Source organism: Theobroma cacao, chromosome 6, assembly GCF_000208745.1.
Source record: "Theobroma cacao cultivar B97-61/B2 chromosome 6, Criollo_cocoa_genome_V2, whole genome shotgun sequence".
NCBI classification, from domain to species: Eukaryota; Viridiplantae; Streptophyta; class Magnoliopsida; order Malvales; family Malvaceae; genus Theobroma; species Theobroma cacao.
Window position 1 is genome coordinate 6,098,244 of NC_030855.1, and position 72,089 is coordinate 6,170,332.

Below are 72,089 nucleotides of genomic sequence, written 5' to 3' on the forward strand. Positions count from 1 at the left end.
CTAGACTTTATTTTCAAATGTCTTCAAATCAACACTCCACATCATTTTGATTACACCAAGTGTTTGGACCAAATCACGATTTTTTTAAGCCAAAATAAATTTGTTCAAGGCAAAAAAAGTAAATGTATCGATAAATCTGTCCTTGTATCGTTACAATTTGTCTAGTAGCCAAAATTAAAATCCTATATTACATGTATCGATACATTTCGTTCAGTAGCCAAAAAAAACATTCTGCCATGAATATATCGATACACAAGTAGATGTATCGTTACATGTTGGGATTTTAAAAGTTTATGCACTCATTCTCTACTATTTCTTGACCTTCATTCTTACAAATTCTCTCAACCACTCAAATCTTTTTTGTTTTTTTTCTTCATATCCAGTCCAATTAAATTATTTCTAACCATTTTTCATTGATCAAAACACCATATTTTTCCCTAAAACACTAAACTTAGCCTAAAATCCCAAAATTCCCATTTTGAAACCTTAGGTTCTCATTTCTCAAATTTTTAAAAGTTCTTTCATTTTTTGGCAAAATAGGTCCGATTACAAGTCCTCTTAGCCATCTTTGACTATTTCTACCAGTTTTTTTTTTCACAAAATCAACACTTAAATGGCCTTCCAACCTAAATGCACCAAATAGACCACCTCTCGCCACCAAGTCTTTGCCCCAAATGCTTTCACCTCCTTCCAACCACCACCACCACCGGTACCACACACAAATGACAGTTCCTTCAAGCAGAACTTCTCTCACCCTTCCCTAGAGTGAAAATTCAACAAGGATTACACCAAGCAAGACGTCAAGCTAGTACAGGTAATCAACTTTAACTATCTTAAAAGCATTAATTTTTCATATCTTGATAATTTTTTAGAACTAGGTTGGCTTAATTACTTGACAATGAACCGAACTTACCATGCCGATTTAGTTAAGGTGTTTTACTTTAATGCAACCATAAAATTTCAGGGCTTGAAGATAGCGAACCCGTAAAACACATTGATAGGATCTATACCTATGTCATGGGTAAGAAAATAGTGGTCACCCAACACACCTTAGATTTTGTCTTAGACTTTGATATCCATCAAGGGAATTTGGGCTATGTCAAGGGGATCTTGCCCAATGAGGTTCTGTCCACTATGTATACCTACTCTCCCACTAGTGAAAAGAATATAACTAGTGTCAAGCAGCTCTCATTTTACCATCGTATTCTTCACCACATTATGTCCCACACTCTTTGCCCTCATGGCATAAATTACTCCACTATCAAGAGTGAGGATTTTTGGTTTTTGTATTGTATCAAATCTAACCACCATGTCAACCTAGCCAAGTTCATACTTGATGATATGTTAAAATTATAAATAAGTCTGATAAGACCTTCCTCTACGGCATGGCCATTAATGCCATCATTGACTCGAAGGGCATCAACACCAGGTGTGACCTACTTAAATAACATGCGATGCTCACGAAGATCAATGAGCATGCCATCAACAAACTTGGATTTATGTATGTCAACAATTCTTGGGTCTGTAAAGAAACCGTCAATGAACCTAATATTGTTAGGGATGGGGGAAATGACGACACATTTGCTGAGCCTAGTGCAACCTTTAGTGCAAGTTCGAGTGTACACCGGAGTGTCGACCTTAGCTTTCTACCTATGTCCATTGTCTTTAACAAAAAGTAAGCTTATACCTACCAATTATCTTTTATGGACTTTATGGATGCTCGTGTGGTTAACAAGTTGGATGCCTTGGACGTTTAGAATCAGGAGTTACTTCACTACCAATAGCTGCTTGAGGAGCAATTTTGAGCTCACTTTCCACCACCCTCTTAAGCTTCTCACATGGGACATTACCTACTCTAAGCTCCTTTTATATTCCTTAGATTAGATGGCAGCCATTTTAATCATTATTGATCACAAGCATTGTCTTGCATTTTGTCTCTTTCAAATTTTATAAGCTGATGTTAAATGGTCATTGGTGACCAATTTTGGATTTTCTTATGTTTTATGCTATTTTATGCTCATGAACAACTAATTCTATTAATCCTCAACTTGTTTACATTAACGTTCTCTTGTTTATCCTTCCTTGAATGGTTATCTTTATATTTTACTGAGTTATTAATTCTACATTGTCCACTAGTGATGTTCTATTTACTATCTTCATATTCTGCACTTATTTCTCTATTTGAATATGATGCTGTTATGGGTTGAAGGTTGGTCATTTTTCACTGGTCTACTTTTACCTTACATTTGGCTTTTCAATCCAATCCACTCTTCTTTTGTCACTTGATTTTCTTTTTTGACATAACAAAAAGGGGGAGATCATGGTACAAATTTTATATCACTTTCTCATCACAATGATTAAACTATTTTCAAAATTACAAAATCTTAAAAGGACTTTAAATTGAGGGGGAGGATTCAAAACTAAATAAAACTTTCAAATCTTCAAAATTCAAGAGAAATCATTTTCAAAAGTTTAACAAATTTTGCTCATTGTTTTGCCATATGAAAACGGGGGAGATTATTAGCTTTATAGCTTTCAAATCAATCTCGTGTTTTGAAATGACAAAAAGAAAATGATCAAAATTTATTAAAGTCCTAGAATATCAAGTCTAACCATCCCTTCACACTTTCAAATGAGTTTGAGAAGAAAAACAAAGAAAAAGAACTTTGAACAATGCATTCGGGTCCAAATCTATCAGTACATGTTCTTCATGTATCGATACATTCGGACAAATATCAATAATTTTCAAATCTATCGATACATGTTCTTGAGATAAGTCAAAATTTAAAAAATGAAAACTCAATTTATCGATACATTCTTAATTGTATCAATAAATATGCAACAGAATGCTCATTGCTTTAAAAGTATCGATACATTTCTTAAATGTATCGATACATTTTCAACAAAATACTCACTCTCTCAAAAGTATCAATACATTAGCATATGTATCAATACATTTTAAATAGAATACCAAAACCCTTACAAGCAAGTTCAAATGTATCAATACATGCACAAATGTATCTATACATCACAATAAGAATTCAAAAATAAAAAAGGCAATGTATCAATACATTCACTTATGTATTGATACAATATGACCATTGGAGCTTTGGATGAAGAAAAGAATGACTATTTCCACATTAAATGCACTCTCAACTACCCTTGAAGCCTTAGCGAGTATAAATACAAGCTCCTTCAGCATTTATGAAGGTTGGAAGACTTTAGAACACAACCTCAAGGGAAGATTTCAGCTCAAAATTATTAAACACTTTTTGTACTCTTCTTGCATTTAAGTTTTCAAGTTGTACCATCAAAAGTGTTTTTATTGCTCATTTTCTTTCTCACCAAAAATTGTACGTAATTTGTTGTTTAATCTTTAAGAGACATCTCAGCTACACCTTTATTTCTTTCTTTATTAATTTGAGTGGTTATCCCTTAACCAATTGGAAAAGTATAGTGGTTGTGTTTTAACCATAAAAAACATTGTAAGGTTGTGCTTATCCACAAAAGGCATTGTAACAAACTTGATTTCAATAGTAGATTTTAAATTCCTTAGCAAATCTAAGGGAAAGGATGTAAGCAAGGAGGTCAAACCTCTATAAAATTGTTATGTTGATTTTCCTTCCTTCTTGTCTCTTTAATTTCATTTGTGTTTATCAAACTCTCTCAATTTACAAGAAATAATTTGTCTTGATCATCTTCAAATTGGAAATTTGGTCTAAGAGAACTTCATTTTCTCAAAATTGAAAAGTAGATTTTCAAAATTACAAAAATAATCCAATTCACACCCCCTTGGATTCAATCACTTTGAACAAATTGTTCAAATCCTTATAAAAATCCAAAAATCCTACATATACAAAGACAAAAATTAATATACCCCAAATTTGCTATCGATTATGCCTCCTCTATATCATCAGAAAAAGGTGTGTACGACCCTGTCTATGGCTGTGTGCCTTCGACTAAGGCTCTTGTGATGAAAACTCGAGTGTAGGTGGAAACCTATTAAGGATCATTTCAAAGGTCAATTGGATACTCAATATCTTGGCATCCATATTCTTCATTAAGTCTTTCATTTGTTGATAACCCTCGGGTTCAAAAGAAAGAGCTCAAGTAGATTCACTTCTTTTTCTTGATTGAAGCTTCATATAATTCTGCCATGTAGTACTCATCCTTCTCTAGGAATCGACGTTTCTTAAATTGACCTAAACATCAGTTAGGGTGCGCGAAAATAAAAAGACGACCAGATGCACCCACGTCTTTATCATCATCATCATTCCCTGGCATTTAGTTCATTCTTGTCGAGATTGTAAGTTTGAAATACATCAAGCAAAACAATAATATTTTCTCAATGATATATGCTTCGCAAATGGATCTTCCCACAAATACTCGATCTTTCACCTTTTTTTTCAATGGTGCAATAACCTAAATATTAAAATGATTGTTAACTCATGAACAAGATATTTTAACCTTAAATCAAGAATAAAGTGTAAAACGAAATGCCTTGCAATACCTCTCAAAAACATACATCTATAGATAATGGATTGGTCCTCCATCTCGAGCTTTGTATGCCAAGTGGATCGACAAATACTCCTTTGAGTAGAAAAAGCCCAATAGACCTTCCATGCATTCATAAGATCGACACACAATTTCGATGCACATAAATCATGAAAGAAATGTAACATGTCAACAATTGGACTCCAAATAATGTGGGGAACCATATCACGACAGGCAATTAGAAGCAAAGGCTACATGAAAATATGACAATCATGACTTTTCATCTCATAAAACTTATAGTCATGCTCATTCACACACATCGCCAAGTTAAAGGCAAAAACATTTGGAAGACGTAACTATTTCACCCAAGCATACACAAGGTTCTTTTGCTCTTTAGTCAAAGTGTAAGAGGCTTTTGGTTTATAAACACCTCCGAATCTTTGTGAACCTTGATATTGTCTTTCATTTTCCCTAGAACATCTATCATCATGTTCAATATTTTTTCAAAGACATTATGCTCAACATGCATCACATCCATGTTGTGATGAATGAGATTCATATGCTAATATGGTAACTCCCAAAAAATACTTTTCTTCATCCAATTATGGATTTGATCGAAACTCAGTAGCTTTTGCCCACCAACCTTTATCCCACATGTGATATTAGGGATTAAATCCAATCACTCCAATATCTGAATACTAGATAATAGACTAATTAGGGGTTCTTGTTCAACACATTTTTAAATTTATCTTTTTGACAACAAAAAGAATGATCCATTTTCAAGAATTGTCGATGACAATGAAAAAAACAAGGCTTTTTCTTATACTCCAAGATGAAACTCCTTCCATGTTCCGTGAAATAAAGAAATGCTAAACGCCCATGAATGCTCCACTTGGACAACATACCCTATGTAGGGAAGTCATTAATGGCCCATAAAAGTGTTTCCCGTAGAATAAAATTTTATGTCCTAAATGCATCATATGTGACAACACCTTCATCTCACAAAACCTTTAACTTATTTATCAGATGTCATAGGAAAACATTAATGGTTTTTCCCGAACTTGTCTTCCATGAGATTACCATATTAAGAAAGATGTATGGTAGCTTCATGCACATCCATGGAGGTAAGTTATAGACAGTGAGCATAATTGGCTACACCAAATACAATTTCGCTGTCGGACCGAATAGACTAAAACCATCTGAACGTAAGCAAAGTCTATTTTGCAAGGCTCTACAATAAAAGATTGATGGGTGTGATTAAAGTGTTACCAAGCCTCACCATCAACAAGATGGCTAAGCACTCCATCATTTGATTGGTGCATGACATGCCATGTCATGTATTATGTGATTTTGTCTAACAAATAAAGCCTTTGTAACCTTGGTATGATTGGAAAGTACTACATAGGGAATTTTCTTCTCCCTTCATCACCTTGATTTATTCAATTTATACTGAGAATGATCGCAACATGAACAATAGGACAACTCCTCATTTTTTTATATAAAATAACATGCAATTATTCTTACATGCATGAATTTTCATATAACTGAGCCTAAATTTCTTCAAATTTGCCTTCATTCTATAGAAAGTTTTTGATAATGCTTCATCTAGTGGCAACATCTCCTTCACTAGATGCATTAGATGATTAAAGCAAGCCTCTCTCATATTAAACTATAACTTCACATTCAATAATTGGGACATAGTTGATTGTTTTATGTGCTTGGTGAATTAGGACCTCAAAGCTACATCAACATCATTTAACAACGAAAAGAAGATTGTCACGTTAGAATTAGGATCCTCGTGAGTCACCCTTTCATTTTCATTCACAACATTGAATTGAAACTTTGGATGTAAAGTATCCATAACCGTTTTAGCGTATGGATTTCCCACTCAACCTTCATTAACTACTTCTTCTCCAACATTATCCTCAATAATATGCCTCGATGATTGTTCCGCATGAAATGAGTCACCATGTGAATCCCATATTGTGTGCACACGTAAACCTTTATGGTATTAATGTTCTTAAACCTTATCAGCAAAGACATATGATCTTGTTCCCACACACATATCTATGTTGACTTAAGGCAAATGAAATAAATTCGTCTACATCATTCTGAAATTTTAGAGTAAGGAATTCATTATAACCTACTCAAGAAGGAATTCATTATAACCTACTCGAGAATACATCCAACTCCAATCTTGTTGCATTCTTATTTAATTATAACTGTAACAGACAGATAATGTCATTTACTAGAAAATGTTAAGGAAAAAAAACTTGTATACTTAGTAGAATTATAAAAGATATTAAAACCAAGTTGAACACCTTAAAACTACTTGGTTTCAAGCTTTATATTTCAAATGTTGCTCAAAATTTAGAATTTTATGAGTATCTAGATAACACAAATATTCAAGTGAATCTTCAAACCCAATAATGCATGAATAAAATTATACAAATAGAAACAATCATCAAATGAATAAAATGGAAACCAAACACAATCCCCCAAACACCATAGAAAATTTATACTTTCTCCAAACCAATCAACAACAATCGAAAGCCAAATGCAATTCCTCAAACACTATAATAAATTTTTAATTTCTCCAAACCATCAACAACAATCTAGCAATAAAAGTAATACATAACAATCATATATGTCATTTAATAATAGATACAAAATTTGTCGTTACTTAGCTAGGAGTGGAAGGTGGGACAATTTTCAATGGGTTTGCCTCCAATCAGGTGGAAACCATGGCACGAAGGGAAGGCGTAAGCAACTAAAGGGATGGCTCGGCATTGGGTTGGCAATGAACGAGTCTTGATGTAGGGTGCAGGGATAGAGAAGAGAGAAAAAACAAAAGGGAGAAATGAAGGGAAAGAACTCGATTAGGACAATTAATTTGAACTATCGATGAAATCATCGAAAAAAATTTTGTCGGTAACAAAAAGAAGGTTTCTTTGATGAAATATTTGTCGAAATTTAGTCGCGAATTAAAATGCCTTGTCTAATACAAATCACCGACTGATATTCCATTGGCAAATCCATTAGCAATCAAACTACCTTCTTAGTAAGTATCACTAATAGAATTTTCATTGATGCTTCCATCGGTATTTTAAACAATTCACCAACTACATTTTTCGTTGAAATATCCTTTAGGAAATTTCCATCAGCGAAAAATTTACTGATGATGTATATTAGTTTGTATCCTTCGTTCCTTTCCCTTTAAATGCACGTTTAATAATTGCCTATCGATTACTAACAAAATTATCTCTGTCGATAATTTTTGTCGATGATCCATTAGTGTTTTGTTGAAAGTTTGCTATTTTAAATTCATCGATTTTTTATCAGCAATCCATCAAAATATATCAACAAATTCCATTCTATCATTAAAAGCCGATTTTCTGATAATGAAAATTCTATACTCTTGTCATATAATTTATATAAGAGTTAGACTTATTGGCAATGAGTAATAGTCATTGTTAAAATAAGTTACTTGTTTATTAGAGCAATGACATAATAAAAAATAGTTAAAAGTAAAACTACACCAATATTCAGTGTTAAAAAATCATAATAATTTATTGATAAATAATTAGTATATTTTTATTTATTGTACCCTAAATTTTTATTTTATTTGTTTTTCCTTATTTTTTTCTTTTTGCCATTTTTTTATTCTTTCTACCTTAATAGTAGCTGATCCCCAATGATAGAAACAACCATCCTAACTACTCAACTTAACCATTGGAGGTCTTATCTGGCATTATAAATAGTTAAATCAAGCTGACAGTGCACATATTCACCTTGACAACGACCCTATTCATTGGGAAAATAGTATATTTAATAAGGTTTCAACATCCCATTTGCGAAGGTACAAAATAGGTGAGTGCCTTATATATGAAAACCCATAATAGGCTTGTAGTAAGGAAGAAAAGAAAAAGGTGTTGCACGCACATGAGATTGGACAAAGCCTTGAGAAAATGCATATTTCCCCATTGCTTGCAAGTATACACATTGGCTAGGCCCAAGTATAATTTTGTACTTTGGTACATAATTTTATTTTTCCTCAACCTTTAGTAGTTGAAACAGCCTTATTGACTGAGTCTGTTAACCTTATCTAACTTAGTTTTATTTTTCAGATTTTGTTGTTAATTTGACTAAGCCTATATTTCCTAATTCTCTTAAATGTTATTTGACTCAGCATAATTTTTCTTAATTCCCTCTATTTTTCACAGATTTTATGCTACTATTTTGTAACATTAACTTTTTCCTCCACCCTATAAATACAACCTCTCTACCTCAGTCATAATACACCAACAGTTCTCTCATCTTCTCTAAAGCTTTTTTGCACATTTCTCTATTTTCCTTGCTTTCTTGCTAGGTTTTTTTTCTCTAGAAAAGTCTTTCTGCTATTCTTGTTATCTTTTACTAGTTTGTACAAACTAATAAGGAAGAGTCTATTGAATCTTGAAAGATAACCATTACAGTCCTTTTTGCACCGAGTTTCATACTTTGAAGGGGTCGAAATTATCATTAAGGATAGTGAAATCACGCCTCAGACTTCTTTCTATTTTCACTTGCTTTATTATTTTTTTCATTTGTTTCTCAAATATTTAAACAATTTAAAGGATAATGGATTCCCACACTGATAATATCATTGCCACTATTCCTACTACCGCCTCTATCTTAGCTGCCACCACCACCGTCAAAGGTTCCACCATGACTCCCACTCCTTTGATCGTTCCTCATATGCTTTCAATCTCATTTGCCAAACCATTTCCAGATATCTCCAAAATTGAAGTTTTTAATGGCGAAAACTTCAAAAGATGGTAAGAAAGGATTTTTTCAATCTTTGATAATCATGGGGTGGCTTTTACATTGACTAATTCCAAGCCAAAAGATGTCAAAATGCTAGAACCATGGATGCATGCGAATACGATATGTAGGCATATGATCATTAACATGCCTTTTAATAAACTGTTTGATTTATACAGTGCCTATAAAGAAGCTATAAGAAATGAGATTGATTTGATTTTACAAAATAAAATCTAAGAATTAGTAGATTTACCACTTAGAGCCAAACCAATTGATTGCAAACGAATTTTTAAAAGAAAATTTAATCGTGATGATTCTGTCAATAAATACAAAGCTAGATTAGTTGCAAAGGGTTTTACTTAAAAACAAAATATTTACTATTTTGATACTTTTGCTCCAGTAACAAGAATTTCCATCTATTCGTGTTTTATTTGCCTTAGCTTTGATTTACAACCTTGTTGTTCTTCAAATGAATGTTAAAACCACTTTTTAAAATGGTGATTTAGAAAAGGAAATTTATATGGCACAACCCGAAGGATGTGTTCTTCCTTGTCAAGAAAACAATGTTGACTCCATATGTCTTTTATGATAACAAAACATTCCTCATTTATTAATGTGTAATCTTGTTATTTAAGTGTTTAGCATTTAATTTAATACCCCTAACAAAGTTGTGAATTAAAGGCAAGTCAAGGAGCTTGCTAAGTTTAATGAAGAGTTAATCAATTAAGAAGGAAAAAGCAAGTAATAAACTAAAACAGAACATTAGTAACTGATTATCAAGGAACCTTAATCAATTAAGGCATGGCTATGTGATAAGCTGAAGCAAAACAGAAATATGTTGGTCAATTGAGAGGTCTGGTTAATATATTAGAGCACAAGGTCTTAGTATCTTCAAGCACCAAAAACAAGTTTGAAAATATAGTTGAAAGTTGCAGGGAGCCAAAATGGAGAAGTTCAAAATTCGAAAATCTTCTAGTTGATTAAAGGTGATTTTAATCAGTTATGGTTGAAGGAAGTAAAGTTCAATCAGTTAAAGGACGAGTTAACTAATTAAAGGGAGACTGTTGTGCAGAGAAGTGAAAACAGAAAGTTTGTAATTAGTTAAGCCTGCCATAACCAGTTAGAGGAAGTCTGCTGAAGAAGAGAATTTTGAAGACAGAGAACTCTTAATCGATTAGAGCCTCCTATAATAGGTTAGAGCAGAGAACACAGTAGTAACACAGTGCAAGACAAAGAAACTGTAATTGGTTAGAGTTGCCTATAATCGGTTAGTCGAAGTTCGTCTATCTTTTCGAATTTAAACACTAAAGGACAAAATAACAGCTAGAACTACATTAGAGTTGTTTCTAATGGCTAGAAACTATCTCTAATAGAAACTTCGACTCCCGAAGTATAAAAAGAAGCTAAAACGGTCAAAGAATGTATACTTGAAGGAAGAAGAGCCTTTTTTAGCAAAAAACCAAATATCATTCACTAAAAACACTTGTTTCTCATTCTAAATCCAGAAAAAGTGTTTGAGCTTGATTATAATCTATCCAGACTTGTAAAGGTATTTAATTATGCTTCTTTTTCTTGAAACATTAGAGTGTGTGAAGTACTTTAAAGCTTATAGTAAGGGATTAGAGCTTGGGTTAGAAGCTCACCTTCTAAAAGCTTGGTGGATGCTATTAATTCCATTGGTTTAGTGAAGTTGGGTTGAAAATCCTTGATTAGGAGATCAAGATAGTGGATGTTAGTCAAAGAAACCGAACTACTATAAATAGCTTTGCATTGTCCACTTCTCTTTACCTTTCCTTACTTTGTGTCTTTTGGCCACTAAAAGCTATATATTCATTTTCCTCTAATTAATTAAAAGCTCTATCTTTCAAAAGGAGCTGAGCTTAAAATTTTTAATGCTATTCGCCCCCCCCCCCCCCCCTCTAACACTCCATTGGGACCAACAAAAAAAGTTGGTAAATTGATTAAATCTTTATATGGCTTGAACCAAGCACTAAAACAATTGCATGAAAAATTTGATCAAATTCTTGTTTGTAATGGATTTTCTACTATTGAAGTTGATAAATGTGTGTACACAAAAACTGTTGATAATAAATGTGTGATTATTAGTTTATATATTGATAATATGCTTAGTTTTGGTACATGCATTGATGTGGTCAATAAAACAAAATGTTTCTTGGCTTCTAAATTTGATTTGAATGATTTAGGAGAAGCCAATGTTATTTTAGGTATTAAAATCATAAGATGTGATAGTGGCTCAATGCTAACACAAGAGCATTATATTAAGAGGCTACTTAAAAAGTTTGGATATTTTGATATCACACTTGTGAATGCTCCTTATGATGGTATTATCCAATTAAAAAAAATAAACATGATAGTGTGGCTCAATTTGAGTATGCTCAGATTATTATAAGTTTGATGAATTTGATGAATTATACTCGACCTGATGTTGCTTTTGTTGTTTGTAGACTGAGCAGATATACATAAAATCCTAGTCAAGATCATTGGACTGCCTTAAGCAAAGTTATGAAATACTTGAGACCATAATGGATATAGTGATACTAACTAGATCTCATATTCAGATAAAACAAATCCACAAGTGGTTATGAATTCACCTTGGTGGAGGTGCTACAACTAAGAAATCAACTAAACAAATAATAATTGCTAAATCTACAATGGAGTAAGAATTTGTAGCTTTAGAGTTGGCTAACAATAAGGTTGAGTGGTTAAGAAACCTCTTAGCTGATATTCTGTTGGGACTAAAACCAACACCTTCTGTGTCTATGCATTGTAATTGCCAAACGGTAATAGCCATTGCAAAGAATAAAACTTTCAATGGTAAGAATAGACACATTCGTTTGAGACATGATATAGTAAAGTGACTACTTAGAGAAGGAACTATGTCCATTAATTTTGTAAAGTTGGAGCTAAAGTTGGACGATCCTTTAACTAAACCCCTCGAAAGAAAATTGATTAATGATACATCGAGGGGAATGGGACTTAAGCCAATTGAGAAAATGAACAAATAATGGTAACTCAACCTATGTGATTGGAGATCCCATGAATTAGATTTATATGAGTAATAAAAAGCTTTTTGTTGATAAATTGATGCACAATTAAAAATCATTATCCCTCTTATGATGTGTAAATAGTGCAAGACTGCAACGAATGAGAGGTTGAGTTAAATTTTTAATGAGTTCCATATCTTTTATGGGTAGTGTATTAAATTGCAATATGCACTTGATGGAATCACCTATATAAGTGTGGAGTGGGGTCGCTCCTATGAGAATTGTGGCAAGTTCACTAAAACACTTATGAATAACCAAGTACACGCATGGTCTATTCGCGCAAAACCATGTTGAAAGTAAAAATTGTGAGGGTGTAATATGATTAATGAAAATCATATCTCACATAAAGAATTTTTGTTCATAGAAGTTACAAACTTCACCAAACTCTATTATTTATATTTCATTTTCTCTAGGGCTAGTTTGTAACTTAAAAAGCATCAATCACGATGCATTACACTCACACCCAGTAAAAACTTCCTATGAAGCCTTATGAAAGAAATGGGGGATAATTCGAAAAATAGTGTATTTCATAAGGTTTCAACATCCCACATTGCCAAGGTACAAGAAAGGTAAGTGCCTTATGTATGAAAACCCATAATAGACTTGTTGTAAGAAAGAAAAGAATGAGGTCTCATGCACACATAAGATTAAACCAGGCCTTAAAAAAATGTATATTCCCCCCTACTCGTGACTATACACGTGGGCTAAGTCCGAGTATAATTTTGTACTTTGGTATATAGTTTTATTTTGCCTCACCAATAGTTCTCTCATTTCCTTTAAAACTTCTCTACATGTTTTCTCTATTTTCCTTGCTTTCTCTTTAGGTTTTTTTTTCTTTAAAAAAGTCTTTCTGTTATTCCTACTATCTCTTACTAGTTTGTGTAAATTTCAATAATGAGTGGTGTCTGGATAAACGAAAGCTATTTGATAGTTGAAACTTACATGACTATAACATATGCTGCCATCAATTCCACGATGCTTGAATTTTATAAATTTATAGAAAGTGGGTTATTCAATGCATATATTATCATGGATGATAAATTCTTTAAAATAAGAAAAAAATTACTACTGGTTTGCCAATAATATAATCAAATATGGAAGTGCTCAGTCAAGTATAATTGGCTTTGAGCAAAGTAGATCTTTTTTAAACCTAATGATGCCAATTTATTGCTTGGATCTTCCCCAATTTCAATTCCTAGCTGCTACACCTCTTCCAAGCCCAAGTCCTTCCTGAACTAACTTCAAGCACAAGCGATTCAATATAAAGAAATAGAGCATATCACTTCCAATGACCAATCAATTCAACTCAGTGCCATAAATACAGTGCACCATGCTGAAAGGGTTGTAACGATTGTCCATTTTCAGCCATCAAAGTTTGGTTTATCATCTAACGAAAGTGGAAACTAAAATTAATATTGGACATTGTTGACACCCCATTTTGTTTTTATTTCATTTGTTTTGTTTTTTGTTTTTATTTAATTTATTGTATTTTATTTAATTGTTAATGCCTAAATGATTTAAGCCTCTTTAAGCCCAAATTATTTTGATCTGCTTGGTTTCTTTGGGGCTTATTCTTATTATATTTGATTCTAAAATTGGGCTTTGGACCCAATCTACTCCCATTTTTCTTTCCTTTGGGCTGGACTTAAATCTCATTCTCTTGTTTCTAGAGCCCATTAAGCCCAATGAGCTTTTGTTTTTGTCATTTCGACATTTTATTACTATTATTACTATGACTCAAATTTTAGATTAAAAAAATCAGAATGAAAATCAAAAGTCAAAGAGCAAGGTTGTCAACCATTGCAAGAACCACTTGTAGCCACCCATTGCCTCTCCCTTGCACCGTGCAAAAAACACACATTTCGCTCTTTTGCATAAATGACTGAAAGATAGTGTATTTCACTAAAAAAAAGGAGCTTACGTTAACAAAATCAATTCCATCGACAATTGTTGACAGATTACCAATTAGTTTTCAACAAGATTGTGTTACATACACTATCAACGAAATTCACTAATGAAATTTACCACGAAAAGAGTTCCATCGACAAATAATTGATCATTTATTGACACACAATAAATAAAAAAGACACTGACCAATCATGTTCATCAATATTGATTATCACCAATAGAATTTACCGATAGATTTTTTTCACTGCCTATTCAGTCAATAACTCATTTACATTAACAACGAAATTATGGACGAAATTTCCATAGATAGTGTTCTTTTAAAATTTTGTTGAATTACTAATGAAATTTTCATCAATAATAGTCTTTGAGGGTTTTTTAACTTTCCAATAAAAATTTTGTCGATAATTTTGCCGGTAAGTTAAAAATGACTCTCCAATTTCACCCTAACAGCTTTTCTCTCTGCTCTCTCTTCCATCGATAAAAATAACATGACTATGTGATATTTTCACCATCCAAGTCAATATCACATGAATATAAAATGATAATTAATCAATTATTAATCATAAGTACTTATTTAGTTCAAAATAAATATATAAAAATATGAATTTGATTGAACACAAATAAAGAACATAAAAACTTATTTGTTTTTTCTTAAATAAGTCTAAAGATTTTTTTGAGTATTATGCCTTGTTTATTACTATACCATATACGTAAGGAAGTAAACTTGAGAAAATGACAAAACGTAACCCCTCAAGGTTCGAGCCTACTTACACCAAAAAAAATATTCAATTTAGGAAACCTAAGTGTTCCCCTATAAGAATCTTGTAAGAATTATAAAATAACTAAATTACCTTAGACATGTTATCTTGCAAATAGGAAGCAGATAATGAAAGTCTACATTACGCACCTCAAATGGCTGGAAAAAAGAATTATGAACCAATGAGTAAACTTATTTATTCCGACCATTATTATCAACAGTGGCAAAATCTCAAGGGGCCCGCAACACTCGGCAGGTATATTCTCCAAGGGCCCATATCGGGAAAATGTTCCGATATGCCGAGTAGCTAATCATACAGTTCTTATTGAAGACTCCCATGATCTCCTGTGATAGGGAAATGTTAGAAAGCAATCAGCGAGTGCATGGACACATATGGTTTTGGAAATGAACTTCCAATGTTATCACTCTTTGAACAAAGTGATATAAGTAAGCCATGTCATTGAAAGAACTTGTAGAAATGCAAGCTTCTTGATCAGGCTCTTCATGTTTGTTTGCTCAAACAATACTGAAACACTAGATGCATTCTCTACTTACAAGTTTCTCCTTGTTGCTCCATATAACATGCAAAAACTTTATTTACTGTCTGTTACCGAATCATTTTTTACTTGCAGACTATTGAACCAGCATAGATTTCAGTGATTTGCAAAGCACTGAAGAAACATAACTTGCTATTTCCAATTTTCTTAGACAGATATGATTAAATTATTGCTCCAGGCATGATTATCTTCTCTGACCATGATGTAAAAAAAGAAAGCCCATCTTTACCTCTTGAGGAAAATCTCCATCCTCCATTTGAGAGTTAATTAATATCCTTGCAGCACGATGCAATGGTGTCGGATCTCTCTCAGCCTTTCATTGTGGAAGAGTTAGTAGTTACCACAGAATAATAAAATTAAAAGTGAGGTTTGTATATTGAAATTGAAGCTTTCTTGAAGTCCTAAAAATATGTAAACTGAATAAACACATTGAACAAATACACTGAAGTACCACAGTCAACATTGTTATGCATCCTGAATTTTGCAGAACATTATCACATAAAGAGTGAGAATATAATACCAGCAGAAAGGAGACTTAGGCCTTATATGGTTTGTATATGGATGAGTATTAGTCCTTAGCAACTTGGTAAAATGTGGATCAAGTGCTAAGTGAACCTTCTCAGGCTATATTAAACATATTTATTTAGGCTCTCTTTGGTTTTTACGTTTGCTATTTGTATTTTATTATTCAAGTTTAGCTTTCTCCAAATTTGCTACAAAGCAAAAGCAATGGTAAAAAACCAAAAGCATCTTAAGAATGAATATAAAGGGAAAATGTAGCATCAATTTAAACATAATTGTTCAAGAAAAAGTAAGATCATGCATTTTGTTGTTTATGAAAGTTAACTTTTCTATTTTAAATTATATTCTTTAATTTGCACTTCTGAAAGTAAAAAAGGAATAAAGCAATAACCCAAGAAAACTTTAGTTTGCACATCACATGTTAGAATTTAGGTCGTGAATCCTCTTAATGCCTAGAACCTATTTTGTGAACGTATTAGAAGTGCCATTTTACAAACATACTACATAAACGGTGGGTGTCTTTAACAAAGTAGCACCATTACATGCAGCCATTTGGGACACAAACTAAATAAGTAGTGGGAGTCAGAAAAGCTTTTAAGTAACATTGCTACATGTCTTGTAGCCTTTCTTGAAGAATTTTAGAAATTTAAAACCCTAATTGTTCTAACAAATTCTCTTTGAAGAAAGACTATTTGAAAGTGTGCTATTTCTGTCCAATAAAATTTATTGGTATACTTAGTATGGATCAAAGATGAATGGAATCACCCTTCATAATAATAAATGGCATAGATGTTTAAGAAGTCTTCTATCTGACCATCCACAATGAAAAGCCATCTAAGTTTTAAAGGTGGCATACTGGAAATTGAGTTTCCTAACTAGCTAATGATTTCAAGCTACATAAAAGTAAATGTGTAGACCTCTTTTCAAAGCCTTACTCAACCCATAGCTAACACTGACAAACAGCTTTCTTTCCTCCTCTATCAAAAAGAATTGTTTACTAATGGAGAATTTTTAAGAATAATTATTATATTTTGTATTAGTGTCTGATTATTTGGTCTAATATTGTGTTTTTTACATTTGGGATAACTTCTTGTTTTAAGGCTATTTTAGGGTTAACATGTTTACATATATGTATACATGTATATATGCATGTATATATATATATATATATATATATATATANCATATATGTATACATGTATATATGCATGTATATATATATATATATATATATATATATATTTAGGCTGCTGACAAAGAATAAATAACTCTCTTCTGGTTTTTTCCTCTCAACATGGTATTAGAGCTTAGAGCTTTTGCTGACTAAAAGAGCTATATTTTTTATCGCTCGGCAGTAGAGGAATCTTGTTTGCTACCCTTGACAGCCGCCAAAAGCCTTGCGTGACTAGGTAGTTAGCGAGGAGTTTGAAATTTTTTTCCTGCGGTATTTCAAAGCATGGCTAATGGGAAGAAAACAGCTGATGAAAATAAGGTTGGTTTGATCGGAGAGAATCCCTCATTACAAATTAGTCCCGTAAAGCTAGATGGAACTAATCATCTTGCGTGGTCAAAATCTTGTTTGTTGTTCATCCAAGCTCAAGGTCTGAAAGGATATGTTACTGGGGATAAACAAAAACCAGAGGTCACCAGGGCCACCTACAACCAGAGGGAATCTGAAAACTCTCCCGTAATGTCATGGCTCATTAATTCCATACAGCCTCAAATTGCCCAAGGTTATCTATTACTAAATACTGCATCTAAGATTTGAAATGCAGCATCTCAAACCTATTCTCAAATGGGCAATGATGCACAGATTTATGAATTGTGGAATAAGGTGTGATAACTCTAATATATAGAGTTATTTTGACACATTTTGGGGCTTAAGTAGTTAAACTTCTGAGATTTTATGTTCAGATTTTAACATTTTAGGTGTTTTCTAAGTTTAAATTTGATTACTTGTTGAGTGGTTAATTTAAATTATTTTAATTTAATTTTATGTTATTTTATTTTAAATTACTTTAAACATAGTATTACTAATTTCTCTTATTATTTTTATTGAAAATTTGATGAAATCCATGCACGTATGGTGATGGCTTCATTCGTATATGTTTCAGTATTTTGACCATATCTCTCTCTACAAAACTCCAAAAAAGGTGATTATTGGACCACTAGAATTCTAAGAAGAAAAGCTACAACTTTTATGTTTACCACTTTACCCAGTTCTGATTGGATCATGGTCAGAATATTTGTCTAAATTGAAGCACTGCAGTAGTATGCATGGACTGAACATCATGAGGCATTTCGAGCACATCTTTCAACCCAGAAGTCCAATTGACATAATTCTTGAGCTATTGGAAAGTTAAGACATAGGGTTATAATCTTTATGTTTATCACCTTTTCTAGTTTCAGACCAGATCAGAGTGAAAATCACGTTTGAAGTTGATAGACCGTCGTAGAGCTGGAAAACATGGGCGCGACGCTGAGCTAAAATGGCGCACCATACATTTTCCCGAGAGCCTAGCACCACAGCACTGAAAGAGTAGTGCTGCAGCACTCCCAAGGCAAAAATTCAATGTCGTGGGGCCAAGAAATCAAGGTCGCGGCACTGAATGATTTTTCAAAAATAAAAATTTAATGGGCTTTTGGAAATTAGGCTTGTTAGAGCCTATTTAAGGGACCTTTTTAAGAAGTTTTAAGGGAGAGACAGCGAGCAACTATTTTGGAGATTTAGAGCCAAAATTGAGCAAGAAAACAAAAGAATTTGAAAGAGAATTGAGATTGCAAAGCTTCAATAATTAATTTCTTTCTCTACTTCTGTATTTTTCTTATTTTCTTTCACTTGGATTCATGGCTAAATTTCTTTGGATGTTGTTTTTATTAGTTATTATGAGCTAAACTATTTTTCTAGAATTGTGGTTGATTTCAACATATAGTTTGAATATTAATTTCTCTTTTATTTATCATGAATGGGTATAATTTTGCTTATTCAAATATGTTCTTAATGCTTTTTATTGTCTGGCCAACAATTAATTGATTTGTGAATCTAGGGATTCAATAGAGAGATTTTAGATTGAACTAAGGTTTGAATAGTGTATATTCATATCACTTAGGTGATCTGATTCGCGATTCGGGTAAACATACGCCAATTGCCATACATGACCACATTAGGACACTTGCTTAATGAACTTAATTTAATTTATTTCTATAAACATATAGTGAACTAATTAACTTAGGTACTTGCACAAGTAACCAAACAGAGACTTGTCCATAGCTTTGGATTCTAGGTTAGAAAAACCACCCAAGAAAGATAAATAACAAGAAAAGTTGATGTCAAATGAAATGTTAAATGAATCCATAATCCTAGATCTTTAATATATTTCTTTTCTCAACTTATTTAGTCTATTAGTTTATTTAGTGTTGATTTTTGATTATTTTTAATTAGTTTTTCTTTAATTTTCGGATTACTTAAATAAGATTAATTTGTTTTATAATTTTAGTACTTAGTGAAACTTCAGAAACAAATCTCCGTGGGAACGATATTCTTTTTCATCACTATATTACTTGTTCGATACGTATACTTGCGTGTGCAAATTCGACAACAAGATGCATGAGACAAAACTAGGTGAGATGATCATTGCTCAATACTTTACTAAATTGAGTGGTTTATGGCAAGAACTCGACTATTACCAAGATTTCCAAGCAGAATGTTCTGAAGATGCAACAAAATTCCAGAAATTAGTGGAAAAAGAGTGCATATATGATTTTAAACTTATTCTCTATGTTCAAACAATGATAAAGTCCGTATAGTGGATGGATATTTAACCTTTATATTTGGAACAGGTTCTATTAAATGTACTCCCACCATTAATCTATCTTTAGTCCTTCATGTTCATCGTTTTCCTATTAACTTTTTATCTGTTAGTTCAATTACAAAAGCACATGTTTGCAAACCTAAATTCTTTCCTACTCATTGTGTTTTTTACAAAACTTGAAAACACGGAGAACGATTGGCTTTGGTAGACTGCAAGACGGCTTGTATCTACTAAAGGAAGGTTACAGTACCTTGATTCTTGGTATAACCTGAACCTCGTTAAGAGAATCTATGAATGTTAACTTAGAAATAATCTAATGGCATAAACGATTAGGACACCCATCTTTTTTTGTTTTAAAAAGATTATATCCTAGTTTGTTTAAACAATGCAAGTTGGATTTATTATTTTTTGATGCTTTTGAATTTCCTAAACACACCAAACATTCTTATCCTTCAATTAATAATAAGAGTTTAGTTCATTTTATGACTATTCATTCTGATGTATAGGGACCAAGTCAAACAGTTTCTCTATCCGATTAAAGATGGTTTGTTACCTTTATCGATTGTTGTACTAGATTAACTTGGGTTTATTTGATGAAAGCAAAGAATGAGGTTTTTTCTTGTTTTCAACTATTTCACAAAATGATTTGTACACAATTTGTTGCCAAGATTAAGATTCTGAGAACTGACAATGGTACAAAATACATGAATGGTGTCTTTAATGCATATCTAAATGCCAATAGGATATTGCACCAAACTAGCTGTGTGGACACCAGTGCACAAAATGGAGTGTTTGAAAGGAAGAACATGCGTTTATTAGAAGTGGCTCGATCTCTTATGTTTACTATGAATGTTCCAAAAGTTTACAGGGGCGATGCAGTACTTTCAGCCGCATACCTTATTAACAAAATGCCTCTAGAAACACTTAATTTTAAGAGTCCTTTAGAAGTTCTACAAGGTAGTAATTCATATACTGTTCTTCCAAAAATTTTTAAATGTGTGTTTTGTTCACAAGAGGAATGTAGGTAAGTTAGAACCTAAGGCCCTTAAATGTGTGTTTGTTAACTATTCTGCAACTCAAAAAGAATACAAGTGTTATTATCTACCCTCAAGAAAGTACTTTGTGAGTATGGATGTTACCTTTAGGGAGTTTGAGCCTTACCTTTATACACCTCAATCACATTTTTAGGGGGAGAATAACGAAGAAAAGGTGGAGGTGATAACATCTGCCCTTATACCTCTTTTAATCAAAATTCTAGTGATGACAAGAAACAACCTAAAATTGGATGATTGGATAGGCCAAATTTGAAAACCTACACACGACATTACAAGACAGATAAAGCAATCAAGCATGTAATACTTGATCAAGTGCCATCTCTGAGTTCAATCCCTAAAAATACATGTGGTAAGTCTCCTTTAACTTTTGATTGCCCTAATTCTAATTCCATAGCTAATGATCTTGATGTTTCTATTGCTATCAAAAAAAGAGTCAAAGCTTGTACTAAACATCCTATTTCTAACTTTGTTTCCAATGATTCTTTGTCTCTTTCCTATAGAGCCTTTGTATTGTCTATTTCTTCTGTTTCTATTCCACAAGGTTGGCAAGAAGCATATCGTGATCCAAAATGGAAAGTGGCAATGGTTGAAGTGATAAAGGCTTTGCCAAAAAATGAGACTTGGAAACTTGTTACTTCCCCATTGGGAAAGAAACCAGTTGGATGCAAATAGGTGTTTGCAGTAAAACATAAGGCAGATGGTTCAGTCGAAAGGTACAAAGCTAGACTAGTGGCAAAGGGCTTCACCTAGACCTATGGGGTAGACTATCAAGAGACTTTTGCTCCTGTTGCAAAAATGAATAATATCATAATCATGTTATCATGTGCAGCTAACTTTGATTGGGACTTATAACAATTTGATGTCAAGAATGCCTCACTACATGGAGACTTGGAGGAAAAGGTGTATATGAAAATTCCTCTAGGATTTGATGATGATGAGAAGACTGAAGCGAAGTTTTGTAGATTAAAGAAGGCACTATATGGTTTAAAACAATCACCGAGGGCATGGTTTGATAGGTTCAATAAGACCATGATCTCATTTGGATATCATCAAAGCAATGTTGATAATACCTTGTTGATTAAACACTATAGTGGTAATATCACATTACTTATTGTTTACGTCGATGCATAGCTGTGACTGGGGGATGATAAGGAGGAAATTGCTTGACTCAGAAAACTTTTAGTTTAGGAGTTTGAGATTAAGGATTTGGGTAAGTTGCAATATTTCCTTAGAATGGAGGTGCCAGATCAGATAAAGGAATCGTTATTTCTTAAAGAAAATATATTTTGGATCTCCTTGTAGAAACAGGTATGTTGAGATGTAAACCTGCACACTCTCCGATTGAAGCTAATCACAAATTACAAGGAGTTTGTGAGTCAGTTGATTTAGGCCAATATCAGAGGTTGGTTGGGAGATTCATTTACCTCTTACACACCAGACCAAATATAGCCCATTCCATAACTTTGGTAAGTCAATATATGCATGACCTTCGAGATTTTCATCAAGAGGTTGTTTTCAGCATTTTATGATACCTAAAATCTGCACCTAGAAAAAGACTGTTCTTTTCTAAGCATGGTCACTTAAAGATAAAAGCTTTTATAAATGTAGATTAGGCTAGATCTCCTGATGATAAGAGGTCAACATCTAGTTATTGCACATTTGTAGGTGGAAATTTAGTTACTTGGAGGAGCAAAAAATAAACTATGGTAGATCAGCCAAGTGCAGAAGCAGAATATAAAGCTATGGCATAAGGTGTTTGTAAATTACTATGGCTGCAGAAAGTAATGGAAGAATCGCGATTGTCAGAATGGAAATATCTATCCTTGTTCTGTGATAACAAGGCTGCTATTAGTATAGCTCACAATCCGACTCAACATGATCGAACAAAACATATGGAGATTGAACAGCATTTCATAAAAGAAAAAATAACCAATGGTTTTTTGAATGTTGCTTATGTGACCTCAGAAAAACAACTAGCTGATGTCTTTGCTTAAGGACTTAGCAGCAGACAATTCCATACGTTAGTTTGCAAGTTCGGCATATGTGACATCTATACACCAACTTGAGGGTGAGTGTTGACTGATGGAAGATTTTTAAGAATAATTATTGTATTTTGTATTAATTTTTTATTATTAGGGCCTAATATTGTGCTTTCTATATTTGTGATAACTTCCTGTTTTATGGCTGTTTTAGAGTTAACATGTATATACATATAGGCTGTTGTAAATAATAATTTCATGACAGAGAATAAAAAACTCTCTCTTGGTTTTTTCCTCTCAACAAAACTATTTAAATAAATAAAAATAAAAGCATAATATGTTATAACAAATGAGAAGAGTAAAAAAAAAACCCTTTCTATCTCCTCTTTAAACAAAAATAGACATTTAAGAGTTGACACGTTTAGGAATTCTAATTAGCAAGCAAGCAAAAACTTTTAGAATAATTTATGCATATGTACCTGGCCTGCTTCTATAAGGGCCAACAAAGCCCAACTGGTATTAACAATATGTGGCCGAGCACCCTCAAGATTTGTATAAACCTGTTGGAAAAGAAGAGAATTGAATGGTTCACACTCAAGAAGTCAGGAGAGTAAAACCATGAGCCGTAGCAATAAATAGTTAAATATTCCTCTCTTATGCATATGTAATTTAGGAATCTGAGTTTCTATATTGATGGTTCTCAATCAGACTGTTTCCATTGAATGCAAAAGGAGAAAACCAGCAAGCGGAACTCAAAACAATCCATCAAGTCATCAACAACTACGATAAAGCAATTAGAATTCTCCATTTAATGAACAACACACTTCCAGAAACAAAATGTTGAAAAAATATTTAAACAAAAGCTATTACAAGCTCAATATAATGAAAAGAAAACATCTTCTCATTATCCACACACTTTTGTCTTAGTTAGCATGCATTACTCATTATCACTCTCATCAGAAACTTACTGCAATGTTATCAGACTACTGGTTTTGATTTTGTAAAAATCTCTCTCGGAAATTCTTTTCAACTACTTTTCTCCAAGTAATTCAGACAAATTGCAATGTCAGAAAATCTTGAAGAAAAACTATCAGCTTTTGAAAGATTGTTGACACTTTACACAATTAGACGCTACAAGTCATGGTTGGTCTCCATTTTATGTGAAAAGGGGTGTTTATTCATAGTCATAATGGAAGATGAATACAAGAAGTGGCTATAATGTTATCATTCAATGAGTTGCACCAAGTTACAATTACTTATGTTTTTCTTAAGTTTATATATAGTTATATTATATGAAAAGAATAATCGATGAATTACATAGAATGTTTAGGAGGACAGCAATTCAAACTCAATTGATGAATTTGTACATCCAGTGATTTCCATCTCCTGACAACATAAATTAGTTAGTTCTCTCGTGAACTTGGTCAGAGAGAAGCAGAATGCATCTTATCCCAAGTTAATTATCTGTGCTTCATGCACTTTACACCTACCTAAATGTGGAGCAACTTGTGTGCTGTAATTGTTAAAGAAGCAAATAATCGGGGGCAAACAGCCTGTTACATAACTTTAGACATAAATGCTATGGTTTTATGAATGGGTCTTTCTTTTTATTATAAAAATAAAAAAAAAAGATAAACATCTAAAACAAACAAACAAACCCAAAAACCTACCTTATTGGTTAATTGAGCTTGTTCCCTCAAAAGCCAATCAATACAAAGTTCTTTGTATGGAAATACTAAAAAATGATATGCAGATTTGCTATATGCATTCCTACATGCAAAATGTACATCTGTAAGGATAAAAACTTTTAATTTCATATACTTCTCATACAAAATTGTCCATTTAAATTATTTAATGACACAAAATCATCATATTATGCAGGTAAAACAACATTATTTATGTATCAAAATATTCAACATAATTTTGTACAAATCTAGATGGTAACATCAGTTCCTAGATATGAAAATATTGAAAACTTGAAATTTTGTAAAAACCACAAATAAAATAAGCAAAACAAATCTTTGACCATTCAATGTGCTTTGCTAACAAAATTTGGCTTAATTTGTTTAAGATTCAAACAAGTTGGACCTTTTTTTCTCGTTTTTTCTATATAAATATATGTAATGTAAGGATGGATGTATGTAAGTATATTAAACAAAATTTCACATAAGCATAATTATAGCAAATTCATAAAGAGACATTTTTTCAAGGAGGCATTCAATAAAGTCAGTCATGTTTATCAAAGAATATAGAAATGAAATTTCAAAAAGGACAGATCAAAACCTTGTTCTGACATGATAAGTAACTCTCCCCCCAACCACCTGTTGCAAGCTCTTTGGACAACAGAAAATCACATGCTTTACGAATGTTAGAGCTATTATTGTATGTTCTACCAGCAGCAGATAGCCCCTTTATTCCAAACCATCCAGCGTAAGTGAAGCAAACTCCCCAGGATCCATACCTATCAAAATCTACATTATTTGATATAACTAATTTCAAAGTGACAGCTCAAAGCAAGTGCTTCACAAATAATATACTAAGTAGGCCACGTTGGAGAAATTATAAAAATAGCAGAAATGGTAATTACAGATATAGACAAATAATATAAACCAAACATGTATAAGATATAGATTTTGGACTAATATATAAACAAACCAAGAGCCATCTGCAGCCTGTATCTTTTCAATAAACTCCACAGCTCTACCAATACAATTTTCAATTTCCTCCATCCTATGCTCAGGAAACAATTTCTTGAATGAGATTAGTGCCTGAATTGCTGCTGAGGTGCATTCAACATATCTACATTGCCACTCCATAAGCATAAAATCAGAGTGCAATTCCATTATTTAATTATAGACTGTCTAAAAGCAGAAAATGAAGTATGCTAGGACCTTACGGGTAATCTATAACTATGTCACCAAAAGATTCAGCAGGATTGATTAACTGAAAACAGGGAAAACAATGAAATTATACTCACTGCATTGCAAGAAAATAATGCATAATCATTTGACAATCACAAGTGTTAAATTTGTTTTGATGGCAATTAATAATAGTAAAGCAAACACGTGTTAGGACTAAACCATGGACAAACCGTATATTGCAGTTACATTAACTCAATCCTTCCTAAACTGTGAATTCAGTTCAAGAAGCATTGTTTTACTCTAACTTAATTTTTTCCCCAGTTCCAAGAAATTATAGAGAGCACTATCTTGTTCTCTTTTTTTTTTTCTCATTTTTTTTAAGAAAAAAAATTATGAATTATGGTAAATCAGCTACTCAATTTTTTGGAATTTTTTCAGTTTAATAGTTGTGAGACATTTGGTATTCCCTCATACATGTGAAGTTTTCAATGTCAATGATTTTCTTTCTGTACAATTTATAAAGAGGACTATCTTTTTCTTTTTTTGTTTTGAATCACAGTAAATCTGCATTTATGTTTTGTGCAATTTAAAGTCAGTTTATAGTTGAGTGTGCGGTATTTGGTATCCTCTAGGAACCTTGGTTCAAATTTTCAATATTAATTATTTTCTGTCTTTTACTTTTATTTCTTGGGGCCATATAACAGACCAAAAATGAAAAGATTAGCGTGAAAAAGGGTGAGACACAGGTATGGGGTTTAGGGTTTTCCTTTCGCCAACATTTATGTTTGTTTAAAATATGTTAATTCTTCTTTCCCTTATACACTAGCTTCACTCTTCTTACTGCTTTTCAGCTGCAGATCAACATGAGTGCCATCAATGCCATGCTTAATGACTAGGGCTAACAAAAATTCAGTCAAAGAAAAGCCCCTTCATTTCTTTATTTATTTTTTTCGGTAGTTGTGGCTATTATTTGTTTTAAGTATAAGAAACCATGGTAAAAAGCATATTTTCTGTTCTTATTAACCTTTTTGACTTTTAATTGTTAATATATGTGTGTGCATGTCCACCTGCGTGTCTTTGTGTGCTTGTGTTCTGTACGTGTTTTGTGTGTGCTTGATAGGAATAGGGAAAAGCATAAAGGCCATTTACATGTCAACTTCTTACCTCCAACCACTGATAGGATCTTGTCAATTCATATGTTGGAAAACCACCATCAACATTCTGCAGGGATCCCAAATGTAGTCAAATTTTAGGGAATTTATAGAGTATAACCAGAATTCAGAAATGTCCCATCAAACTTTGACACGAAGTGAGTTGGTCATGGAGATGACTGCAAGTTACTGGTATGTACGTATTATGTAGTAGTGAAACTAAAATGGGATGCCTATCGTACTTTTTTTTTTTTTGAATTTGTTTCAGAAACTGATTCAGGCAATAAGCAGATTATTATCATGAAAGATCAAAAGTATTATCTATATGTTTGAAACCAGGTTTATAACTTTCTGTCATATTCTATCATAGTTTTGTCTGCACATAGTTGGCCAAGACTATTCACGTTTTTATTTCATTTTAAGTCATGATTGGCTTACATAATGGGAGGTGATATCTCCCACCCCTTTACCTACCCCAACTCTGGTGCCTAAATCCAAACTGAGGACCTCAAGCTTCCTTAAGCGGAAAAGGCAACATCAGGTTACAATGGCATTGATGACATTTTAAGTCACCCACAGAGCTAAAAAAGGAATAAGAGAAGGCTCAAAGTAAAAGGAATATACCCTGTTAGCAAGCACTGCAAGTCTTCTTGGTCAATAGTTTTTATGAGAAAATGACAAAGAATATGGAGGTGCAAGGCATGAGACTTAAGCATGTCTTAAGATTAGTCCACTAGAAACACAAAAGATCCATAAATATTGAAAAAGAGCTCTCAGATTTTTCTGAAATCCTGTGAAAATATTATTACTTAAAACTAGGTGGCCAACTAGATAGAAGCTACTGAAATGAACATTTAAATACCACAAATCAGCCCCACCTTATACAAATAACTTTCTGATAGCACTAGCAGGGGAAAATTAAGAGCATCAAACTCTTCTGTCCTGCCTAATTCTAGAAAACCATAAATCATTATATCTGTAATCACTATGTCAAACTTTTTTCCAAGTTTCCTCCTTTTATAGTGCCGATATTCACCAATTATCAATTTTCTACACCCATCAGTCCACTTCTTCGAGAAATTCAAACACCAATACCAGTGTAACACCCCACATACCTGTAAGGAAAGGATAACATTAACAGCATCATATAGCCGCATCATATGTAAAGGTTCCCCAACAGATTCTGAAGGTAGCGTTGATAATAACAGCACAGCCTGTACAAGGAAATAGATATTACTGAAACCTAAAATATATTTCAGAGTTGGACGTCCACTTTAGGTTGTTCACTATTTGGACCTTCAATCCCTCTGATGTGCAGTCTGAGATGGGCCATCCATGATCTACTGTTGAGAATGGCCAAGCACCTTTTGAAATATGACGATACCAGAAATTTAGGTCTCCAGGACAATCTTCTAAAACCTGACAGCGCAGGAAAACTAATCAAGTTGAGGACATAATGAGAAACTATAAAATTATGATTTCTAAAAAAAAAAAACCTGGGAATATTTTATGAAATCATGTGCTTTTCTTAAAATTGGACCATATTCATCAGCAAGACCAGTGGAAATAATAGCTTGAACAGCGAAAGCAGTATCCCATAGTTGACTTCCATTGTAACCCTGCAATGAAATTATTAAAAGAAATCAAGGTATCTTAGCATCACAGTATGATTCTCTTGTATTACTTTCCCTGGCATAGTTCACTACTAAAATAATGAACTAAAACAAGGTATTACCATATTAGAACTGCAATAAGACAAGAAAAGAACTGGATGAGGAGAAAGATTAAAATTTAAGAATCAGAAGGGTCAATATTGTTCAGGACCTGCATCTTCATACCATCTTCAGCTATCCACAGATAATCTAAGATCCTAGGAAGATGCAGTTTGAATGACTCTGAATATGGATCTTCCACCCAACAGCTAAGCATATTCAAGACCTGCAGATTAGAGTTATAGGAAATCAGAAACTCCTTGGAGTGAAAAGATGGATACGGTTCATGGCCCCCTGAGCATCACTCCAGAGTTTTACCACTAAAGAAGCACCCTATTCTTAGCCAAGTGAGATGAATATCTAAAATTTCCCTTCCCTTCATTGATTGCAATTAGGTGAAAAAACTGTGCTCTCTTCCACATCAAAATCTTGAGATCATTGCAACCATTCTACAAGCATACCTTGTTTACAGGCCCTATGCATATATACCGAGTATTCTCATCTTCATAGTGTATGTGCTGCATGACAGTACGCAAAGCCTTCTCCCTCAAGCTTTTACAAGGCCACCGTGTAAAAATAGGCTCATATAAATAGTGGAGAGATGCCCAAAGAATATCCTGAACCAGCGGATGTGGATAGTATAGATCTTCCTAAAAGTATTTGGAAAAGAAAAAAGGAAGAAGAAATAAAGTTCCAATCTTAAAATCAGAAGACATGATGTAACATGAAAAAAGCTGTTATGCTGAACTTAAATAAAAAAAAAAAAACCCAATAATCTAGGCACATCTTAGTAGCAATCTCTAATTTGACTGGCATAAAAAACATGCTTTCACAAATCTGACAATGAAATGCATATGTAAATATAGTTTGCAAATTTACATAACTCATAATGTTTGCTTAGATTACTAAAATTACAGTTTTTGAGATATTATTTTTAGTCCAAGAGATAAATAATTTTTTTTCTCTAATTCATGAGCAAGCACAAAATTATTACTAAAATTTACTTATTTTACTTACTCCAAGGACAATGTCCTGCAAGTATTTTCATCAATATAATATCATGAACTGGTTGTATTGATTTCCATGTTTCACTAAAATATCTTGTTTCTACTGCCGCCAAGCAGAACTTTAGTTGATAGATAATATGTGGATCACACACAGTCAATAAATTAAATAGAGATGACAGAAACACTTGGTCTGAAAAAAATAAAAATACCCTCTTTGGTTGGTTGTTTGCAGATGTGTGCTGCTCAAGCTCCACAACATATGATAAGTGATACATGGTGCCCTTCAATTGGCTAATTGTTTCTTAATTAAGACACACTGTCATTATTTTAGCACAATGATGCACTCTATTTTGATATGTTAAAACACAGCACAGAATCCTCCATAGGTAGAAACCTCACACCACAAATAACTCGTAGGGTTATTCCTGAACAACTTTTATTTGCTAATTGTTCATATAGTTTGCAACTTTGTTTCTCTCTCTAAAAATAGAAACTCTACCATTCTCCTGTTTTCATCAATATCCATGATTGTTGTATACTCCAATGTTTCCACTCTCATCATCTTTAAGTGCTTTCAGTACTTCACCTCCTCCAACCACTTCATTCATTACTTTTTTTTTGGCGAATTCATTCATTCCTTATTCACAATACATACATTATTTCCATCAATTGCCTACATAGCACATATGTCTAATATTACAACCATCACATTCCCTCTCTGTTGCGCTACTTAAATTCCCTGATTTCATCCCATCTCTCTTATATAATGCTGCCAACCAATTATAAAAGAAAATAAAAAATTTTATTTTAAAAAAATAATTAAAGCAATCTGGAAAGAAAACTAATCAGGAAGTTAAAACAATATTGAAGCATCACAGAAAGCCAAATAATAGCAGGGTTTAATTATACTGGCTGTGAAAATCAAAAGAAAATTTATGAAATACCAACAACAATCCCTTTAACAATGCTCTATGATCTAATGCTAACAAAACCTAACAGATTAAGCTCAAGCTACATGATTCAAATTGCAACAAAAAAATCTAGCCCTTGCTTGACAACTGTCCCATTTTAGCACAAACAAGAATATAAGATCTGCAGGAATATAAGTTAGAACAATCTGTAAATTTGGTTATAAAGTTTTAATACTGATAATGCATTCAAGGTTCGTAAGTGGGGAAAGGATTATTAACTTCTTACTACTATTTCATACCCCCCAATAAAGGACATTGAACTGATATCATTGATCATGCTCTTTTCTCTCATTACTTAACTTGAATCAATGATCCTTGCAAACATATTTTTCTCCTATTTTCTTAAATATTTCAGGCAAATTCTATCTAATCTCTCTGTATTGGCATGAAAAATTTTCTGCTACATATGATTTCAATTAAAAATGCATTGTTGCCAACTGCCTTGCATATGCTATTAGCAACTTAAGAATAAACAACTGACGTAATAAAGTACGAAACATTCAACCAAAGAACGTTTTAAAAATGATTTGAAACACCAAAACTTTAGAAAAGCAAAGGATTAACCACATGAAACAACATAAAAGTAGTATCATTGCAAAAATTTGCTCTGAAAAGCGTAGATCTTTGCAAGAGGCAGATGTTTAACCAACCTTGGCACATGTGTTGCGAGCTTTATTCCAATCTACTTCATGGTAAGGAACAGTATAGAGCTCTTTTCTCAATGACAGAATTATAGGCGTGATAGGACCCACAAACGTCTTCCCATACAAATAAGACATTGGCAAATACACCATTCGACAGTGACACCACATCCTTCCTAGAGAAGTATAAGAAATTATTGTCAAGAGTAATAGCAAGTAGAACCTTTGCAACAGAGGCAAAACCTGTAAAGGGAGCCTATTTACTAACTAATTTTTGTCAGGAACTGGGTCAATGATGTTAAAGTGGTAAAGGAAAAAATTGAAACAGAAGCAAATGGAAAACATCAAAATCTTTACGATTTATATACAAACCCGCCAAGGACCAAGACTAAAATAAAAGTTAGAGCTACACGGAAGCCTTGACAGTTGAAACTGGCTAGGAAATAGGAAACAAGATCCCCCAATATGAATGCTCTTTGTCTAAAATTAAAACAAAAAAAAGATGATGATGGATGACTAAAACAAACAACTTTATTCCTCTACTCTATCATTAACTCCAGCACTGGAGAGGCTACTTTTCTGCCTGAAACTTCTCTCAATCAATCTAGATTCCAAACTTTACTTTTGTGGTAAATCAAGCACCTGAACCAATTTAAAAAATGCAACCAATTCCAATCTGCTACTGAATTAGCCAAGAAGTGGAATGAACATCTCAAGCCCATAGCCCATACCATTTTTCAAGCCATAACCAAATAAAAGAAAGAACAGACAGCTACTCCTCTCTCTCCTCCTTGATTTAGTAAAATTCAAAAGTAATTTTATAAATAACAAACATCTAAAATTTTTCATTATCAAGCTCTTGTTTATTCAAGGCAACAAAGCAAGCACCTTGGTTCACAGCTACTTCATTGAGAAATGCACTCATGCAGTGATGAGATGAAGACAGTTTGTTCCTTTCTTTGCCATTTCCTTCCTCCACATTTCCAATAGCTCCTCCAAAAATTACAAAAGATTTTGCCTTGACTCCTTCACTTGATTTTCCCAAAGGCAAAGATTTCAAGGACTCAACAACGGCCTATCTTGACCACCATCATAGTTGCTGAAGCTTATTAAATCATTTACAATCAATCAAGTATCTCTCACTCTCTTCAAAACACTAGAAAACGAGGAAATTGGGAGGGGGCCAAAAGGGGAACATGCACCCACAACGTTAGAGAAGACTTAGAGAGAGAGAGAGAGAGAGAGAGAATTTTTTATCTTCATTTGTTTGGACTTCTTTTTGTTCCCCTCTTTGACTTGGTTGAATATCAGTTTGGCTTTAAGAATTGGGTTTGGACAAATTATTTCCAAGCCAATGCAACTAGCATAACTACATGGCACCAACTCAGCAAACTGGAGATGCTGACATCAGCAAGTGTTGTATGCCATTAGCCATTGCCAAAGCAATCCGGCCTTGATTGCACATTTTTAAATGGTTTAGTTACCCAATTCCTAAAATAAAAAGAAAAAAGGGACGGTGAACATTCAATAAAGGAAAGTTCAAGCGAACAAATAAACTTACTACTTAAATAATAACTGTCCTTTGTCATATAAGTTGTATTTTAGCATTATCAAAGGAATCCTTGTTGGTTGTTATCTAATCATGAAATATAGTACTGTAACTCATATGTTTCAGCTTTCACACATTTGATGTTAGTAACATCTGCTGCATTATCCGGAAGGGATCTTACATTTTATGATGAAATAGACAAAGGAGATTCTGCTCCATCTAAAGAACCAGAGTGACACTAAAAATTCACCTAGCTTTAAATTAAAAGTTTTATCAGTTTATGAAGGTCAGAAAAAGACATTTTTTAATCTTTTACTTGGCTTGATATGCAGAATTAAAAAGATCACAATAAAAAACTAATTAGAAACCTGGATGAATTGGAAGAAAGTAAGGACACAGCCATACTTCTGGCGGCAGTGGATTATTCCCTGACCATTCATATGCACCAAGTACCTATCAGGATCAAATATCAATAAAAGGCTAGCAAAGGCTTTCAAAGTTTTACCTCTTTACTAATAATAAATAAATAAAAAATGAGCAAACAGTGAAAAACTAATATTTGTACCGAAAGCCACATTTTTCCCCATGACGTAATTGCAGTTGCACTACCATGTTCTAGAATCCACTCACATGCCTTCTCAACTGCCCCTTGTCCACCTTCAGGCCCTTCACCAAGCAGTCTCAAGGTGACATAATTTAAGACAGTACCAAACATAGTGCTTGGCCCTTCAATATGCAGACCCCAACCACCATCTCTGTTCTGCAAGAAAACAAAAAGTCTTATAACATGGTAATTTTCTTCATTTGTTGATCGATAATGACGATGCCAACTAGCAGCAAGTAGTTGGGAAAAGGCCGTTGACTTAAGTGGTTCAGTTTTCCTTTGATCCAAATAGTACTCTGCTTGGTTATTACAAACCCAACTAATGTGAGAAATTATTCCAAAGCACCAACGGAAAAAAATAATAATATAATTATGTCATTATGTGTGCATATTATACTATACACTCAACATATAGAATTGATGGAAATTTAAAAACACACAAAATGTACATCTACTTGCCTGATGATTGTATAGATATCTGCACATCTCATATTGATGCTCCTTTGATAGGACGGCATTCAAGGCTCCTGTAACAGATAAAGTAATGACCTGTTCCATTTTATAAACAAAAATTAAATTACATGTCATCCAATCAATAGTTGCTGAAAAATGCAATACTGTCGATGTAAGCAACAAGCCATAGAGAATGCATATATTCTGGAATCTGAGACTAACAAACGCAAAGCTAAGGACAAAATAAAGGCTTTGTTCTTTCATTACATTCTGACAATTGTCAAAAGATTCTAAAATAGAAGCAATTCAATTTCTTCAGTGCATTAAGCCCGAGAAAAGACATACAAGTATTTGCCAAATCAACAGTCAGATCAGACATGGCTTACAGGTTAAGCCTTACCAAACCGGGAAGTAGAAACATAGGACCCCCGTAATCACCAGGCCAATGACCGTCATCTGCTTGTATGGTTGAATAAAAATTGAGGGCCCTGCGTAATGTTGTCAATGTAGCCTCTTCCTTCACATCTTCAAACTCTTTCAATTTGACTTGTGGGAAATTAGTGACAAATTGGTTCTCCTTCGCATACTACACCCAAAAAGAAAAAGTTCAGTGACCTTCAAAATGCAATACAAAATGGCCAAAATAATCAACGGCTTAGAAGAAATGTCAGAAACAACAAGCTTTCTCTACTTATTAAGTGTTTCCCCGCAATATAGATATGCAGTTGACCACAGTAGAAGATAATAGATTAAGCTTCCATTTCTTTTGTCATGCCATGAAGTCAATCATAGAAGTAAAAATTTAAATTTTTCTACAACTGAAAGACTAAGAAAATCAATATCCAAATCCCAACAGCAGAAAGCCAATTCTTTTCAAAAGTCACAAACTGTACATTGAAAAGAAGGGAAGCGGATTACTTGAACAACTATTTAACAAAAATACGCAAACCCCCATTTAGTTTTGAACACCTAGATGAATTAAAAGAAGGCAGAGGCAGACTCACCTGAATTCTCATGAGAAGGTCAGAACTGTGCTTTTTCAGGAGACGATCAGTGGAAAAACTCTGGCGAGCCATTTCCACCTTAGAAAGCTCTTCTGGGGTTCCTGATTCAGGGCAGAATTCCCAGACTTGACGTCCCACATGATCGTTCGAACTCCTTAGCCATGCCCCATTATCACCTACACTCTCCTTTCCAATCTTAAGCCTCCACATTCCGTTAAAAAGAAAGACCAGCTCCCCAGAATCTTTGCTTCTCTGGTAAAGCTGGCAAGTGTTTAGTCTTGTTCAGTATGAATGGCAAATGCCGTCAAGATAGAATACCCTGCTGCTAATTGGGAATGGCACAATAGTTTCAATTGTTAGATAAGTGTCGAAGATTTGTGGGGTCTTTCCGGTTGGCATGCCAAACAATTTATTTGTATTAAATATTTGAAAACTGGTTGCCATGTAAATTACGAAGAGAGGGACAAGAATAATAAAACAATTTATTTTTGGTCAAAATATTGACCAAGTTCTCATATAAATGCATTTTATTCAATTTGATCTTTGCATTTAAAATCATAACAATTTAATTCATTGATTTTAAAAATTACTTCATTTTAATTTCACTTTCTAACTGCATCTAATTTTACTGTTAAAAAGATATGTCAGTACTTATTTCAGCACTGATGTTATATATTTTGATGATGTGGCACCCACGTGATGACATGACACTAATATGATGACGTAGTAATGCTGATGTTGCATTGACATATTGATGTGTCCGTGCCACGTGATAGATCACAAATTTTTTAAAAAAAAATTTGTGTTACATCATAAGGACAAAATTGAATAAAAATATAAAATACAAGGATTAAATTGAATAAAATTGAGATATTGAATGACTAAATTGAAAAAAATTAAAAATATAAATTTTTAAGTAGATAATAGATATACTTATTAATAAGCCAAATGTTTAATTGTAAAAAATTTATGATGTTAAAAAATATATATAAATATGTTAGTCCCATTGAAGTGCTAGAGAAAAGGTGAATAACACTAAAAATTTTTTGTTTAGTGCTTTAGAACTTGAAGATCACTTAATCAACTAGATGAAGGGAAGGACTAAAATTTGTTATAATTTTTTTAAAAAAAATTAGAATTTGTTAGAATTACAAGACACCAAGTAAAGAAAGGTAAAGAGAAGTGGATAAAAAAAGAGTATTTATAGTGGTTTAGTCCCCTTGACCTACATCCGCTATCTTGATTTCCTAATTAAGGATTTTCAACCCAACTTCACTAAACCAATGGAATTAACAGCTTCCACCAAGCTTTTACAAGGTGAGCTTCTAACTCAAGCTCTAATATCTTATAATAATTTTAGAGTATTTCTCACACTCTAATTTTTCAAGAAAGAGAAAAAAAAGAAGTACAACTAAGTACCTTTACAAGTCTGGACAGATTACAATCAAACTCAAACACATTTTCTAGATTTAGAATAAAGAACAAGTGTTTTTAATGAATAATATTTAGGTTTTTGCACAAAGTAGCTTTTTTCTCTTCAAATCTTCAACTCCACTTTTCTTTAACCATTAAAACTTCCTTTTATACTTAAGGAGTCAAATTTTTCTTGTTGGAGACAGTTTTTAGCCGTTAGAAACAACTCTAATGCATTTCTAATAGTTATTTTATCCTCTAGTATTTAAATTTAAAAAGGAAGACAAACTTTGGGTAACCGATTACAAGCAGCTATAATCGGTTACAGCTTTTTTGTCTTCCACTGTCCTGTTGCTGTGTTGTCTACTCTAACCGATTATAGAAGGCTCTAACTGATTAAGAGTTCTCTGTCTTCGGACTTCTCTTCTTCAACAGACTTCTTTTAACTAGTTATAACAGGCTTTAACTGATTACAAACTTTATGTTTTCACTTCTCTATACAGTAGTCTTCCTCTAATTGGTCAACACTTCCCTTAACTGATTGAAGCTTTACTTCTTTCAACCATAACTGGTTAAAATTAGCTTTAATCAACTAGAAATCTTCAAATTTTGAACTTGTCCATTTTGGCTCCCCTCAACAGTCAACAATATTTTCAAACTTGTTTTGGCGCTTGAAGATACTAAGACTTTATGCTCTAACTGATTAACCAAACCTTTTAATCGATTAGCATATTTCTATTTTACTTCAACTTATCACCCAACCATGCCTTAGCTGATTAAGGTCCCTTGATAATCAGTTACTAAGGTTTTGTTTTTGTTCATTACTTGCTCTTTCCCTCTTAACTGATTAACTCTTCATTAAACTTAGCACGCTCCTTAACTTGCCTTTAATTAACAACTTTGTTAGGGGTACAAAATTAAATCCTGCACACTTAAATAGTAAAGTTAGACATTAATGAATGAGGAATATTTTGTTATCATAAAAAACATATAGAGTCAACAAAATATTTTCTTACTTGATTATTTTATTCTAAAATATATATATATTAATTTATCTTTTTTATAAAAATTTAGTTTGAGTTCTCCTTCTATAAAAAAATTTCAAAAAAATTTTATATCTAAAATCAAATTTAGATGAAAAACTTACATTATATTGGAATAAAATAATCTAAAAGGATTAAATCAATTTTTTTCTTCTATTTATAATAGTATAAAAATTTGAAATTTATTTGACTTAATTTTTAACTTGAACTAAATTCAAATCAGCAAAATAGGTTGATTTAGTTACAACTTTCACAATTTACAAATACCCATTCTTTTGAAATTACTCAACCCTTACCCAATTTACCTTTTATTTAAATTTATTCAAAGTTTCTTATAAAACAATTTTATTTAAGTTCAAATACCACAATCAATTTTTACTAAATATAAATTTAAATTATTAATTTGGATCTATAAAAAATTTGTAAGTACAAAATAAAATGGCATAAATATTTATAATTATATTTAACTCTATTAACCATAAATGTAGTTTCTAGTCTAGAAAATTTCAACTTAAAAAATATAACTTGAAATATTAAACAAAATAAAAACATAAAAAATATATAAAAAAATTGAAAGGATGGAGCAACTCAAATTCTATGGTTGTAATAAGAGGGTTTTCATGCTCAAATTAAGCAAGTTAGAATGAAGAATTATTTTTATAATCATTACTAACTCCATATCTCCATTCTTCATTTTTTTAAAAGAAAAAACTAAATCAACCTATTTTGTTAATTTGAGTTCAACTCAAGTTAAAAAATAAGTCAAATAAATTTTAAATTTTTGTACTATTATAAATAAAAGAAAAAAATTTATTTCATCTTTTTATATTATTTTATTTCAATATAATGCAAATTATTCATCTAAATTTAACTTTAGATATGAAATTTTTTCAAAATTTTTTTTAAAGAATGAGTATTCAAACTTAATTTTTGCAAATAAGATAAATTAATGTACATATTCTACAATCAAATAATAAAGTAAGAAAATATTTCTATATATTTTTTAACACCATATATCTTTTACACTTAAATATTTGGCTTATTAATAAATATATCTATCATCTACCCAAAGATTTGTATTTTTCAAATGTTGTCTTCAATTTAGTCTCTCAATATCTAAATTTTATTTAATTTAGTCCTTGTACTATATATTTTTATTCGATTTAGTCACTATGACGTGATATGAAAAAAAATTTTGAAATTTTTTTATCTACTATGTGGCACTGACACATCAACTTGTCAATGTCACATTAGCATTACCACATCATCATATTAGTGCCATGTGGCACTACAACGTCATCACGTCGGTACCACATAGCATGCCACATTATCATGTAGGTGTCACATCATCAAAATATGCCACGTCAATGCTGACGTCATCTTTTTAATAGCTCAATTAAATGTCGTTAGGGAAAATGACTAAATTGAAGCAATTCTCAAAATCAAATGACTAAATTACTTCGATTTTGAGTATAGGGACCTGATGGGTATTTTGACTATTTATTATTAATTACGAGTATTTTCTATATGACACACGTGCAACCTTATTATTTTAGTTTACTTTAATTAATAAAAATAATATGTTTTTTCACAAATCATTCTAAATAAGAAGGATTCTATTAATTAATTAATTAAATTATTTTTATAAAAAATTAATATCAAATTTTGTTTTGAAATGTAACTTTGAAGAGAATATTAGAGAGAAGATTAGAGAAAAGTAGTAAGAATGTAAGAAAATCTTCTATTTCATTTCTTGTTTCAGTATATCAACCGTCAACTATAAGCACACATAGATGGAGGGGAAATGAATTTACATAAACAAAAAAGATGAACTTAGTAGATAGGAATGTAATGTACATATACTAAATGAAATCAGGAGATGGGGATGTACTAACATAAATATGTACATTAGGTATGGGAGAAATATTAGTTATTATGAAATACAATAGATATTCACATATATTCATAACACTCCCCCTTATATGTCCATTGTACTGTTTCATTAACAAACTTAAGCTTAAAAAAACTAGTCAGAAGGAAAAAAAAGTACAGCGTGGTCCATAATTACTCCCCTTCAATTTAGTCATGTTGCCACTGCTGAGGTATATCCCTTAAATGTATATTGTACTGTCTTATTAAAAACCTTAAGCTAGAAAAACCTAGTGGGACAAAAACCAATCAAAAAGAAAAAAGAGTACAATGCATGGTCAATAATTGCTTCCCCTCAATTGAGCCATATTGCCACTTCAGGGCCAAATTAATCTTGCGTCTTGTTAACTTTACGCATTTCAATGCCATATACTAATTTCTCGAATGTTGATGTTGGCAATCATTTGGCAAAAAAATCTACAAAATTATTGGTGGAGTGAATCTGTTTAACATCAACTTGTTAACTAGAGTTTGTGAGTATAGAAAAATTTTGATGAGATATGCTTGGTCCTATCACTTTTAATATATTCTCCCTTGACTGATACAACGTAAGCAGCATTATTTTCATAAATTATAGTGGAAGAATTTGTAATCGGTGTTAAACAACAAGAATTATGAATATGTGTTATAACGGATCTCAACCAAATACACTCTTTTCTAGCTTCATATAAAGTGATAATCTCGGAGTGGTTGGAAGATGTAGCTAGTAGCGTTTGCTTAGTAGAGTGCCAAGAAATGGCAGTGCCATTATACCAAAATAACCAATCGATTTGAGAGCAAGCCTTGTGCAAATCAGATTTATATCCCGCATCAATGTATCCAACTAAACTGGAGTTAGTGACATTCTTAGAATAATATAATCCCAAATCTATGGCTCTTTGGAGATAACAGAAGATATATTTTATCCCATTTCAGTGTCTCTAGGTTAGTTCAAAACTAAAACATGCCAACAAATTTACCACAAAGCGATATTCGGTCTCGTAGATTTTGCCAAGTACATCAAAGCCTCAATTGCATTGAGATATAGTACTTCAGGTCCAAGTATCTCCTCATCAGGTTCTCTAAGACGAAACGAGTCTTTTTGGGGATCAAAAGACATTACAACCATAGGGTGAGCCTTATCCATGTTAAAACGTTTAAGCAATTTCTCAATATATGCTAACCGATGGACAAGTATTCCATTTTCTTTGTGCTCAAGCTCTAGACCAAGACAAAGTTTGGTTTTACTCAAATCTGTAACTTTAAACTCCCTTTTTCAAATATTTAAAAATTTTAGACAACTCTTCTAAAGTTTCAATCAAATTCATATCGTCGACATAAACTGCTATCATAGCAAATCTAGTTTTCGATTTCTTAATAAACACGCATAGGCAGATAAGATCATTTTTGTACCTTTCCTTAATTAGGTACTCACTTAAGCGTTGATACAATATGTAGTCGGATTGCTTTAACTCGTACAAAGATTTTTACAACTATATTGAGAATAAGTTGCGAGAAGTGTATACTTCAAGCATTTTGAATCTCTCGAGAATTTTCATATAAATATCGAAGTCTAATGAACCATATAGATACGCTATCACAACGTCCATAAGACACATTTTCAATTTTTCAAAAACTACTAGGCTAATAAGGAAACGAAAAGTAATCATATCCACCATAGGTGAATATGTCTCATTATAATCAAAATCAAGTCTCTAAGAGCAACCTTTGAGAATGAGTGGAGTTTTATATCTCACGACCTCATTTTTCTCATTTTGTTTTCGAACAATGACCTGCTTGTATCCAATAGACTTTACATTGTTGGGGGTTGAGTTACAGGCCCAAAAACCTCTCTTGAGTTAAAGAAGCCAATTCAGCCTGAATTGCTTCCTCCTACTTGGGCCAATCTTGTCTTTGACTACATTCAATAATAAATCGCGGTTCATAATCATCGTTTTATAATCTCATGAGCAATTGAGAGTGCAAGAACATCATCAATGATTATCTCAGTTCAATCCCAAATCTCATTACAATATGTAATGGAAATCTCAGTATTCCTAGGGTTAGTGGTCTTATCATAGGTTCGTGCCTCTTCAAGGGCAATAAGCTCTCCTAGAGCAAGCTCAACACTAGGCTTTGCTGGAGTGGATTGATGATTCCTCCCCTTTAATTTTCAAGAGACAGTATCTTTTGATCCTATCAATCTTCCACTCTTTAGGCGTGAGTCATTTTGATCCATTTCAGCTTGTTCTTCAAGAACAACAATCCTAACTAGAACATTCACAGTTGGAATATGAGACTTTGTAAACTTGGCAGCATCAGTAAATGTGTTATTAAGTCTATCAGTAATAGCTTGTAAATGGATTATTTGCTGCACCTCATTTTCACATTCAAGAGTTCTTAGGTCTAAATGGGATAGATTTTTCTCATTCTAGAAGAAAATCTCAACTAGTTTCTACTTCTTAGTCATGGAAGCCTTAGGTATCCTAATCGGTGGGAACACTATTCATCAAAATGACAATCCGTGAATCTAGCAGTAAAAAGATCACTTGTCGTTGGTTTCAAAAACTTAATAATGGATGGTGAATCAAACCCAACATAAATGCCTAAACGACGTTAGGGACCCATTTTAGTCCTTTTCAGCGGTGCTATAAGCACCTGCATAACGTAACCAAAGATGTATAAACATGAAATGTTTGGTTCATAGCCTAGAACCAATTGCATGAGAGATTGCAAGAGACTAGTAGTGGGGCGCAATCTAATTAGTGCCGCCGCATGCAAAACAGCATGACCCCACATTGAATAGTTGAGCTTTGTCCTCAATAATGGAGTACGAATAATAATTTGGATACGTTTAATCAACGGTTTTGTTAATCCATTCTAAGAATGAACATGTGGAATCAGGTGCTCAACCTCGATTCCTAGTGAAGCACAATACACATCAAAACCCTTTGATGTAAATTTACTAGAATTATCCATCCTTATGCTCTTAATTGGATAATTAGGGAAATGTGCCCAGAGCTTTATAATATGCACACGTAAACGTGCAAGGGAGACATTGCGCGTAAATAACAAGCAAACATGGGACTATCTGTAGGATGCATCCATTAATACCATAAAATATCAGAACAGGCCACTTGCCAGTTGTATTGGTCCACAAATATCACCATGGATTATTTGCAAGAATGAAGAGGATTCAAGATTCACCTTTGTCATAAAAGGTTTAGTAATGAGCTTTCCTTATGAACAAGTTTCACAGGTATAATTTTTGGACAACAAAACCTTTTTACCCTTTAAAAGGTGTCTTCTAGTATTTTGGATTATCTTACGCATCATTATAGCTCCTAAGTGACTTAGGTGATCATGCCAAAGACCGAACTCATCGGGATTTACCAGTTTCCAGAACATGTTAACGTAAGATTCAACTGCTCTAATAGTGACACAATACAATCTTATAGTTAAAGCTTTCAGCTTTTCATGGATGGTTTTTTGGCCCATCTTATAAGAAGTGAAGCAAAAACATTCCTTACTTTGTTCATATATTGTCTCAAGATGGTACCCATTACGCCGTACATCTTTGAAGCTAAGTAGATTCCTCTTCAATTTACTACTTAGCAATGCATCCTCGATATGTAAAGTGGTATCATTTGGCAGAACAATTGTGACATTTCTAGAGCCATCAATAATTCAAATGAGATTTATATTCCTTTTTCTCAATAATTCCCATTTGCAGTTGTATTGACAACTTCAGGTGTCTTAGGGGCCCACCATTGTTTCAAGGGATGAAAGGTGGCTTAAGGTCCGTTGTCAACTTCAAATCGGTTGAATAGCATACAAAATTAAAATCTAAATGATCAAAGAATTAAAAAATATATTAGTTTCTCAATTGGTTAGAGCCCTATGCTGATAACGTGTTATAAAATATAATTTTGAAAGAGAATATTAGAGAGAAGTAGTAAAAATGTAAGAAAATCTTGTATTTTATTTCTTGTTTTAGAATATCAACATCAACTATAATGCCTCTATTTATAGGCACACATAGATGGAAGGGAAATGAATTCACATAAATAGAGGGGATGAATTTAGTAAATAGGAATGTACATACACTGAAGGAAATCAGGAGATAGAGATGTACCAACAAAAATATATACATTAGATGTGAGAGATATATTAGATATTATAAAATACAATGGATATTCACATATATTCATAACAAATTTGTCATTATGTTATATTTTAAGAATTAAGTCGTTATATTTCAATTATGTCAAATTTTGTGATTATATTTTATTTTGATTGATTATTGATAAGAAATCACAACGTGAAATTTCACATTAAATAAAAATATACACATTTTAATAATGGACACATCATGTCTTTATTATTCTTACTAAGTCATGTTTTATTCAATTCCTTTACTATTAGTTCATCAAAAATGCCAATATAACAATCGTATGAACTCATGTACATTATTTCATTTCTTTTTTATCAATAATCAATAATATATATATATATATATATATATATATATATATATATGAAATTCTAAACAATTGCAGTGCATAAGCAAAACTCAACATTAAGTGATAATATAGGAGCGAATTTGATATTTATCTCGTTCATTAATAATATAATTGTATAATTAAATTTTCAATCAAAAGTAAATGACTCAAATTGTTTTCACAAAAAAACTTAGTCTCCTAATTCACATTTATTTATAGAGTTTTAATTATATTAAGATGATTTTAAAAAATGTTTTATAGGCATCCACCAAAATGAGTCCACGTTATAATTTTGTAAAAGAATAATGACTATAACTATTGATATACATCTATAATCATTAATTAACTTTCATAACAAAAAAAAAAAAAACTTCCTTAAAAGCTAATAACTAAAACTTTTAAGGGTTTTTTAAAGAAAAAAATTTTAATTACTTTCTTAATGAGAAATTAATTTAAGATTTAACTCGTCACACAATTGCTTGTTGATGAGAAAAAAAAATCAATGTTTGTTGAAAAAAATTGATGTAAGTTGATTATTGTTTTGGTTAGTGATGATCTCGTTAGCATTTGGTTCTCTCTTTTTTGTCAAATATTTCTTCACGATCACATAATTTTGGTTGACCCATGGAAAATATGTAAGTTGTGTTTCGTGTTTTATCTTTAAACTACATTATAATCTTTATAAATAAATACTTGATAAATTAATAATCTCGATTAAATAATATTTTTGTGTCATGACCCGGAACTCCCATCTGGTCCGTGATAACCGTTGCGATGTCCCAATAAGCACTCATTATTTAGAATGCCGATCAGAACCCTACAAGGCTTAGCATCAGCTTCCGCATCTCCCCGGTGAGCGACAGTTATTAAATCTCGCATTTCAAGAAATCATAAGTCGTTTCCAACTCAAAATAATAAAATATTATTTTTTAGCTCACAAGGGCATTTTCATCATTTTTTTTTGAAAATTTTGAAATCCGTAAAAATGTAATATGTAAGTGGAAACACATATTTCATGATTTAAATTAAATTTTGAAGTCTAAAACATTCGTTTAAAGTAAAATTATAGCTATTTAAATATAATAAAAATATTAAATAAAATATTCTATTTTCTTATAATACAATATTTTCAAAGTCTTCCTAAAATAACTTTTGTAGCGTAAGAGTAAAATAAATTTATTCATATAGTAATAAAGATAATTAAAGTATGAAATTTCGTTTACAGTGACACATGGGCCCCTAACTGACCAAGAAGGTGTAGGGCTACGAACCCTTACTTTCTAGGATGCACTTTGAGATTAATTCCTGTCTTAATCAACTATCAACAAACTATCCTGAGCTTGAAAAATGGATACGGAGAGGGGTGAGATTAAATAATCCCAGTGAGTAAATAATTACCATCAAAAGCATCTAAAGCCGAGTAGATGGAGACAATATAAAAACGTTATATCTCAATAATGTTCATAACACAAAATTTGTTTCAATCTATACCAAACAATTTCTTTTTATCAAAATTTCCCAACTTATGAATTTCTTAAACTTGGCCCCTGCCAAAATCATTCTCGCGGGTACCTTCGTCAAGATATCCCATTGAGACCGCCAAGGCTGTTAAATGTCCCATACCCATAAACATGTTTTCGCATCTGACACAAGTCGTTCCTTGGCGTTGACTGAGTCTCACTCTCACGTGGTGGTTCGAACGTGAGGTGCACTGAAATCATACTTCAAGAGATACTTCATCCAACATCTCCCCCCGTAGGTAGTTATATAATTGGGTTATCGTGCTCCTCTCATAGGTAGTCTATGGAAACCCCCACCACTGCAGTGACCGTTTAATATACCACCAGACCCATAAAATTTCCAGTAGCATAATATGACGAATAAAATTTAATCCAGTTTACCGAGACCAATCCAAAACTGTTCATATATTTCATGCCAACCCCAAAAATTTAGCCATCATGCTACCATAGTGTCATAAGCCCCAATTTCAATAACATATAAAATCATAAATTTCAACACAATCTCCATATACTCAATTTTCCCAAAACAATATTTGATTTCAAAACCAGTACAAATCTCATTTTTATTAAAAAATATTTTAATTGAAAAACATAATATTTTATAATTTAAACTCACCATTCAATAAAAGCATCAAACAAGTATAATTATTATAGATATTTAAGACGATAAATTATCCACTCACTGTTCTAGGAGTCGATGTACTCCTAATCCCAGTCTTCAAGCACAATCTCTGTACTTTTACCAGTGTAATTTGCTCACCACATATCCACAATGTACAATACATAATTCACCACATCAATGCTTGACCATTATAAAATCAATTCAGGCTCGGTATATAGGCATGATATGATATACAACTTATCTGACTACCGCTTAAATGCGGTGCTGACCTAATTCGGCCTATTATCTCCAATTTAACTCCAAATCAATTCTTCTCACTTTCTACACTCCAATTATACTTAAATTACCTTAGTGACTGTGAATGAGATTCAATTTATCAGTCCCGGTAGCAAATAACGAAAATACCCCTAGTGGGTAAAAATTTGAATTTTTGCTCTGAAAATTCCCATTATTTTTCTAGGCTCATAATTCATCATTATTCATCATAATTCCTCAAATAAACATCAAGATCATTAGCCAATATTCCCTAGAAAATTCAGCCAATAATGGTAATGGAGGAAAATAAATTCTTTTCTTACTGTTTTGTTCCTAAATATGCTAAACTAACTAAAAATACTAACATAACTTAAAATCAATTTAATCTAACAACTTTCTCTCTCCTAACCCATTTTGATCAGCCATCAATTCATCATGAAAACATGTAATTTAAGCATGAAAAATAAGGAGAAATGCTTAAGGAAGATAGATTTCAAGCTTAAGTTGAAAAATCCTACATTTTTCACTTGTTTTCCTTGATTTTCCACACTTTTTCTCTTGAAATTCCTCACCTAGGGTTTGTTCTTCCTCTCTTTCTTTCTCTTCCTTGCTTGGCCGAATATTTGGAGAGTAATGGGCTGATTTATGCTATTTTTTTAGTTAAATAATAAAAAATCCTAAGCTTGACACATGGCATTTTCTTATTGGTCCATTTTTAAAACTTTTAAAATTTTAAACCTTTTATCTCCGCTACATGATTAGTCAAAGGTCAAAAATGAGGATAAAGGAAGACCTTGTGCTGGACAAATGTCCTGATGGTGAAAAATTACAATTTTGCCCTTGGAGTGGTAAAATTATCATTTTACCCATATACTCCAAATCATACCAAAATTAAAATTTTTCACTTCTAAACCTCAAATCATACTCCAATAAGTCAAATGGGGCCAAAAAAATCTTTTCTAAAAGTTTCCATTTTGTCTCCAAGTGGCAAATGACCATTTTGCCTCTAGATAGTGAAAATTTCGGTTTGACTCCAAATTGATCATCGAACTCCAAATCACCATTTTAAGTCATCCCTGAACCATGAAACTCTTAATTTCACTTTAAAATTTCTATTTGAACTAGTTCGAGAATTAATCGACTTAATGATACCATTAAGGGCAATATCGTCTTTTAACGATTTTCTCAAACTTCCTAAATATGTAACCATTCTATTGAGCATGTAAATGACGTCGTAATTATTTTATAAAACAGGGTTTGACATTTTGACTGGTCCCATTTTAAGATCAATGTGGTAAATTAATAATTCATCAAATTATAAGATAATACAATTAGAAAAAACACATAAACCCCACTTGATATATAAATCAATAATCTTCTTATACATTAAAATTATATATATATACATGATTTAGTTATGAGGCCTTTGTAAAATATAATTCTAATATTACTTATTTCTTCTTGAAATTAATGTTTCTTTGGACCTCATTTCTAACTTTTTTTAGTACATTTAAGAAACTCTGGTATAGAAATCTTGTATTGTAAGAAAAAATTTATATAACGTGATTGTTGTTTTGAATGCATCTTCACATGAGATAGGGTCTAGTACCAAAGGTGGTGCCAAACAACTAATTTATACATCAATTAAGCATTAGAAAAGCTTAATTGATGTATAAATTAATAAATGATTAATTTATTGATTAAATAATATCTCAATTAATTAATAAATTCTCATGATTCCAAAAGTATTAATTTATAGAAGTTTAATTGTAAATTGTTTAATGTTATTTTAATTTAATTTAAAAAATTTTAGATAAATCAATCAAGATTAAGATAAGGTTAAAAGAAAGGAATGAATGTATAATATTAATTGCACGCTTTAAAAAAGGCATGATAAAAAGTTTCAATTGATGTCATTCTAATATAATAATATATAAAAATACTATTTTTTAGAATAAAGAATTAAAGAGTGTGAGAGAAAGATCAAAGCCGGCCATCAATTTTGTTTGTTTCTATAAACTCAAGGACAACCTGCATGGCAACCGAACCCAAAATTAATTCCTCAATAAAACTGAACACACCCATTAATGATTAGATTGCTTGGAAAGATATTTGAGCAAAACTTTAACAATAACACTGTAATTTGCTCTTTAATTTTCAATTTTTGAAAATTTTAACAAAAAAAATAATATAAAATTAAAATTATATTTGATTAAAAGTAATTAATTATAGGTTCAACATAACATATATCCAGGAATAGCTTTTACATATACAAGTTAAATGGTATATTGTGAGATTTGCTAAATTTTATTTTTAATTTAATTGAATATCTAAATGTACTTTTTATTTTAATTTTATTTGATAGCTAAATGTACTTTTAATTTTTTATGTTGAGCCACTTTGATACGTTTAAGACATGAAATTGTTGTGTCTTAAATGTGTAGATATAATTAATACACGAAACACGGTTATTTTAAATTCAAATCTAGTTATCTTTGTGTCGTGTGCAAAATTACAGAGTGTTGTCAATGAGTAGGGTAATCGGAAAATTTGAGGTACCATAATTCGAATCTGATTAATAAGTAGGGTAACCCACTCTTACAACTACCAGTTATTTTTTAATTTTTCTATCCAAACCCAAATCCTAATATCATACCCACTACTCATCAATTACCTGAACTCATTTAAATAACTTATTGTGTAAAAACAAATATTATTAACCTCTTCATGATTAACTATTTACCGAAATCCTTATAAAATAATAATTATATTTTACAGTTCACATCCACATAATTTACTAATACTTAAATTTATAAAAACAAACAAATATTAAAATTAAAATTTAAACAATTAATAATTATAAAAATATCTCAAATTACAACTTAAATAATCAAAAATAAATAAATAAACATCCATAATAAACATCAATATTTAGGTTCGTGTATCAAGTATCTAGGGGTGATAACCGTACCCTATCCAAACCTAAAATGGTTATTAAATTTGCTACCCAAACCCATCCCAAACTCGAATATAATGTAACCATACCTTATATAATTGGGTTGAATACCCGTAATTATCCATTTAAAGAATACTCATTGCCATCCCTACTGTTAATGACAATCAAATTAAAAAGGAATTTGGAGAGAAAGAAAACTAAAACAATGTTGTTTTCTCTATTGTTAGGGTTTTGGCTGAGGAAAGTAAGAAACACCGTAGTTTTGGAAGGCTTATTACAGCCTTTCATTAAAGCTCTAAATGGCGCCATTCAGTTGAGTGTGGAAGCAATTAAAACATTGGAAATTCATGTTCTTTGCTTTGTTTATAAAGAAATGCTTATATAGAGAAAGTTACTTCAGTTGACCATTTTATTTCTATTTAAATAGACATAATAAAAAAGCTAAAATATAATTATAGTTTATGATCTAAATTACTTGTATACACATAATTTAATATGAATTTTGTTTTTTAGTTCAATCATTTTCTTTTGGTCAAAATACCCGATAGGTCCTTCTACTATAGGTGTTTCATTAATTTAGTCCCTTTACCCCAAAACTGGTTAATTTAATCCTCTACCCTAAGATTTTATGCAATCTGAGTCCCTCAACTTAATTCCATCCAAATTGACCATTAGTGATGCTGACGTGACATTGACATGCCAAACAATATCTACATGGCGTTGACATGTTAGACCAAAATAATATTTTTTATCATTTTTCCAATTTTTCCCGCCTTTATTTCTTTGTGCCATTTCATAAAGATCAAATTAAAAAAATTATACAGTACAGAGACTAAATTGAACAAAATTGTAGAGTACAATGATTATATTGAACAAAATTTTATAATATAAAGACTAAATTGAACAAAGGTATGTTGTACAGGGACTAAATTTGATATTTTTACTATTTTTTGTTTAGCATTACATTTATACCAAAAATATACTTTTACAGATTAAAGGTTCTTCTTTAATAATAAAAATCATTAACTTTCCATTTGTACAAAAAAGGTACAAACTAATTACACTGCTTAATTACAAAAGGATCAACGCTAGATACAAAAGAAATTCATTTATAGAAGGAACCAACGGTTCATCTCCATATTAGTACACAAAAGTATTGAGCCATAATTTTCAAGTATATGCACATGAGCAAAACATACGGCATACCCACAAAATTACATGCATGAATTGAATTGAGTCAAAATTTTTGCAACATATCCCTTATATTCACACTATTAACACTACCTATTCTCAACACCAATAACAAAATAACAAAAAAAATAACAGATCATTTGATATTTTTGATGTCAAAGAAACAATATTTAACTAGCTAGTTACAAAAATAAGTGTAGCACCCAATAAACCACAAAACCAGTATATTAACAGTCAAAACGTCACAGCAAAATAACAACAAATAACATTTCATAGTAGCACAATAAATCACACACACAACATTTTCATTTGGCATTTTTTATACTTTCTTGAGTTGGTAAATTAGCAACTAATGAATTTGATCTACTGGGTTGTTTATTTTGTGCAATTTCTTGTAGCAATAGTAACAAAATCAGTGTTTTAATGGCAAAAATAAGGTAACAGCAATATGAACACAATGCAAATCACATTTCTTCTCACCAATAGCTTTCTACTAGATACGAAAGACATTGAATCCCCATGCCCAGTGGCAACCATCAATTAATTTGCCCTTCCAACCAATTAATAATAAAATAAGATCACATTATAAGAGCATCTAAATACCTTAAACAAAAACAAAATGCACCAAACAATTTTTTACTTACATTTAAAACACAAAATCTTCCTTGTAGTTGTAGGTGTTGGAGCAGATTTATTTTAGGGCCTGTGGGTCATAGGTGCTTTTCCTTTCCCCTTAGGAATTGCATGCTTCACTCTCATTCTCTAGATAGCAACACTTTTTAAATTGAAACCATCAGTCTTTGTAGTAGCAGATTGGGTTTTATGGAGCATAGGTGCTTTCCCACTAGAATGCTTCACTTTCATTCTCTTGATTGCTAGTTCTTCTCCATTGGTGGCTTCAATTGAAGATGTAGTAGCCCTAATAGCAAATTCACTTGTTCTAATAGCACAAGATTTCCTTTTTCGATTTGACTTTTCTTATTGCTTGCCTGACTCTGGAAATGCAAATGACAAAAAATAAGTAATTAGCAATAAATAAAGCAACAAGATAATCTAAATCATTGACTTGCAGCATTGGACATTTTGGCTTATTGTGACCTCTTTAACAGCAAACAATAAATTTTATGTTAAATCCAACCCTCGACATTTGTTCTTCGTTCGACCCTTACCTCGTTTTTTTCTCTTATCCTTTTTAGGTCTTTCAGTATATTTCTTCACATAAGGAGGTAATATGACCTCCACATTCTTCTTAGGCTAGAACATTGGCCCTTTGTTAAGATGGAGCATCGGTTCATATGCCTTCAGGTATTCAATTCTCTTAAAACAATCAGCAAAATACCTTGTAGGGTCCTCCCTTTATAGATGATAGCATTTATTGCATGCTTGCACGGCATTTCACTAACGTCCTAAGCCTTGTAGCTGCATGTTCCATTGTGCAAACATACAGAGTAGCTCTCCCTCACTTGCTTGTCAACATCTTCCCAAAAGACTTCAAAAATATCCCCTATTCTAGTCCCCTAAACTTCTCTAATTTGTTGAGTATACGAGGCCCACACTCAGTTCGATAGTTTTTGCCATATTCTTTGTTTTGAACCAATCTCCTCATCACATAAAGCCTTATATCTTTCAACATGCTGATGATTGGTTTGCATTTTTGTTTTATTATCACTCCATTGAATGCCTCGCACATATTGTTATTGATGACATCACACTTAGAGAAATCAAAGAAGAATGCTTGACACCAGTGCACAGCATCTCAATTCTCAACCCAATGGTTGTGTGCAAACTTATTCATAGACTTTAAAAGTCCCATTTGTCTCTTGAACTCTAGCTAGTTTGGAGATCTAGCACAACACCAAAACCGATACTTCAACTTTTAATCTTTAAACTTCTTCCCCCACCGAGCATAGAAATGCCCTGCACACCTTCGTTGTTCAATGACCAGAAACATCTCATTAATAGCACTAAGAAGCCCCTATAACAAAAAGATAAATTTGTCAGATAATAAGAATTAAAAAAAAAAAGGTCAAACTGGTTAATATAGTATTTTCTTCACTTTAATCCCTCTACCTAAAAAACTAGTAATTTAATCCCAGTACTCTAATATTATGTGTAAGTAGGTCCTTTACAATTGACCAAGAGGACCCAATTCATAAAATGTTATGGGGACTATATTGTTAATTTTGTGAATAGAGTGAAGAAAATACTATATTAATCAGTTTGACCATTTTTATGCTAAATAAAACACTAAATTGAAAAAAAATATTAATACTAAATTAAAAAAAATTTATTACTAAATTGAGAAAATATCTTTTGCATGTCACTAATAATGGTCCACCCCATCCCATTTTCAATATCGAGATCAGCACATAATAACTCCAAAAACCATGTGTAATGGTTTTTATTCTCCCATCCATTGATCATTACCTATGCTCTCTGGGGAACATTTAGTTATTCCCATATCAACTGACAACAACTAGCAGCCGTCCTTTGACGAATTCTTTTAAGAAACAACCATCTAACCCAATCAATGGTCGACAACATCTAATCCAATCAACACTACTACCTTATTTGGTGCAAACCTATCCATCTTTATTTTTATTGTTGTTCCTTTGTTGTTCTCCACAAGCGCATCAGCATACTCCCTCAGCCATCTAAACTCCTTTATGTAACTTTCTTGAACTTGCTTCATAACTCTAAGTTTAGCTTTTTGGCCTTTGAGAGATCAATGGTGACACAATATTATTGCTCACCAATAGCTTCAAGAATGATATCTTGGTGATGTCATCCTTGAATTTCCCAGCCACTACCTTGACTATCACTTTCTTGTTTTTATTCGTGGGTTGACAATGACAATCTTTGTAGTAAGTCTTAACTTTAGATGAGTTGTCATTCTCATGCTTCAAAGCAAGGATCTCCTATTCACACCCAACAGTAGCACATTTTGCTCTTACTTTGACTTTGTTATTTTTCTTATTAAAAAATACAAAATGCTTCGCCATTAAGTACTCACAAAGAACAACTTTGAAATGTCTTGAATCTTTAAAAGTTTGACCCATAAAAAAGTTTGAGATAAGCAAATTTAAAATGTAGTACCTCCCACTAGACTTCACCTTACATGCCTCGTCAGCTTTAGATCTTGAACTTGTTGAAAAAAAACTCTCTAGATCACTACACTAGATGTAATCACTGTGGACCTTTTGTGCCCCAGCTCAACCTAAGCTTCCTACTCCAAAAGTTGGGCCTATAACATTAGTTTCAACCACACATGGGCTTCCAACAATAGAACGAGATAAGCCTGTTGCAATAGCATGATCAACTCTTTGGCTTTTTTTATATAAGTTATCTACTGTAGCCATCAACCTATTCGTAATTTCCTTGAATTCTTTTAATTTTTCCTTTGCCATCGCTAACTGATCCTTCCCTTCATCACTCAACCATACCATATTTACCATTTCAAAATCATCATCATTTACACCACCTACTTCATTTTCATTAGTTTGACCATCTTCATTTTCATCAGTAGATGACATAACAAATTCAACATCCTTATCCAAAGCTTTAGGCAGTGGAGTACAATTTTCAACGTCTCAATGCTTAACACATACAGAAAACACACCATTCTCCTTTAGACATTAAGATATGTCACTAATGTTAGAGTCATCTACTATGGTTTTCAAACCACTACCAATCTCTTCTACACAATGTAACCCTCTAATTTGAGCCAAATCATACCTTAACACTTTAACTATCTGTAATAAACTCCAATAACAGATTGTATCCATATTAGGGACATCTATAAATGTTTTCTTCACATTTTTATATGAGAATTTAAAGGTATGAACTAAGGTTTTCCCAAGGTGATAACGGAATTGAGCAAGCTTATTTATATTATAAAATTTAAAAACAAGTAATTGATACCACAACTTAGCCATAATAACAGACAACCCATATTTATAAAAACAATAAAACACACAATGGTAGAAAAACTTCAAACCCTAAGACAATAAACAACGGCAACAAGTTGACAACACAATGTCAGCAAAAAACATAATGGTAGAACAAAACACAATTAAACTTTCAAGACCATAATCCTAAATTGACCATAAAAATAAAGTTTTCGAGACCACAACTTCATCAAGTTGAAAAAAATAAAGTTTTCGAGACCACAACTTCATCAAGTTGAACAAATACCTTGGTTGTCGACAACCTTAGCCTTTTCCTTTTTCCTTCCTTCTATCAATTTCCTTTCTTTTCTCTAACTCTCAACCATCAATATCAATTTCATTCTTGGTTATACTCTCAATTTCTACCATGAGATTAATGTTTATGTTATTTAATTTTCTACCCACGCAAGTATACGTATCGTAAAAATAATATAGTGATGAGTAGAATGTCAATCCCATAGAGAATTGAATTAATTCTTACTGTTAACTACTAAAATTAACACACCCTAATTTTATCTAAATAATTAAAATTAAAACTATTAAACTAATAACTAAAACTAATCTAAAATATATCAACAAAATTATTTTATTAACTTCTAGTGATTACCAGACCTAAGATTATGATATCCCTCAATACTTCATCTGATTATTATGTCTATTTTTCTTAACTCAGTTCAATGGATTAAGTTGCTAACCTAGAGTCCTCATTTATTTATAAGTCTCTATCGAGTTTCTCATAAAAATATATTTCCTAATTAAGTTACTATATGTCTATACAAATTAAATTGAATAAAGATTCATTAAGTTCATGCTCTAGTTTTGGCTATGTATAGCTTATAGGTGTATGTTTACCCTATATGCAAATCAAACCACCTAATCAACTAAGTGCATTCGATCATACGCTATTCTATTTAAGGTCTACCTAAATCTTCTTCGTCAAGGTTTAACCTAGGTTTCCTATTCAATCTTATTGGTGATTAGGCAATTAGAAGCATTAAGAATATAATAAAATAAATAACTTAAATCCATCAAACATATGCAATAAAGAGATAATTAAATCAAACTACGTATTGAGTTCAATCATAATATTAGATGAACAATTTAGTTCCCCATCAAGTCACACATCACCATCAAATAAAATTTAAATATTATAAACGAAACTAAGAAAATAAGAGAATTAAAAAAATAAATAAACTTAAGAATTTTTTTATTGATATCCAAATCTCCTTGAATTCTTCAAATTCTTCTTAGCTTCAATGACTTTGTGGCTTGACTCTCCGCTGTCAATCTAATGTTTCGTTTTTTTCTTTTAAAAGTCCTTCAAAAAGTTATTTTTATAGGACTTTAAAGTTAGGTCAAGTTAGGTGAAGAAATAAGTCAATTCCCACCAGGATTTTCTCATCAAACTACGTAGGCCATGGCCTACTTCCTCTAAAGCCGCGGCTTTGACCATTTAAATAGCAGAAATCGTAATTGTTCTAGGACTATTGCAGTGCTCCAATTTTGACAAGATTTTTGACTAACTTCCAAGCTAAACTGGGCGACGTGATAAACATGACAGTTGTACCTTTTTCTCTTATCTTTCCAATGGTTCAAGGATCATCTCATTTGAAGCTTTGTAGAGAGAGTTAGAGTTGAAATACCAAAACATGTGCAGTGGAAGTCTATACCTTGAAATTGCTCTCCTTTTTTCATCAAATACCTACAAAAGCACAAATAAATCACTAATAACATATTTTAATCACATTAACACCAAATTAAGTATAAAATTAACTAAGATTAGATTGACTCATCTAAATTAACTAATTTAAAATAATTAAATAAAACCTACTAATTTTTATGCATTACTAAAAGAACTAAGCTAAATTACTTTCAAAATTGAGTCCAAATAATTCTATATCAGAGAGTTATCAGTTCATTCTTGATTTCACTATTGATAGGTGTTCTTCTTGTGAGATCCTGTCAAGCTCGATTGAAAGACGGTATTGTACCGAGTGGTACAACTAAGTTAAATCGAGTCTTCAACTAGTTCAAATAGAAATTCTAAGAGGAATTTGAAAATTTTAAAACACACAGAATGGTTTAGAATAGTGATTCGGAGTTCAAGGTCCAGTTTGAAATCTATCAAAAAAACTGACCTATTAGGGACAAAACGGTCATTTTACCATTTGATGATAAAATGTAGATTTTTAGCCAAGATTTGATCACATTTGATCAAGAATAATTATATGAAATATAATTATGATTATTGCAGTATAAAATGATGTTTAGTAGTGAAAAATTGTGATTCTCGGTATTTTTGGAGCACAAGGGCAAAATGATAATTTTGCCACTAGAAGACTAAATGAGAATTTTTATAAAATGATTTTTTTGCCCCATTTGGTTAATATTGATTAATATTAGTGTTATTTGAGGTTGAAAAGTAGAAATGATGTGATTCCGGTACATTTCGGAGTATAGGGGTAAAATCGTAATTTTTTTGCCCTTGGGGTAAATCTGTAAAATTTTTGCCCCAGCACTTGTCAAGACCAAGGGATTTTAATTGTGGTAGGATTGGATAAATACCAAAATATTTGTGGTGAAAAATGTAGAAGAAAAAGTCAAAAAGTTAAAAAAATGGGCCAATAAGCATGTGATACATGGCATGCTTGATTATTTTATTATTTTTTATAGAAATCAGCCCATTAAATCCTCAATTCTCTCACCATGTTCAGCCTAGGCAACCAGCAACAAGAAAAAAGGAAGAACAAAGGGAAAAACAAGAAAACCTAGGTGGAAATTCAAAAAAAAAGTGAAGAAATCAAGGAAACAAGCTAGGTAAGTTAGAATTTCTTTAATTCTCCTTGATACCTAACTTACCCATGCTTTTGTTCTTGATTTTCATGGTTGAATATTGAGTTTTCATGATGAATTCAATTCTGCAAAATGGGTATGGAAGAGGAATTATTGTTGGAATAATTTGATTTTAGACTATGTTAGTGTTTAGGGATAGTTAAGCATGGTTATGAACAAAAACACAAAAGAAATATTCAAATTCTCTAGGGTTCCTTATTGGTCGAACCATGAGGGCTGAATATCAATGGGGGATTGTTTTTATTTCAAGGAAAATGGCTTGGAAATATGATGAATTAAGGTGAAACGGTTATGTAGAAAAATTTCGGTGCTAGTGCACCAAATGACTGAATTTTTCTATAAGGAACTGTGAGGATTCTAATGCTGAATTTGGCTTTATTTAAATGGTATGTGGTAAACTAAGGTATTAGAGGAGAAATGGATTAATTTGGAGGTGATTTGGACATAATCGCCAATTAATCGGGTGATCGGTCGAATTTAATTGATACCGTGATTAAGCGATAATCGGACGTATTTTTGCATTTACGTATCAAGCATTAGTAATTTAAATTAGTTTATATCAATTTAGGGACAATATAGTAAATTCCTCGACTTTGTTATTTGTCAAGGTAGTGAGACGTCCGGAAAAGACAAAGGAATTGCGCTTGAGGGCCATTAGTTCGAGTGCACTCGGAATCCGAATTTTCGATACCGGTGAGTGGACTTGCATTTCAAACTTGTTTTGGGGAATATGAAAGATTCTATCCAACTTGTCTTAGAAAATGTACCTTGGGAACAAGCTTTTAGTACAATGATTTTATATTGTGAAAATGTGCTATACAATGGTTTATGTGTTATCACAATATGATAAAATGCATGATATGCATTGGATGTTTCTTTGCATGTTGATTTGGACCCGGCTATGTGCGAGTAGGAGTGCACATAAGTCGTTGCTGACCTGACTATGTGCGAGTAGGAGTGCACATAAGCCGTTGCTGACCCGGCTATATGTGAGTGGGAGTGCACATAAGTCGTTGTTGACCCGGCTATATGCTCATAAGCCGTTGCATATGAGATGATGATGATGGGATGGTGTGCATGTTGATGATGGATATATGGTTGTAAATGCAAATATGTAAGCATTTGTTTTGTTGAAATTTGGAAGTTTACATGTGTTACATGTTGCTATTGTTATTTTAGCAGGTTGACTTGTTTTAAGAGAAAAAGGGTTTGGAATAGTAGTTAGATGAAAATGGCCTTATTTTCAACTGGTGCATCATGATTGTCAAATTTCCTAGTTGAGATTGCTTGTTCCCTTCTAATATTCACTCACTGAGTATTGTACTCACGTTTTATAAAAATTCATGTTTTCAGATTAGATGACTGTTGGACCCTAGATCGAAGAGTCCCCGTAGTGCATCTCCTGGGTATGTGTCTGGCATTCGATAGTAATCCCTTTTATTGTAAATGTCTCCGCTAGAAGTCATGGGTCCTTTTGTATTGTGAATACAGTCTAACAATGTGAATATGTGTATGCAATGTAAATTGCTAAATACATGACTAGTATAGTACATGTATATTGTTATCGATAATGCTATTGTATTTTGGCTATGTTCACACTCGAAAAAAAGTGTGTGTATGCATGATATGATAAAATTGTTAAGCAAAGGTAAATAGATAGGCTTGCTTGGGCTTAGTGAGCTATGCTCATTGAGCTCATGAGCCGGTCATGGCCCGGGAAATTGGGTCGTGACACTTCTCTTGATTTCATGGTCGATTGATGATCAAAATTTTTGGAGTTAACAAATTCGGTGAGATTAATAGTAAGGTTAAGGAATTTAGGGATTAGTCGCTATATACTTCAAGGGTTAGGGTTTAGGGGATAAGGAATTTGCATGTTGGTTAAGAGAGGTGTAGGCCACATAGCTTAAAAAAGCCACGTGCCAATTTTTTTTTTTAAAGAAGAAATTTTTTTAGTCTAACATTAACCAAAATGTCCTCTTTCTTTTTCAATTTATGTATGGTCAAAGTACCCATAGGTTTGACAATAGACGATGCTAACATGTCATTGAAAAAATTTTTTTTTGAAAGAAAAAATTGGCATGTGAACTTTTTTTAAACACATGGCCTACACCTTTTTTAGTACACCAACGGATTCCTTTTCCCCTAAACCCCGACCCTTAAAGTAAACAATAAGTAATACTTAAATTCCTTAACCATACCGTTAATCTCAATGGATCCACTAATCCCAAAAATTCTTATCACCAATTGATCGTCAAATCAAAAGTGAACACCAATCAACCGTGAAGTCGAGAGTAAACACCAATGACTACTGCAAGCTCATGTGCGGCCGAAAGTAATATGTTAGGCCTAGTTATTAGGGTAGGAAGCTCAAACTGAGCGAGAGAATAGGAAGCTTAAAAACAAAAGGTCCACAATGATTACATCTAGTCCAATGATCTAGAGAGTTTTATTTTAACAAGTTTGTCAGAATGGTTAGCTCAGAGGTAAAAATCTCAAGAGGGGGTGAATTGAGTGTTTTAAAAAATTCTTTGAAACCTCTTTAGCAAGATAAACTCTTTTGCAATCTAAGGATGAAAAGCCTTCAAGACCAAGCAATTAAGAGGTGTAAAAATTCTTTTGAGAGTGATTTGAAAATTATTTACAAGTGAAGACACAATGAGAGGAATTTTAACAAACACAATGAAGACACAATATTTATAAAGGTTCAACATCGATGTCTACGTCCTCTCTCTTGGCTAAGTAAGGAGTTTGTAATCCACTATGGAAAATACTTTTTAAGACTCAAGTATAACCTTTACAACAATGCCTTTTTTTAGATTCAAGTACAACTCATACTATACCTTTTCACGGGAGTAAGCACAACATTTATAATTCCTTTTTACAAGAGCAAGCACAATCCTTATAATGCCTTTTCGAGGAGCAAGCACAACCTCTCTACCTTTTCAAGGGTTAAGGTATAACCATTCTAAGCACTCTACCTTTCAAGGATAAAGTATAACCTTTATAAAGATTACAAGGAGTATGAAGTTTAAGCGAAGAATGTCCCTAAAAAAGCTAAATACAATCAATGAATACAAGACAGAAGGCCTAATAAAGGAATAGAATAACTTTCAGCTTAATGAATTAAAAATGAGGAACATTTGATTTGAAAGGTGACAAAGTAGGGATTTTTGTTTTAGAGCTTCACTTTTACTTGGAATATCTTCTCTAGGTGCTTTCACTCTTCAAAAATGAGTTCTAGTATTTTATTTATATGTAGAAGCTTTGTTTTAGCCGTTTGAGGGTTTGATTTCAAATTTCTAGCTATTAAGTTTGTCTTTTTGCAATTTGTCTGATATGACATCTCGATACCTACGATCTGAGTCTCGATACTTTTACTTCCAAAATCAACTAATGTCTTGATACTTCAGATACTTGTCCCGATACGTGTTCTTCCTTGATGACTCCCAGACTAAGCCTTGTCTCGATACTTCATTGGCTTGGTCTCAATAAATAACAGTTTGCTTTGTGAAAAATCATAAATGGAGATGTGGTCTTGATACTTGACAACTACTCTCAATACTAGTGCACTTGACCTCTTGAAATCTTAGGCTCTAAAAACAAGGTCTCGATACTGCGTAAATGTGTCTCGATACTAAGATACTTCTCTAAAATTTGATGTCTGAAGGTGAAGTCTTGATATAAAAGCTCGAATCTCGATACATTTATACTTCTTTTCTAGAATTTGAAAGTTGAAAGCAAGGTTTCGATACGTTGAATTTGTTTCTCAATGCACTAGTACTTGCTCTCTAAAATTCTGCTTTCCCGAGGAGATGGTGTCTAGATCTCAATACTTTAATACTTATCCTCTTAATTTTGGTCTTTCAACACATGGAGTCTCGATACACATCAGAGATGTCTCGATATACCTTCTTCCTTAGGCTGTTTCCTAAGGCATTCAAAGCTAAAAGTTTAAATACCCTCATGAAAGGTCTCGATACTTCGAGTTAGTTTAAGCCTCTTTTAATGCAATTACACTTTAAGTACTTAGCCTATTTTTCAAACATATTGCATAAAGGTTTTTACAAAGTCCTAATGCACTTATAGATTCATATTTTGATCATTAACTTTTGTCATATTAAAACAGAATCAATTATAAAGCTAACAAAGTTCAAGGCCTGAAATGGATGAGGCACGCAAGGTGAAATCTAGTGGGAGGCACTGCACTTCAAATTTGCCCATCTCAAACTTTTTCGTGGGTTAAACTTTTAAAGATTCGAGAAATTTTAAAGCTGTTCTCAGTGAGTGCTTAATGGCAAAGCATTTTGCATTCTTTTATAAGAAAAATGACAAAGTCAAAGCAAAAGCAAAATGTGCTGCCATTGGGTGTGAATAAGAGATCTTTGTTTTGAAACAAGGGAATGACAACTCATTTAGAGTTAAGACTTACTACAAGTTCACCATTGTCTACCCACAAATAAAAACAAGAGGATAAAAGCTAAGGTGGTGGCTAGGAAGTTCAAGGATGACATCTCCAAGATGTCATTCTTGAAGGCAAGACATAGTATAGGTGAGAGATAAGATTGGTGTCACCATTGATTTCTCAAAGGCCAAAAAAGCTAAGCTTAAAGTTCGAAGCAAGTTCAAGAAAGTTATGTAGAGGTGTTTGGAAGGTTGAGGGCATATGCTTATGAACTTGTGAAGACCAACAAAGAAAATAAATAAAAATGGATAAGTCTACACCAAATGAGGTAATAGTGTTTCATAGAATGTACGTCTGCTTTGGGCCATTGGAAAAAAATTTTTAATAAGCTATAGACCATTAATTGCGTTAAATGGTTATTTTTTTAAAAAAAATTCATCAAAGGACAACTGCTAGTTATTATTGGCTGAGATGGGAATAACCAAATGTTCCTCATAACATGGGTAGCGATCAATAAAGTGGAGAACAAAGATTATTGGAGATGGTTTTTTGAGTTATTATGTGCTGATCTCAACATTAAGATGGGATAGAGTGGATTATTATTAGTGACATGAAAAGGGTATTTTCCTAATTTAGTACGAGCATTATCTCAATTTAATATTAATATTTTCTTCAATTTACTATTTTATTCAACATAAAAATGGTCAAACTGGTCAATATAATATTTTGTTCAATTTAGTTTCTTTACCCCTAAAATTAGCAATATAGTCTTTATACTTTAACATTGTGTGCTATTGGGTCCTTTTAGTCAATTCAAGAGGACCTAATTGCACACAATGTTAAAGAATAGAGACCACATTGCTGATTTTTTGAGTAAAGGGACTAAATTGAAGAAAATACTATATTAACTAGTTTGACCATCATTTTAGTTCTTAATAGTTTACTAACAAATTTATTTTGCAGTTATAAGAGTTTCTTAGTTGATGTCAAAAGTCTAATAGTCTAACGAGTAATTTTAATATTTAATATTTTTCTTATTTAGTATTTAGTATTTATGATTTTCCTTTAATTTTATTTTACTTGGACCACAAATAAATATGGGTTTAGGGATTTACTTTTCTTGTATTCCAAGGAAGTTTAGGGTAGCATACTTCTTTATTTTAATTTACTTTACTTACACTCCAAGTTTAAGTTAAGTTGGATTAAACTATTATAAATAGCACCTTTAAACTTAGTTTTTAAACAATTTTTTTGAATTATTGAATAGTATTATATTTTTTCTCAAATTTTGAGTGTAAGTTTCTGGTTTGAAACTTAGTTATCAATTTTAAAGGCTCTGTCTAGTGCTAGCCTTTGTTTTTATACTAACTCAACGTCAGTTGGTATCAAAGTGGGAAAAACTCACCCAATCTAATGGCAAGTGACCCAGTTATGGTAGGCGATGATTTTCATGGCGAAGATCATGGAACTGAGACCTTGCAATCTGCAGTGCAAGATCAAAGGGTGGCATTGAGAGCTTTAGAGTAACGAATGGATCTCAGATTCCAGCGTTTGAAATGATGCTTTGAAGAAATTGCAAATCGATTTGATGTTCTAGACATAGATGCCAACAAAAACCAAGATGACGAAAGGCCATGTATCAGAGATGATGTAGCTCGCAGACAGCCTATCAACAGACTTGTTCTTGCAAATAGGCGCAGACAACAGGTCTGCATGGAAGATTTAGACGAAGAAGATGATTATTTTGCACAACTTGTGAGATACGTTGAATATGGAAGGAATAATTATGGTGATCGAGATATCAGAGATTTTAGATTAAAAATGGATATTCCTTGCTTTAATGGGAGTTTAAATATTGACGGATTTATGGATTGGATTGTCGAAATAGATAGGTTTTTTGAATATATGAAGATTCCATAAGGAAAAAGGGTGAGACTTGTTGCTTGCAGATTAAAAGGTGGAGCTTTTGCATGGTGGGAAAGGTTACAGTTTAGAAGAAATCATGAAGGGAAAGCACCAGTTAGAACCTGGTACAAGATGAAACAATTGTTATAGAAAGATTTTCTTCCTCTTGATTATGAGCAGATTTTGTTCCAAAAGTAACAGAGACGCCATCAAGGTAAGAAAATTGTACATGAGTATACTGTTGAATTTATGAGATTGGCAAAAAAAAAAAAAAAACGACTTGAGGGAGACCGAAGGGCAACAAGTTGTCAAGTATTTTGAAAGGTTGAAGCCAGTTATTAGAGAAAAGATAGGGGTATAGGTATTGCAAAGTTTATTTGAAGCATGAAATATTGCTTTAAAAGTTGAACCAATGTTGCAGGAAAAAAACAGACCTGATTATTGTCGCAAAAGTTACAATGGGGATAACTGTAGAACATCCAATGATAAGAATAAATCAGTTCATGATAGTTCTGCACGTAATGACCCGTACAGAGAGGAAAAGGCAATTGGAAAGCAAAAAGTGATAGATGCAAAAGAGGGGCATAAAGCTGCAAGTCCCTATGTCAAACCAACCCTAGAAAAGTGTTTCAAATGCAATCAACCTGGTCATAGATCAATGATTGTCCTCTCAGAAAAACAGTTCATGTAGTGGAATGAGAAAAAGAGGATGATGAGATTTGTTGTGATCTAGATGGGAATGATGACGAGTATGAGGATTATGACGATAGCTAGAATTATGTGGTAAGAAGAATGATATTGTCTTTAGAACAAAAAGATAACACTCAATGAATCAGCTCCTTTGAATTATGTACACTATCACTAACTTGATGTGATTATTGATAGTGGCAGTTGTGAGAGTATTATTGGTAAAAATGTTGTGGAGAACTTGGGTTTGAAAGCTGGAAAGCACCTCAATCCTTACACTATTGGTTGGATTAAGGCAGCAGAGAAGATTCAGGTAACAGAATGGTGCAAGGTACTTTTTTCCATTGGTAAATACAAGGATGAGGTATATTGTGATATTGTGGACATGGATGCTTGTCACTTGTTATTTTGTAGACCTTGGCAATTTGATGTTGTAGCATAACAAGATGGGAGAAAAAAACACCTACAAATTGGAGAAAGATAGCATAGTGTTTACTTTATTGCCAATAAAAAGAAGTGTCACAACCAAAGCTTCAAAAATGGAAAGGAGAACTTTCTTTATCCTTACTCATTCAAGGAATAAGATAGAGGCTGCTTTCAAAGAGTTAAATGAGGTGCATGCTTTGATTGTGAAGCAGGTGTTGTCAATTGAAGAGGATTAAAAAATAGCAAAGGATCCAAAAACAATTAAATTGTTACTATAAGAATTTAGTGAGGTGATACCAGAAGATCAACCTGACGGTTTACCATCCATGAGGGATATTCAGCACCATATTGATCTAATTCTTAGTGATAGTTTGCCAAACTTGCCTCATTATAGGATGAGCCTAAAGAAAAGTGAAATTCTCAAGGAGAAAGTGGAGGTACTGCTGTGTAAAGGACATATCCAAGAAAGCATGGTCCATGTGCAGTTCCCGCCTTACTAGCCCTAAAAAGAAATGGGAGTTGAAGGATGTGTGTGGATAATCGAGCCATCAACAAGATTACTGTAGGATACAAGTTTCCAATTCCTAGGCTAGATGACATGCTTGATAGGTTACATAAGGCTAAAGTGTTCACTAAGATTGATTTTTGTAGTGGATACCACCAGATTCGAATTCGACTTGGGGATGAGTGGAAAACAGCTTTCAAAATGAAAGAAGGATTGTATGAGTGGCTCGTAATGCCATTTGGGTTGACCGATGCACCTAGTACCTTTATGCGATTAATGAATCAAATATTGAAACATTTTATTGAAAATTCGTTATGGTTTATTTTGATGATATCTTGATTTATAATCAATCAAAAGAGGAACTTTTTTGCATTTGCACAAGGTATTAACAGTCTTACAGGAAAATAAGCTGTATGTGAACTTGAAGAAGTGAAGCTTTATGACAAATAAGTTGTTATTCCTAGACTATGTAGTTAGTGTAGATGGAATTCAAGTGGATGAAGAGAAGATTCGAATTATTAGAGAATCAACTACCCCAAAAACAATAACGAAAGTTAGAAGTTTTCATGGGTTGGCAACATTTTATAGGCGTTTTATAAAAAAATTCAATAGTATTGTAACGCCTATTACAGGGTACTTGAAGAAGGAAAAGTTTCAATGGAGTAAAAAAGCTACAACCAATTTTGTTGTGCTAAAGGAGAAGCTATGTACAGCTCCTATTTTTACATTGTCAAATTTTGATACATTATTTAAAGTTGAGTGTGACATTAGTGGTGTGGGGATAGGAGTTGTTCTTTCACAAAAGAAGAAACCAATAGCTTATTTCACTGAGAAGCTTAATGATGCAAGACGTAAGTAGACCACGTATGACAAAGTATTTTATTTTGTTGTGCGTGCTTTGAAAAATTGAGAGCCTTACTTGGTCAGGCAAAAGTTGGTTTTGTACTTGGATCATGAGGCATTGAAGTACTTGAATAGCCAGAAGTGAATTAGTAAAGACATGCACGCCAGGTGGTTTTAGTTTCTACAGAAGTTTCTTTATAAGTTGAGGCACAAGGCAGGAGTATTGAATAAAGTAACAAATGTATTGAGTGGACTTGCAGATTTTTTGGTGACAATGAGACAAGAAGTTCTAAGTTTTGATACTGTAGACACTAAAAAAATTTTAAAATTTTATAAACAAAAATAAACAACAAATAAAAAAATGAAATGAAAATGAAAATGAAATAAATGAAATAAAAAAATAGAAGAGAGAGAGGGGTACGACTGGCAGGGTGCAGACGCACCGTGCCAGGCACCACCTTCTCTCTGCCAGACGCGAAAAACTCACGTCTGGCAAAGTAGTGGGAAGACACCCCTACAGAAGCCAAAAATCGAGTATAAGGGGGGCATTCAGGAGCAATCAAAGAAATGGATAGCAAGAAACAGCAACGAAAAAAAACAGCCACATCCAAAAATCACAAAAAGTCAAAGAGAGAAACCCTAAGTCTCGTAGCAGCCAAAAACCACAAATCCATAAAATATACCAAAAAATAAAAAAAAGAAGAAAATAAGGAATAGGAAAATGGTTTTGGTTGGAGGGTTGATAGCTCATTTTAAGGGAAACTTTGGATGAGGTTTTGGTACCACCGGCTGTGGGAGTCGGATTTGGGTTTTGGGTGGTTCAAATCGGAGGTGAGAGAGACCTTTTGTGCCGCTGGTGGTGGGGTTCCTTTTAGAGTTGGGTTTTAGGTGCTGTCCGGTGGTGAGGAAGAGCCCGATTGGCAGTAAAGGAGAGAAAAGGAGGGAAATTTAATCGATTTACTGGGGGGGATTTTAAGTCGGGCCCCCTACTCGCAGAAAAAGAGCTGTCCGACGGTGAAAAAGAAGAAGAAGAGTTCGACGCTAGAGCAAGAGAGTAACGAGAAAGCCCTTTGATCGTCGGTGAGGAGTTGTTCAGCAGAGCAAAGGAAAAAGAAGGGATCAACGGGGAAGTTAGAGAGAAAGGAGAGAACCAACAGCTAGAGAGAGAAACAGGAGAAAGAAAATGAAGGAAGAGGAAAGAAAAGAATCATTTTATATCTAGGATTAGATTGAAACGGCGTCATTTTGAGGAAGAAAGAGTTGTGATCGAAACGACGTAGTATTGGGTGGTGGAAAGGCTGTGGCTCATGCACCAAAATGGTTCACTTTGGGGAGAAGAATCCGGGCCGTAGAAAAGCAGGAGGACTGAAGCAGGCTGGGTTTTTGGGTCAATTTGGCACATAAAGGTAAACTCCTTATCATTTTCTTCAGATCTGTTGTGATTTGGGCTGGTTCATCTTGTTGGTCCTTAGGATTAGTGATTGTGTAGGATTAGGATTATATTATTTTAGCATAATTATTTTTTTGAAATTTTTAGATATTATCTTTAGGTTTAAGAATATGATAAAAATAGAGGATTATAAATATATATAAATGTTAAAAAAATATAAAAATAATATACTTAAGTAAGGAAATTTAAATGTAAGATAATATTTATTAATGGAATTTTAGCTAAGGTAAGTGAAGTATATATATATATATAAGTATAAAAGAAAGAATAATGATAAATTACAAATTGGGATGTGTTTTTAGAGCAATGTAGATGGAGATAAATAATGAATATAAAATGAATGAAACAAATAAATGATAGGCTAAAATATATACATTAAATTAAAAAATTGGAAATTATTAGATTAACTGTTAGAATAGTTATAATAAAATAGGTATGAGAATCAATCTTAGAAAATTAACTCTTAAAAAAATACCATGATATTAACTACAAGTATAACATATAGATGATGGGATGATCGATCGGGACGCGAGAAGTCGCAATCCCAGGTCAATTTTTTCTAGGTTCGAAATTCGAATTAAGGCTCCACTAGTACGATGGAAGGGCCTCGATTTCAAGATCCTAAAATTTTCACAAACAAAAAATTTGACTACACAAAAATTATTCAAGAACAAAAAAATAATAATGGATAAAAATTCAAATAAAAAAATAATAATAATAATAATTCAAATATATAGTAAATAATTAATTTGGGAAAATGCAATATACATGACATTAAATAGATAGACAAACAAATCAAAAATAATAAGAAAAATCCAAGACAATAACTAATTTAAAATTAAGAATTAAATATCAAGTGGTACAAATTATGAATTAATAAATATTATGTAAACAAGCTGAAGACAAAGGAAAAATGAATTAAAATATAGATATATTAGACATTAGGTTCAAATAAAAGATTGCTTACGAAAAAATATAATAATAATAAAGAAATATAAAAAAATAGTAAAAAAAATAAATAAAATAATAATTAAATAATAATAATAACAAAAATAGTTAATTGCATTAGCATAACATATATATATATTGCATATCATTACATATAAATATTTTTGTTTATGAGTTAAGTCCCGATGATGGGATCTTTCGAGGATCTTGCGAATGTGCGTATTCCTCAAAAAGTTTCCTAGGTGAAAGGTGTCCTCGGGTCCCACCAGTATGATGGGAAGGCTCGGGAATCATCTTTAATAAAAAGGCTTTTGCTTGTATTAGGTTCATTATGCACAAAAACGTTATTTTTAAAGAAAAATGTACGATGACCCCGATGATGGGAATTATTCGTTGAATTTGCGAAAGCGAGTTTATCGGATAATTCCCTAGGTGAGAGAACACCCTGGATCCCACCAGTATGATGGGCGGATTTGGGAGAATGTCCTCGATAAAAGGTTATTCGTCCGACATTTTTATCTCACGCCATGCATTTCATCTTGCCTCACATTTGCATTCCATTTTAGGCTAAATAGGAGATAAAATAAGAGAATAATAACTAAGAAAATATAGTGAAATTAAAAATTAAAGCCTAATAGGATAATCTAAAAATGGTACCGTTCATGGAATGGGCGTCCCGGGGGTGCTACTCCTTCCCCGAGCATAACCGTACTCTCGAACTTAGATCTAGAAAAATGTAGACCAGTTTAAGGTTCTTTTCGGTGAGCTTAAATCTAATTAAGACTTTGTCGATTAAAATCGAATCAATAGGTGGCCAATCACACCTAGTAAAAAAGATTGGTGGCGACTCCTAGTTTTAGAGTTTTCACTCGCGTCTGGAGTTTGGGTTCCCGGACCCGCACGTTACGACAGCTGATGACTCCACTAGGGACTGTCGAGAGTCGAACCATTAAATAATAATAAGTTATCCAAGGCTTTAAATAATTAAATGTTTCCTTAGTATTAATGATTTGCTCTACATATTTTGTTTGATGCATTTGTTTATCTCATATTTATTACTTTATTGCTTTCAATAATTGTGGGGATTTAGGATAGAAAGATGTGAGATTGTTGGTCCAAAATTGATGTTTTCTTTCAAACACAGCACATTTTGCATTCATGCATAAGCCCTCTACCCGAGTCATGTCCATTTTTAGGAAGGAGTTTAGTAGCTATGCTCTCGTGAGGTGATAACTTCCGCACGGGCTAGTGAAGACTCCTACTCAAATCGAAACTAGTCCGTTTGAAGCTTGTAATGGGTGAGGATCGAGGTGCCTTACTAGTCCGCATAGACGACAGTGAGGAACGATTTGGGAACCTTTAGCTTCGTTTGTAACCCAAACTCAGCATATAGAAAATTGTGAGTAACCTTCCTTTAGGTAGAGCCATTCCAACATATTGTGAAGGAGGTACCCTTAAATAGGAACACATGAAGGATTACTTCTCAGTCTCTCTATTTTGATTTCTTGCATAACATTATGGAAATAAAAAAAAAGAAAAAAAAGTAAGGAAAGGAAAAAAAAAAAACAAAGGTCTTCCATTTAAATAGGAATGAAAAGAGAAATAAAAAGGGTTTTTCATTAAAAAAATGAAAAAAAAGGAAAAAGGATTTTAATTTTGAATAAATCTTCCACTTTTCATTTTTACATGATTTAAAAAAAATGATTTTTATTGTACTCGCATTGCATGTACAACGTTTAAATTTTCTTACATTTTGAGGGTACTCCATTGCATATCATTTCATCCATTCATCAAAGCATTATTGCATTTCATGCATTCATACACATGACATATTTGCATCCATATCCATGTATTCATCTTTTCTTTATTTCTAGCCATATTTATTCCCATAATAAAAAACCACACAGTTTTATTTGGTTTGAAAGATATAGAATAAATCCACATTTATGGAAAACATTTAGAAAGGTTTCAGTCAAATTTCAAAATTCTTTTTCTAATTTATATGAGTAAAAAGGGTTAAAGGATATGGAATATCAATTGGAAGCAAGGATAAGCGCACTAAAGCGCAATTAAGAGGAGTTCGGACATGATCTTCGAGAGATGAAAGGACAGATTGCCAAATTGATGGAAATTGTTGAATGTCTCAACAGAACCAATGGGATTCACCCTCAAGAATTCTAATCGCTTCAAACTAAACCATGCCTCAAGCAACCATTAAAGGAAGGCCAATTTGTCCTTGATAGGACCAACATTTCACTCAGTGACCCAAGTAAAGATCAAGGTTTGGAAAAAGTTATGAAAGGGATGAACGAGTTGAATATGTAGATGATTGAATTGAAGAGCTCAATATCCAAGATGGGACCTCTAAGCCTTGCACCACCTTTAAACAGTGGTTTGCCACCGAGCACATACTTCCAACCTACCACTTTTCGACCAACTTTTTAATCCTTGAACATTGGTCTGAGTCCAAGTTTTCACCCTTGCCCAAGCACCTTTCGATCGCCTTCTCAACAAGCTCCTCAAGCCCAACTGTTCACACAATCATCTATCACCCCTGCTCCTAGCCTAGGTGTTATCCAAAAGCAATCCAAAAAAAAACAACCTAAACAATTGGATCCCATTCCCATTTCTTATGGAGAACTTTTTTGCCAATTGGTTCAGGATCACCTTGTTGCTGCTATGCCTATAGAACCGTTGAAACCTCCATATCCAAAGTGGTACAATCCAAATGCAAGATGCGATTATCATGGTGGAATCATGGGACATTCCATTGAAGATTATACTGCATTCAAGCATAAGGTACAAGCATTGATAGATGTAAATGGGTTTGATCCAGTAAAGATGGTCGGACAGGGTGATAAGGTATCCAAATAGGTGTTTAGGTGGCAAAAGTGGACTTTGTTAGGACTTTTTCTTTTTGAGTAAAAGTTTTAAAGGTTTTAGGATATTTAATGTTTAGACATACTTGTGCTTAATTTCTTTTGAAGTTTGGATTTATGTTAGTGAACAATTATTAGAAAATGAATTTGTTCCTTGAATGATGCAAGAAAATTATCACAATTTGGATCAAATTTTGTTTCATAATAACAGGGAGGATTTCTCAAAAAAAAAAAAAAACAACAAAAAATATATATACATAAAAAGATAAAACAAAAAATGATGATTAATGAAAAAATAAATGTTTTACACGACTTAGATCTTGTTGTAATCTCATCATGCATAAAAAAAAAAAAGAAGTGCCCCGAATCATTCATCATCTATTGACTCATAAGTCATCTTGTCATGCATTTAAGCATCCATTGATTTTGACACCCATGCATTTATCATTCATCCACTTTTTTTGTAAGTACTGTCATTTGACTTCGCTACATACAATAAAAAGAGAGGCAACAGTGTCATTGGTTTCATGGAATAAAAGATCTTTTTCCAAGTTTTGTATAAAGAAGGAGTACATTTAGGAAGATCTCTAGTAAGGAAGAACTTATCACTCAATCTAATTTGTTTCAATTTTGTGAAAAGATAAAAGCTCGAGAAAACCCTTTGGCTATTTGTGTGATACGTGGACTCAAATTAAATCATGGGAGATGAGCAGTCAAGACGAATGGACAAGATCGAGAAACGTCAAGACGAGATAAAGGAACAGTTAGAAAGGTTAATGGAGATGATTACTAGTAAAGAGGAAAGGTCTTTCGAAGGATCATCAGGTTTGCAAAGATAGAGCCAATTGCCCTTGAAAAGGCAAACTATGTCGCTTCCAGGGGTAAATTTCTCTGACCCAACTCCTACTCCTGACTTAAATAACCCT

General features: G+C 32.6%; 1 protein-coding gene across 2 annotated transcripts; it reads right to left on the bottom strand.

Moving 5' to 3' along the window:
* Positions 15,004-35,241, bottom strand: LOC18595555 (cycloartenol synthase). Of its 2 annotated transcripts, XM_007023563.2 has the most exons (18): positions 34,906-35,241; positions 34,302-34,487; positions 33,908-33,997; positions 33,410-33,604; positions 33,213-33,297; positions 31,305-31,471; positions 29,138-29,326; positions 28,789-28,902; positions 28,461-28,583; positions 28,261-28,383; positions 28,080-28,178; positions 26,978-27,034; positions 25,849-25,895; positions 25,608-25,751; positions 25,236-25,413; positions 23,432-23,512; positions 15,814-15,897; positions 15,004-15,372 (listed from the first exon to the last, which is right to left on the bottom strand). In XM_007023563.2, exons 1-18 carry the CDS (start codon positions 35,113-35,115, stop codon positions 15,259-15,261), a joined length of 2,286 nt encoding a protein of 761 aa, XP_007023625.2. In that variant the 5' UTR covers positions 35,116-35,241; the 3' UTR covers positions 15,004-15,258. The 2 variants fall into 2 exon arrangements, with proteins under 2 accessions (XP_007023625.2, XP_017979051.1); XM_018123562.1 differs by lacking the exon at positions 34,906-35,241 and having other exon boundaries at positions 33,410-33,599; positions 34,302-34,393.

Bases quoted from the DNA above. Each gene is read 5' to 3' on its own strand.
- LOC18595555 (XM_007023563.2), bottom strand. From the start codon at position 35,115: ATGTGGAGGCTTAAGATTGGAAAGGAGAGTGTAGGTGATAATGGGGCA. The intron at 31,472-33,212 runs GTTTCTAATTAG...ATACTTCTCTAG, and splicing joins CTTTCTTCCAATTCATCCAG to GAAGGATGTGGTGTCACTGT. The intron at 28,384-28,460 runs GTTTTTTTTTTT...CTGCGCTGTCAG, and splicing joins ATTTCATAAAATATTCCCAG to GTTTTAGAAGATTGTCCTGG.